Source organism: Phalacrocorax carbo, chromosome Z (assembly GCF_963921805.1).
Source record: "Phalacrocorax carbo chromosome Z, bPhaCar2.1, whole genome shotgun sequence".
Classification (NCBI taxonomy): Eukaryota; Metazoa; Chordata; class Aves; order Suliformes; family Phalacrocoracidae; genus Phalacrocorax; species Phalacrocorax carbo.
The window spans coordinates 63583151-63655239 of NC_087548.1; the positions used below are offsets into that span (position 1 = coordinate 63583151).

Consider the following 72089-nt stretch of genomic DNA (forward strand, 5'->3'; position numbering starts at 1 on the left):
GAGCATGGCCTTTAACGGACACCTCTAAGTCTGGCATCAGCTGTCAGAGAGGTTTCCTCCTGAGTGTGTCTGTGGAGCTTCCACCATGAAGTGAATGCTTCACATATCCAAATGAATTGAGCCCTCTCAGCACACCTATTATATCTGATTGTGGCCTTCTTTTCATTTTAGAGCTTGAGAAACATTCCTAATGCTGTCTTAAACAATCTGTGCCTCCCTTTCTTTCAAGTTTTTGAAGTCCTACTTGAACCATGAAGGAGCTGATTTTTTAAGAATACAGAAACAGTCAGGTTTTTAATATTTCTTTAGACATTTAAAGCAAATCTTTCCATTGACTTTAGTTACATCTGTGAAGACACACAGTTTCTGACATCAGCTATCAAGTATTAAACACCTGGGAAGTGTGAAATGCCCAGTGTAACCACCCGTGAGGATTTACGTGGAAGCCACTTGCTTTCCACCACTGAAATCCCATACCAGAGTCAGGTCGCATCCAACTGGCCAGGGCAGTGGTCAGTCCCCTTAACCACAAGGCTATCCTTTTGCTTTTCCTGTGATTGTCTGGCCCTTTTGTTATCAGTGCTTCAGCTCCTGCAACAGCAAACAGCTTCCTTCAATACACAGCCCTGACTCACACCCAGAATCACATCCTGTCCAAGGAATGAGGAAGGGTTTTGTGAATAAAATAACTTGATCACATAATTAGCAACAGCTTGATCAGCCACGTGCATGTGGGAATGGAAGACGAAACTGCTGGCAGTCCTTACTGAATTTTTAATTGTTTGACTTTGTCATCATATTTTCCTTTTAACTTTGCTTTTCTGCATAATTATATACACACATGTCTATCTACATGAAGAAGATGTCCAGAGAGACTAGATGATGCTGGGAGAGGTGTGGGATCGGAGAGGTGAGGGCAATGGGAACTTGGAGTGCATCTGGTAGCTGAAGAATAATCAGAGATGAGAAAGCATAAAGGAGAAGTAAGACAACCATGGACAATTAGAAAATGCTGAGGAAGGAAACTTGCAGTTTGTTGATCTATTAAATTAATATTAGGAGAACAAAAGCACAAATCCAAATAGACAAATACATCTCAAAAAATACATGCAACTTACAGATGATGTGTCCAGGGAACTTGCTGTCCAGAGGCTGGTGCATTGAGCCAGGCTGGACAAAAAGCAGAAACACCCTATACCTTGGTCTGACTCTGGTAAAACATGGACATAGTTCTACACTGAAGAGCATAACCTCTCCAAATATTCAGCAGAGGGGATAGATGGTTCTATAAGAAAGAATTTACCATCAAGATTTTCAAGACCCAACTGCATAAAACCCAAAGGCAACCTGGCCTGGCTTCATAGCTGGCCATGCTTTCATCTAGGGGTTAGACGGGAGACATCCTGAGCTCCCATCCAACATAGATTATCCTGTGAAACACTAGCTAATGGCACCAACAGCTAGGAAACATGCAGTGTCTCATGTGTGCTTAGCATTTGGATGAAAGTCACGCACAAAGTACATTTCCAGTCTCCTTGACAGCAGTGAAGCTACTCACTGGAAGAAGTTGAGCAGAAGCATGTTCTTAGTTATCAGCCTGGTTTGATGGGCTGCAATACTATAAAACACACTGTTCCAAATACACCCTGATCTGTAAGTTTCCAACAGCACAACAAAATGACAGTTCGCTGAAAAGGATGAGACCATCAAAACTAGGAATTTGCCAAAGCATGTTGCAAATACATTTTTGAAAGGTTTTTAAGTGTTTGAAAACACAACTATAGTTAGCTTAATCAGAAGTTCCCTGTACTCTGTGACAACCAAGATTTTATATTATTAAATGGCTTAACATGCCTGGCAAAATTCCACTTCGCACAGCAGTGTACAGAGTGTATTCCTGTTTCTGTATGAACAACTTAATCCTGTTTTAACATACTGTGGCTTGATAAGAAGTGAGCACACCAATAACTCATAACCTTGTTGCCGCAAAAATTGCCCCAGGAGCAAGAGAGGAGCAAGGTAATCACACAGCCTCACCCCTGCGCACTTGACCCTTCAGGGTTGAAGGACCACATGAGCTGCTATGGGAAGCAGCCCTCCTCAGAAACATTTCTGCCATTTCCCATGTCCATGGTGATGCCGTTACTGGCTGTCCCCATTTTGCTGTACATCTGCTTCTTCATATACAAGGTGCAAGAATATAATCAGAAAAAAAAGCAATTCAGCTGCTTCTACCCCTCTTGACTTGATTTCTTAACTTTCCAGAGGTCCTGTGCCAGACTGCCAGCACAAGAGTCCCTCCCTGATTTACAAAGCCTTAGGCCCACTGATGGAAAGAAGAAGGATTCCCTGCTGCTAAGCCACTGCATCCCTTTCCTCCCTCTGCCCTTCACCAGTTTGGCTGCGTCATTACAGTCCTGCATGCTGTCTATACTTTAGTTGGCAAAATCTAGCAAATTTGACTCTGGAGTGCTCTGAAACATTAATAAATACCTTGAAATCCTGGAGGACAGGGAGAGTTCCAGCAGCCTGCCATTATAGCGCTGTGTTTGCAAAAGTGTTTTGATGGCACAAACTTCCCTGGTTGGCAAGTCCTTGTGCAACACAGACTTCCTCCCAGAGAAGAGTCTTGGCCTCAGAGGACCGTAAAATGGGTATTTCAGCTGCCAGAACACATTGCCCCCAGCAAATCGGTGACTTCTGTACCAGGGAAGAAGAGAGCAGCACAGGTATCCTTCCAAGGTGGGTGTTATCCACCATAGCTCATCTTCAGTGGTGCAAGATGAAGGAAGTCCCCAGGACCACTGTGGAGGGAGTGCATGTGAGCCAAGTACATATTCCTGGGGGAAGTGCATCTGGGTATGCCCACAGCACCAGGTGGGAGACAGCGGGAATCAGGAAAAACAAGGAATGTGATGGCACCCTCCTAAGCTTCACTAAGTCTTGGAAGCCACCACAACACTATTAATAAACCTGACATTTATTTGCCTTTCCTAAAAGCTTTAGCTGGCATTTGCATAGTTAATAATGCTGCCGTACCGTCATCATCCTAGAGAGATGGCTGGAAAACAACTTGCTTCTGAATGCCAAAGCTTCAGTCTGTCTGCAAACATGAGATCTCTACGACTGGTTCGCTCCTGAATGCTAACGTCACAGCCACAAACACTAATGTCGTAATTTAATTTAAAAAAAAGCCACAAGCCTGAAATTAGAGAGCAGGCAAACAGGGCAGATGCTAGTTCTGCAACATGATGTCCCCATTCTTTCCTGTTGTTAATACCTACGCTTGCAATTTGCCCTATTTCAGAGGTGTCTTTTACCAGTACGTGTTCTGCAGCACAAACCATAGCTAGGGACATATTTTAGTAATAGTAATTACATACTGAGGTGCATGCCAGCTAAACCACGTTCTCTCTCTACTGCAGCATTTCACTGGGCTTGATAAAGTAGTACTGTGCTTTGAACTCTCTGGCGCTGGAGACAAGCCAAAGAGATTTCTAATCTTCATTTCTGTGATGAATTAGACAAATTCTCAGTTCAGTAGTTCTGCAAGTGAGCTATTTCAGTAAACTCTGCTTCCATGTTGCAGATAGTATGATTGTTTTGTGGTAAAACACAGTAATTTGTTGCAGTTCTCTTTTAGATACAGTTATTCCATTTGGGGGGAAAAAAAGCCACAAAATCTTCTAAGAAAAAAAAATCTTACAGAACTTGCGTCTGTAGGTGTTCCACTCAAACACATTATATCTTTGTTAATATTGGACAACACTCTTCTTCCTCTTTCCATTCAATGAGCAGCCTCAGTGGAGATGTCTTGTGAATACCTGCCAGATTTCATCCAACAGATATCTGCAGAGCCAGCAGGGCAGAAGTATATGTGGTAGCTTGCAATCGATTGTAGAATGCTCGCAGCAGGAAAGGGAACAAAGGCAGTTCTGGATTTCTTCTGCCTTCTACACTCAGTTGTCACACATTTTTCTAACATGCCAAACCACAAAAGTAGTGTCTACTTATCCATATATGCAGTTGCATCATATGCCATTAAATACACCAAATCCGGTGATCTCTATGAAAATTAGTTTTCTGCTCAGTAAATATCTTTGTCCAAGTACATGTTTTTCTCCATGTCCATCACATCCACACAAGCCATAAAGCACTGGTTAGCGCTTCTGGTTCTCTTACTGCCTCAGTTTACCTATTTAGTATCTCTGTAATTGGCTTAATAACTTTAAGTCACACTGCTTTGCCTTTGCCACTTCAGGCAGATGAAAAGAGACATGTTAAAATCACAGTTTATTACTAAGGAAGTTTTACAGCTCTTGGCAGCAAAAAAAGCTTGCTTCCCTACTTAAAAGTATGTGTATGCCTATGCACACAGTGCTCTACTACACATGCATATCCATATTTATGTCATGAGCTATACAGAATCACAGAGTGGTAGGGGTTGGAAGGGACCTCTGGAGATCATCGCATCCAACCCCCCTGCTGGAGCAGGCACACCCAGAGCAGGGGGCACAGGAACGCGTCCAGGCGGGGTGTGAATGTCTCCAGGGAAGGACACTCCACACCCTCCCTGGGCAGCCTGTGCCCCTGCTCTGGCACCCCCACAGGAAAGGAGTTTTTCCTCATGTTTAGCTGGAACTTCCTGTGTTCCAGTTTGTGCCCATTGCCCCTTGTCCTGTCGTTGGGCACCATTGAAAAGAGCCTAGTCCCATCGTCTGGACGCGCAGCCTTTAGGTATTTGTAGGTATTTAGGAAATCCCCCCTCAGTCTTCTCTTCTCCAGGCTGAACAAACCCAGGTCTCTCAGCCTTTCCTCATAAGGGAGATGCTCCAGTCCCCTGATCATCCTCGTAGCTCTCCGCTGACTTGCTCAAGAAGGTCCCTGTCCTTCTTGAACTGGGGGGCCCCAAACTGGACACAGGACTGCAGATGTGGTCTCACCACGGCAGAGCAGAGGGGGAGGATAACCTCTCTCGACCTGTTGTCAACACTCCTTTTAATGCACCCCAGGATACTGTTGGCCTTCTTGGCCACAAGGGCACAGTGCTGCCTCATGGTCAGCTTGTCCACCAGCACTCCCAGGTCCTTCTCAACAGAGGCACTTTCCAGTAGTTCAGCCCCCAGCCTGTACTGGTGATGGGGTTGTTCCTCCCCAGGAGCAGGACCTTGCACTTGCTCTTGTTGAATTTCATTATATGTGTTTTGCTGTAATACAGGTGTGCTTGCTGGACCCACATGGTTAGCAGCAACAGAAGGTCTTAAGCCTCTTTCAAGCTGTTGCTCAGCACCTGCATGTGCTCAACCCCAAACAATAAGTCCAGGAGCTTCAGGACACCTTTCAGCAGTTTGCATGGCTTAAACACTCAGGCTGGAGACAAAGACTACAAATTCCAGGAAGGCTTTTTGTTTACAAGTCTTTCTGATATCCTTGATTAAGTAAAAATGCCACTTCTGTATGAAAGCAAATGATTTCCCTGATGTGAGTTTCAGTAACCTTCCCAGAATGGAGCCATCTGAATGAAAAATTAATGAATTGTCTCCCACTGTGAGCTAAGAAGTACTTTCTTGGAAGAAGGATCATCAGCCATCTTCCAGAGAACATATAATAAAAGATCTGGACATCACTTAACCTTTTTTTTCTAGAGGTCTTTAACTAGCTATTACAGATAAAGGAAATGGATTATTCCAGCTGTCCTCTGAGATATAGACAGATTTCCTGAATTAAGAAAAGGATGTATCTTCCTCCCCACCTTCTGAAATTGCCTTTGTGAACAAGAACTTAATTCAGGACTGAGTTGCTCTTCAGTGTTCTGATGCTATTTCATGATGCCTAGAACATTTTTGTGTCTGTCCCTGATGGATTATTTCCTCATTTCAAGAGCACTCTTTCACCTGAGCAGATTGCTGAAGAGCTGACTGTGTGGATGAACTCTGCCAAAAGGTACAAAGTTTGTGCTGAAAGACCCTTTACAGATCACTGCAGTGACTTTGCATCAGTCATGTTGGAGATTTCAGGAATTTTTAGCATCATGTCAGAGAATGGTTCAATGACTATGCATAAAATCTTAACTGCTGTGAAAAGACATAAAGCTACATTTCTACTTATGTTTCTTTTTCTGGGATCAAAGCTTGCTAAAATTAGTGAGGTGATATTTCAGACTTCTTCTCCAGCCTGGCAGTTCATGGTATGTGAGCACAGACTCTCATCTATCTATAGTGGCTGCCTTGCATTTTTTTTGCTATTAGTACGTTAATGATACTTCATTTTCCCACTGAGTGTTCTTCCAGCATCTTCTCAACCCCACAAAAAAATGTACTATTGCCTGTTAAATCAGCCTGGCTTTGCAGTAGCTGCATGCCCTTCTTTCACTTCCCTTCCTGGCTGTTTTCTGCCAGTGTAAGACAAACATTACACAGTTGAAGACTAAACAGGGCAGGGTTCGAGGGTTTGTTAGGAAAGAGTGGCACCCCACCAGCTCATCTCCATACTGCTTGCAGTCAGAGCAATATGTTCAGATACCTTGACTGGTATTTCATCCTATCCCCAAGTTCATGGTGCAATTCCAAGTAGGGGGCTGCCTAAATCAACACACCACTTACGCAGTCCCTGTTCTGGAGAACAGGAGGACAACAGCTGCTGCATACAGGGGACAGAAGGGGACTTCCAGCAGCAGCCATTGCTATCCCTGCTGCTGCTGGCCACAGCGGCAAGAGTGGAAGGTGCACTCTACGGCCTCACCCCTTGCACTGGCTCCAGCAGGAGCGAGCTCAAACCTTGCCCAACAGCACGAAAGATGCAAGATGGTCAGGAGAGACTGCTATGAGGAACTTGTGAATGTGGGCGTTGATATCAGATGCCCATCCATGCCACCCCTACGTCATCTATAGCCTGTTAAACTCCAACAGACCATCACATCTTCCTTCTCCATGAGACCCTTTCTGGCCTTTCTTCCCTCTTCTGTTCCAAAACGCAATCCCCTGCCAGTGCAAGATTAGATTTTCCTTTGTCTACTTTGCTGAGAAGCCTTTGGCCAGATCTGTGCAGCTAGTTTTATTTGCTCTAAGTCCACAGACATCTCATTACCCAGCCATGGTGAAGTTAGTAGTAGCCTGGGTGCAAACAGGGTCATAAGGGAATTTACTTGCTTCTCAAGTCCCACCAATAGGCGCCTCTACCTTGTCCCAAGGTGCAACCATAGCATGCCTGGTGTTCCACTTTCTAGAAGTACATCCAGCTTCCTTTTACTTTCTCCCTTTTGGATTTAAGAGAATAGTTCCATATTCAGTTCAGGTTATTCAACTATGATTCTACAGTAAAAGTTTACAAAATTTTATTATCACCTATTTTAAAATAGTTTTTTTAAGCCTACTAGAATTTATCCTCTGAGGTAGATGACCCCTGCCTTGTCAATGGCAAGACAGGCAGAACACACAGTAAGAGACAATTTTAATGTGCTTCCCACCTTTGTGGCGTCAACAAACATCCTGAGAAGAAACATATGAAATGTCATGTTCCTAATATTAGCACATACTTCCACAGCACCAAAGGGCAAAATGGGGTCATGAAGCAACAACCTGGTGGACAAACTAGTGGGACTTGGAAAGACACTGAGAGAATGATACATTTTTAAGGCAGATTTTCGGAAGCCACAAACTGCAGAATCAGCAAATTTGAAAACATAGGACCAGGTGTTTAAACAGGGGCAAAGCTTTTTCAGTACCTTCTGCATGGGAGAAAATCCAGTATTACTGATTCCAGGATGAGATTTGCTTATGGAATCATAATAGCTTACACCAGTAATACCTGCACAGAGTGCATCTGCAACCTCATGTGAGACAAAATACATTGTGCAGTGATTAACAGCTCCCACATTTCACATTAATGAGGAGACTAAGCACCCTTACCTTGCTTAAGAACCAGGCAGATGAAGAAAGGACAAGCAAGCTGAACCCTGCATTTCTTCCAGCCCTCCCACTTCCCAGCTGACACAGCTTAGAAACAGCACAAGCTGCTGAAGGCATGGCAAGGGCCGAATCTCCCCAGCCGCTTCCCATTTCAACACAGGCTTGAGTCAGCCACAAGGTAGCAGGGGAAGAGTAGGAAACAGGAAACTCCCAGGGAGCAACTGGGAACAGTGAAGAGAGGAGATTGAGAACACGATGAGAAGCAAAAATGGCATGGCTAGAAAAGGGTCATGAAAGGTGCAGGGAAATCTGAGCTGTTAAGGTGGGGTTTTTTTATTTCTTTTTTTTTCATATCACCATTGCTCATCCTCTGCACCAGACTTCTCCAGACATCACTGTCAGAGAAAGGCTGACTGGTTTGGCAGCCGTCTCCCAGTAGTAGTGCAGGGCAAGGGCAGCTGGCACCAGGTGGGGTGCACAGCCCTGTTCAGCAGGGCATGAGGGCAAGGTGTCGGAGCTGGAGAAACACTGCTGCACAAAAAGAACCCAAGAGAGCCAGAAAATTAACCCCAGGCATAGACAGAGGTGGGGATCTCAGGAAAACTCCTGCTGGAGACCTGGGAGAGAACAGACCTCACCAGGCAGGTTTTCAGAAATGCCAGATCCCTTTTCCCACAGAACTGTTTTCCACCAGATGCATGTTTCCTTTTCCAGAATTCATTTCATGTCACTTTAAGCTTTTTAATACAACATTTGCCATCTTGGAGAACTGAAACGCAGGATTTTGCAAGAGGGTTATTATGGAGTCTGGTCTTGCTCATAACTTGCACTGAGGTTGACAGAAACCAGGATGGAAACAAGGTCAGAACACTTATAACTGATGTGGGAGTCACTGTTTCCCCCAGCCCTCTTAGCAGGCAATCATGATTCTCAACAAAATTAACTGTAAACAGTTTTGGTAGGTATGCTAAGTGGATTTAATTTAGTGCAATAGTCAGTATGCAGCCATAGATGGTCCTAGAGTTTCTCATTTGGTGTAGCTTAGTTGATTTTCATTTGTATGCTGTGCCATTACAGCTAACTACAACAACTCAGGACACTGAGTAACTAATGAGGGAGATTAGACTGTACTAATCAGGATAATCCTTTGGTCAGATGCCTCCACCTTGACGAGCAGGTGCAGGAACTGCATGTTACACAATGTAATGAATGTATGACACGTCCTGACCAGTGACTGGATCTGCTGCTCTCTAGTAAAGTCTTGGCTGTGATCAAAGCCTCTTCCACAGTCATAAGGATTTTAATCCCTCTGTGGATTCCCTCATGCCTAGTAAGAATCAGGCTCATGCTGAATTCTGTTCTTCATTGCAAACTGTTAGTAGGGACCCTGCCTTGTGCCCTGGCTGCTGTTCTCAAGGGAGCTGCAGACACACATCTTCAAGGCTGCTCTGTTTCTGTTGAATTTATTAAACTGGCCCAACATGTTCAAAAATTACTGAGGGAGAGGAAAGATAGACACGTACTGTAAGACTGTGCAATGACATCAGCCTAATTTCCCTAAGAAATTCTTAGTGGTTTTTTTTTTTTTTTTAGAGCAGACTCTTCGTGTATGAAATTACTAATGCCAAGACTTACCTGGAGCAAAGAGTCTGAAAATTAAACTCCCTGGAGCCAGATGACCTGAACCCTGTGCCTTGCTACAGCACAAACTTCCTCTGACCGTTTTAAGAGGTCACTGAGCCTGTGTCTTAGTTCCTGCATTTGTAATATGGAGCAAATATTTCTTTACATCACATTGACAGCACTTTGCACTAAGGTCAGTCATGCTGTCAGGAGGAAGTACCAGCGACACGTACAGCACGGCTGATTCATTTTCCAACAGGTAATGACGTGGTAGATCCACCTTAGCAATCAACTGCATCATCTCATTTTAATTTTCCAGCTCAAAGCATAACATGGATTATGGGATGTTACGTTGGATAGGCAGTAAACACTTACAGGCAAGAGGAAAAAACCACCAGTGTATGTGCCAGTTTATGTTTAATTTAGGAAGAGAAACAGAAAGCTACGGCTACACCTGTATTAGCAAGGAACAGATCTGTCACATGGAACGACAGGTGCCAAAGATCAAAAGTCTGTGACATTTTTGGGGGTGGGGGGGTGGAAACAGAAGAGAAAAAAGGGGTTATTTCAGAAGAACTTACAGTCTGCTCTCATGAACTGAATGCCCATTAGTGGTTAGGTGACCTTCTGGAGCACATCTTTCCGCTGAGATTCACTCAAAAGGAATCCAGGCTGGGGACTAAGACAACTCTGTGATACGAGCCCAAACACACAAAGTGAGGACAATTGGGAGACTCACTCCAAGAGCAGACCTCGATCTAAGCTAGAACACTGGTGTGGGTGTACCCTGTGCAGCCAGCCCTGCTACAGGACTATCTGCTGCTTGGGTCTTAGGTTAACACAAGGTGGGATTGAAAGTAAGGCATATGCACTCCTCATTTAGCAACACACTGGGCATCTTCCCTCGCAGAGCATATTTTGGTATTTTACTATAGGCCCTAGTGGGTTTTTGGTTTTGGTTGTTGGTTTGTTTTAGTCTTTTTTCCTGTTTTGTTTTGTGTTGGCTTGTTGGTTTTTGGGGTTTTTTTCCTCACCTCCAGGGGGGTGGGGTGTGTGTCCCCCATTTTATGCATGGGGAGGAACCCAAAACCCTACCATATAGAAGGTGCTGTATTGCCCTGAACCAGCAAAGCCAGAAAAACAGAGAAAGAAAACAGACAAGGAAAGAAAACAGAAGGACTCCGTCTTACAGGTGTATAGTACAAGCCTGGTAGCCACACTTGCAAAGAGAAAGAAAAGGAGAAAAAGCAAATTTACTATCCTGAAACTATGAAACAGAAATAAAAAATAATCCAAGTCTGGCTCATCCACTGAACATTTTAGCTCACTTTCCAGTTAGGGTAACACTCTGTGTGTATAGAATGAAACAGCATCTAACAAAAATTAGGACAATACAAGCTAGAGTTTCTGAAGAGAAAACAATTGACTTTGTTTGCTGTAAAAAAAATCCCTCCCATTGTAACAAGGAAATAATTGGCAAATTAAATTGCAGGTTCAGCAGCAAAAAATGTGATTATTTTTTTTTTTTGTAACATACAGGCAAGGGAGGGGAAAAGGGAGAACTGGACCATTAGGTCAGCATACTCAGCTCTGGATTATTCTCTGTTCTTTGCTCACCCTTACAGCCTGGGGTATTTTGTTAGGTTGGTTTAGTGTAACCACGTGAAGGCTCAGAGAGGATAACTCTGAAGGTCAGACAAGTGCTGAAACTATGAAAAGTTCAAACATACAAAACCATGAAAAAAATCAATAATTAGGAACTTAATTCCCATTTGATATTTAAGGTCTGGAGTTCCAAATAGCATTCTAAAGAGAAATTGGCAAGGAACTTATTACTTGATAAATCTTCAGGGATGTGATAGAAGCAACCCTTTGAACTTCATATAGGAACCCCCATGTCTTATGATCTGATGGGAGATGTGGTTCCCATTTACATCATAGCCTCACACCCACTGGGCTTCTGACGGGCACTTGTGGGCATCAGAAAGCAATACTTTTTCCTCCTTTACGCATAATTCAACATCGTTTTCCATAACTTCTGAGCTTAGAAACTCTCTCAATTATTCTGACTCAGCAGGAGGGGAAGGACTTTCTGCTTTTCACTGTGGATGGTCTATGGTCCTCTGAGTATTATGTGGGAAACTAACAAATGTACTGCATTTGCCAGGATAGCATCCATACACTTGGCCTCTTTTGCCCTCTTCCTGTGCCACTTTGTATGGTGAGTTTTGGTCTTCAACTGACAGCCACCATTTGCTACTGCCAAGAAGCATTTTTGCATGGGGATTCAGCTTAGGTAACCAGCAGACACTTCTAGACAAAAACATCTTTCATCATCTGCAACTGCAGAGGGATGAATAACGATGTAAATGATCCTTTCCAGTTCTTCCCTTTCCTAATTAAGAGAATCTATATTCAATTCATTAAAGCCATCTGTGCAACAATTATCTTACTGTGAAAGCTCTGGATCAGTTTTCCTCATCCAGAAGCTCATCTTTTTTGATGCTGTTTGTCACTGATTAGGCCTAAATCTAAAATTTCAGATCTCTGATGTGTATGTTATCTTTAAGTATAGGACTGTGACTACTGTGCCTAACTATAAAGATCATCTGAAATTACAGCAGAATGTTCTTCAAAGTCTTCCATTCTCTAGCTGCCTTTAATAAGGATCTTCTCCTACTTCTTCTCTCACCCTTGGGGTACTCTAAAACTCTATTTTTAAAAACTTGTCCATGCAATAGCGAAGAGACTTCAAAAGCTTTAAGGAGAAAATTAATTTGTGCAACTTTCTTGAAAAAGTGTCTGTTGCTTACTTCTTACAAGCTCTTGCTAACTACTTTTATGCTATCAACTAAAAGTACTATTAACTCTGTGAAAACATAACACAACTAACTGCATTTTCTAGAAACTGGGGTAAGAATGTCTCCTGTATCATTCAGTATAAGCTTTTTCTGTACTATTACCCACTACCAGGATTTAAAGACTTGGCTGGACCACCATTTCAGAGAGTGAAACACGACATTTTGTTTAATGTACAATTCTTAATGACATGAAGATCAAAGTCTAAAGCTGCAGCATTCATGTTTAACTATTTAAACTCAACAGAAAAAGCAGTTTATCAACCAGTATTGCAGTAACTAAAGGAAACAGATATATAGACTCAGACAGGTGTTCTCCAAAACATATTTTTAATGTAATCTGCATTTGGAGCCTGAAGAGAGTAAGAGCAGAGAAATATCCTTGTTATTCCTTTTTTACATTACTGTTAAAGCTAAATTACTTCACGTAAAAAAGAAATTGCAACACGGAGCTAGCCCTGCATAGGAAGTCATTAAGATAGAGTGGAACACAAACACAACGCTAGTTAAAACCAAACCAACAACAGCTTTTCATTCTGTCCTCACTGAGGGGTCAACACTTACTTTCACACCCAAAGCCAATAGGTATGAGCAGTCTACGTCTACCAGTTTCCCCAAAATTCCTTTGAAGCATTAAATACCAGTTGACTTCACTGTAGTCACAGGGGATTGAAATTAGTGTTTAGTCTACTTATAGAGTATAACAGGCATTCCTCTCTGTATTTCAAAGCATGAGGAAACTATTTCAAGAGCAGCCATATCTCCTGCCACTGTCACCTTGCAGTTGACATAAAACTGAGGAGAGGCACATTTTTCCTCATAAGATTTTTATCTTTTTATAAATCCTCCTGTAAGAATTTTGCTATAGCACTCTATTTTCCTTTTTTAGGAATAGCACACTATTCGTTTTTTAAAGTAGTGTTTTGTAAAAATGGAAAGAAGTTAATTTTAACCAGTTGCAAAACAGTTGTTAAAAGAGTTCTTTGAGGATTTAGGAAATGCACAAAATTACTTCGTACCCAGGGACTGTTTTAAAATATATATGGAAAACTAACCACACTGTTGCCTTGCATTTCAGCAAGTGTCTTCACACTGCACTTGAACAAAACAGACACCACAGACAGCTGGAATCTTGTTACCAGCATAAGTGATATAAAAATAGGAATGCAATTTTAGAATTTAGTAAGAAAATTTGGTTGGTTTGGGGTTTTTTTTTTGTTTGTTTGTTTTGGTTTTTTTTTCTTAAACACGAGAATACTCTTTATCCTACTGATTCAAGTTTTTCAGCTGAAACCTAAGATGATAAGAAAAACTGCTTTGAGCATTTATCCCCTATCCCCAAAAAATACAACTTCAGAGGTCTCAACAAGCAAGGAGGTATCAGTGTCTTTGTCTCTAAGAAGCCATCCTGTAAACTGTTTAATAAATTTTAAAACCTGTTTCATCCCTGCAGGGCATACAATTTTTTCCCCAGTGTTCTCAACATTCTTCTGTGTTGGTAGCTCAGAAGCAGTACATTTCATCAGGAAAAAAAGCCCAAACAGGAAGAAGAACAGGAAACAAATGAGTTAAAGCACAATAAAACCAAAACAATTGTGTTCTGAATGCTCTTTAGTTCCTTCTTACCACAGTTTGAGTCCAACTAGCAACACTACTGCATCTAGCATGAACACCTTTCACTAATGTAAGTGAAACTCCAGTTTCACTAGTCAAATAATAGTGAAACCCACTTCTGAATAGTAACAAGAGTAAGGAAAAAAAATGGTCCAGAAAGTTAGTATCTATATAGAAGTGCAGACAAAACTAGTTGAATAAGGGACCGAGGGGCAAAACTGCCACTACCCGTTAGCATAGGCCTTAGTGGCACATGCATCTCAGACAAGGCCTGCTGTCCCAAACCCCCTCCTAATCAGGAAATCCTGAACACATTACCCAGCACAGGCTCTGTGCCAATTTGTTTCAAAATTAAGAAAAATTAAACAGGGTAATGTAAACATACAGGATTAAATGAAAGTGGTATTAAATGCATGAACTCACCTGCCCCAACACCTAAGTCCAAGTATCTGGCAAGGTAAGAGGTCAGCAGATAGCCTCATCACCATGAAAAATTAAACTCTGCATGGAGGTGATAGTCGTTATGAGTGATGCACACTGGTAGATGTTTAGACAGAACTACATACAATATGTCAGTATGTCCTATTAAATTGGTTTGTTCTTAAAGAGTAGCTATCAGAATAAGCTTTCCTCAGCAATTTTCACTAGATTTATATATACTTAATAGTGATACACTTTTTTGGGGGAATGTTCTCCAAACGAACAATTAAAAATTTTTAGATAACATTTCTGGACTAATAAAGTCCAACTAATTTTAAACAGGATATTTGACAGTTATAAAGACAAAAATTTAAACTAAAGACACTAAAGAACAGTGCAAATACCAGAGTGTAAAGCTCTAAAAACCCCATTCTGTGTGACCTACAGAAACAGAATTGACTTGTAGTATAATGTGAATCATTTCCAGTGTGATGTGATTTGTTGATTGATCCCTCCTTAGAATAGTAGAAAAGTGTTAAAAAAAGTCAAAAAAATCAAACCACATGTTCTCACAAATGATAACTTGGGTGTCATGTGTTTTAATCATTAAAAATCAGAGAAAATCAGCTAATTGAATAGAATTTTATTCCCGTGTATTTGCAAGAGAAACTAACAGGATTTCCTCCAATGCAGACGTGGCACGGGACAAACAGGTGAAAGCTGCTTCAAAAACACACAAGTCTGAAAGTGGCAATACACAAACATCCCCATATTTTGTCCAAGAATGGCTAAGCTAGTAGGCACCACGTACATTAAAAGGAACCCCAAAACATCCCCAAAGCAAGGAAGAACTATGCCTATATGCTGAAGACACATTCTTCCTCAATTCACAAGTGACAAAAGTGTTCCAACACCAACTTAAAAGTGAAATATGAAATAAGTGCCTCCTAGACCAACTTCACCTTTATCTAATTAATTTGGCTTCTAAATATCTCTATCACTGACAAAGGCCTAAAATCAACTTGTTGAATTTCTAAGAAAGAACCCCATAGGTGTAGTTACTGCCCACCGCTGAAATGAAACATCAAGTCAAAAATATCCAATATGCTAGACCACTAAACTTGCAGGTAAACTGTATTCTATCCAACAGAAATGTATCTCACTTTAAGACATTTTCAGGGCTAGTGTGCCATAATAAATTCTCTATTAATCAACAGTAAAGTGCTGAATTTTATTAATTACCTGAATCGCACTCACATTTATGATCTTCATTTATAGATTTCTTGTCAAGTCAAAAGAGCCCTTTCTGTTGTAAAAGCTAAGCTGTTGTGCAAATATTATAAAAATAGGTACTTTAATTAGGAGCTATATACACAACAGAACTTCTGCTTTTTGTTAAGTACAGCTGACATAATAGAGGTGAAAAATCCATGCAAGTATTTATAAAGATACTTAAAATGAAGTAGAAAGGACACTGCTATAGAACTTCCAGTACCCTGGCACACAGCCACTTACTGTATTAGATGATGTCTAGATCTGGACTGATAAGCATCATGCCACCAACATGCTTTAGTTTCTTTTGTAGCTAAAGTTGATTTGAAGATTTTGAACTACAGCATACATTTGATCTATTTCTCATTAAAGTGTATCATTAAGTTTGAGGTTAAACTTTGAGCAAATTTCACATCTAGTCACATAACCAGCACAAGCAAGACATTAGTGCAAAGGGGAAGGTGTCAGTTGTACATAACACGGACTCTTCCCCTAACTGCACGATGCAATAAAACAATTTTAAAATTTAAAGTTCAAGTGGACTAAAATGACAAAAAGTGAGATTTTCTTCTCCCAATTTAAGACAAATTTCCAGAGGATCAAAAGGAAAGCAACCTCACTTACAGCAGTTAAAAGAAGTCAAACCCAAGTTTGGAGACCCGATAAGTAACTCCAAAATTCATCATGCTATGAAGACAGCATTCTCAAAAGAGCTCCAAACAAACTGCAAAACAAAATTGGCATTTAAGTTGAAATTGGCCAAGTGCTGCATAGAAATATGCTCACACACAACAGTCATGTTTAAGCCAGTGCATAGAGAAGATAAAAGCACTTATGGTAGTTGCAAATGTTAACAAGTCCATACAGCTTGTACAGTTTAGCAATGAGTCCATAGAAAAAGAACAGAGTAAAAGTAGAAATGCTCAAGCAAAACAAAGAAAAGAGATGACCTTTCAACTGTATAAAATTCATGTAACAGTTATAGTAAAAAGACGTCAGTGGAAAATACTCAACTCAGTCCCAAACACCCAACAGGCAAATAAGACCAGAATAGACAAGCCTTTGGCAGACAATTTTAAGAGTCTAAGTATGGCATTACATTTCTAAATAATCCACAAAATATAATATATGGCATACTCATATTAAATACTGGGTAACCAACTCTGCAGATCTGATACTAACAACACTTTAGCCAATGAAAGCAAGATGGAGCAAGCTAAAGGAACGCTGGTGTATCACAACAGTGCTCAAGGAAAATATCACCATCAAGTCGTGCTTCAAAAACAGTACTCAGACTCCAGACTATCATCTATGGAGCAAAACAAAGTCCTCTAGTTTTTCAGGGATGTGCCCTGCATAGTATATCTTATGATTCACTATCACACGAGCAGCAAGACACTGCAACGTAGTATGATTTATGGGCTGGATTAAATTTTTTGCTATTTCATTCTCATCTAGCAAATCACTAGCAGTTTGTTTATGCGAGTTTGTGGCATCGAAGTGTGAACCTGACTTGATAAGAAGATTCATGATGTCTGGATGGTTGTTCAGTGCAGCAATGTGTAATGGACTGTTGTTATCAGAGTCTCTGACATTTACATCAGCACCACATTCCACCAGGATAGCAGTAACTTGTAGAGAGGGGAATTTACAAACTGGGTAGCGACCCACACATGTAGTATTATTGTCAACGGCAAGGTGAAGTGGACTGAAGTTATTCTTCCCTCTAGGCTGAAGCTTAAGAAACTTGTAAATAGTCTGCTTCTTAAAATGCTCCTGTTCTGAGCTGCAAGGTACTTTCTCCAACAAGCAAATTAAATGCAAAATAATGGAAAGGGCTTTGTTCAGCTGATTTGGATCAGGAGGACACTGGTTTTGTTTCATGGCCCGTTCTATTTCCAGAACGCTTTTGCACAGTATACCCATGAGATCATCAAATGTGACAGTAGTGCCTAGCAGGCCTTTTGCCCTATCCTGCAGCATGAAGGAGAAAAGTTCAGCAAATGACAGTAAACTGCTGGCTGTCATAGGGCTCAGCGGATCAAGATTGCTCTGCTGCATGTCCAAAGCATACTTCCATAAGTTGATACAACGCTTGAAGTTTCCAGAGTCTGCATAGACAGCACCTCTGTATCTAATGTAGTAGGATGTATCTGGGTGAGAAGGGCCAAGAATACGTTCTCTAATTAATAGTGCTTGCATTCTCATTTCATCAGGGTCGGCAATAAGATTTTCTAGCTCTTCTGAGCTGTTCACCTCCTTAGCATAATCATACGCCATAATTAGTGTTTGTGGCACAGGTTTGCTCAGGATATTAGTCCTATCACTGTATCTCATTTCCATAGCTCGCTTCCAATATTTCAAAGCACCAAGCAGATCTCTCTTTTTGTCCACGAATGTTGCTCCTAGAAGTTCCAAAGCATTTATGCGCTCAGCCTTACTGGTCTGTACATGCTGGGTCAGAAAGTCCACGATATTTGTGTGGCCTGTCACACTAGCTGACAGAAGGGGAGTCATTCCATAACCGTCCTTTTCCATTTTAGCACAATACTTGAGAAGCATCTTCATGATCTCCAAACTTCCAGATTCTGCACAGTCATGTAGCGCAGTGTTTCCTACAAGAGAAGAAACACAATTACACAAATCATAATCAAGTTATAGTCCAAACCCTGCCACGTTAATAGTTAAAAAAACTTAGTTAAAAATAATTTAAAACACCCAAGCACTAATAGTTAAAAAAATACTTGTTTTGACATATATGGACTACAAAAGACTTAGATGACAAGTCAAAATATTCAAGATTTGATTAAACATCAAGGCTGCTAGGCAGTTGTACAAATCAAAATGCTTAATATTATTGCCTGAAAGAGATGGGTTTTACAGACTCTTGTCTCATTCAAAAAAACCCTAGAATTAAAACAGAATTCTCCACTACATAAAAGCACAGGTACAGGCAATTCCATTATGTCAAAAGTCAAGCAAGTGGGACAGAAGACCAGCTTGGCTGAACCAGGAACTCTTCACGGAGCTCAAGAGGAAAAAGAAATTGTACAATCTCTGGAAGCAAGGTCAGGCTTTGCAGGAAGGTTACAGAGCTGCAGTTCATATATGCAGGGAGAAGACACGAAAGGCCAAAGCTCAATTAGAATCTAAACTGGCCAGTGTTACGTCACACAACAGGAAAGGCTTTTTTAAGTACAGTAGTAGCAAGAGGCAATCTAAAGAAAACATCAGAACAATACTATTTGAAGATGGCCACCTGACTAATAGGGATGAAGAAAAAGCAGAAGCATTCAGTGCTTTTTTTGCCCCAGCCTTTAACAATACTGATACACCTTGGAGCACCCAGTCTTGAGTCAGAGGACCATGAGTGGCCTTCCATTTGCGGACACTGAAATTGTAAGGGACCCACTGTATCAGTCCTCAAGTCTATGGGGCCAGATGGGATTCATCCCAGAGTACAGAAGGAGCTAGCGGGTGTTACGGCAGGACCCCTCTCAATCATCTGCCAAAGTTCTTGGGAGTCTGGTGAGGTCCCCGCTGACTGGGAGCTCCTCAGTTTGCAAGAAGGGCGCGAGGGCAGAGCCAGGAAACTACAGCCCTGTTAGTCTCACCTCAGCACCGGGAAAAATTATGGAGAAGATCATATGGATACTACTGAAAAGCATTTAAAGAACAATACAGTCGTCAGGCACAGTCAACGTGGGTTCACAAAGGGAAAGTCCTGTTTGACTGATTTGATATCCTTCTACAATAAGGTCACCTGCCTAAGGGATGAAGGCAAGGTGGTGTAGTTTTTCTGGGTTTTAGTAAGGCTTTGGATACTGTCTCTCACAGCATCCTTCTGGACAAGTTGTCCAACTGTGGGATGCGCAGGTTCATAGTGTGCCTGGTGAACAACTGGCTGAGGGGCTGAGTTCAAAGAGCTGTAGTGAATGGAGCTACATGCCACCAGCGGTGTTCCTCAGAGCTCGATCCTAGGGCGAGTTCTGTTCAATATATTTATCAATGATGTGGATGCAGTAGTTGAATGTGCCACTAGCAAGTTTGCTGATGAAACCAAATGGGGAGGTGCTGTTGACTCTCTCATGGGACAATGGGCCTTGCAGATGGATCTAGATAGATTGGCGCATTGGACAATGATTAATGAGATTAAATTTAACAAGAACAAATGCTGGACTCTGCACCTGTGATTGAGTAATGCTGGGCACAAGTGTAAGTTGGCAGAGGAGCAGCTGGAGAGCCGCCCTGCAGAAAGGGATCTGCGGGTGCTGTTTGACAGCAGGCTCAACAGGAGTCAGCGGTGTGCCCTGGCAGCCAAGAGGGCAAACCGCATCCTGGCGAGCATCAAACAGCCACAGCCAGCCAGCGGAGGTGATTATCCCGCTGTATTCAGCATGGGTGTGGCCTCACCTTGAGCGCTGTGTGCAGTTCTGGGCAACTTAAGAAGGATGTTCAGGTACTTAACATGCATTAAAATGCATCCAGAGGAGGGCAACAAAGCTGCTGGAAGGGCTGGAAGGCATGTCCTGTGAGGAGCAGTTGAGGACACAGGGTTTCTCTAGTTTGCAGAAAAGGAAGCTGAGGGGTGACCTCATTGCTCTCGACGGCTTCCCGAGCAGGGGAAGCGGAGAGGGAGGTGCTGATCTCTTCTCCTCGGGCTCCAGCAACAGGACGCCTGGGAATGGTTTAAAGCTGCGCCAGGGGAGGTTCAGACTTGACATTAGGAAATATTTCTTTACAGCCAGGTTGGTCAAACACTGGATCAGGCTTCATAGAGAGGTGGTCAATGCCCCAAGCCTGTCAGAGTTTAAGAGGCATTTGGACAATGCCTTTAATAACATGCTTTAACTTCTGGTCAGTCCTGAAGGGGTTAGGTCTAGATGGTCATTGAAGGTGCCTTGCAACTGAGATAATCTATTCTTTTCTATAAGGGATTTCGTATCTGCTTTTAAGGATGAAACAAACTTTACCTTGCTGTCTCCATTTTGTTACACTTTTCCCTTCTTCTCTTCTCAAATTTCCCTCTTCCTCTATCTCCAGCAATGATTAAAAAATGAGATCTGCATGAAGACTAAAGCTGGGCTAACTCAACATTGGCTTTGTTAGCCTCTACACTATAGCTCTTTCTTTTTCCGTCTGCCAAACCTTTTGATTTACATGTTTTGAGGCAATATTTTTACACAGCAGAAAATACAGTCCATCACAACAAGCCCTTCATCTCAGCTGGGGCCTTTGAGATTGACAGTATATTCTCAGGGAGCTGGATATTTTGTCGAGTACATGTATATACCCAAAGTATTCTTAATGCTTTCTTAGGTCTTTATCCTGAAGTCCCACATTAATCCCCCTGCTCCTCTGGTTAGTTTTCCCAAAGCCAAGAAGAAAAAAAATGCCTACAACACAAAACATGAAGCCATCTACCTGATAAGTGTCTTATTTACATGCAGATTATTTCTTACCAGCATGACATTGCACAGTCTTTTATTTAAAGGCACTCTAGTTCTAACACCATGTGGGGAAATTTCTAGTGAGCACAGGTACCACCAATTTGAAAAGAAAATCAGAAAGCATGCACTGGACACCACAGTGAAATATTTAACTATTAGGCTTGAACTAGATGAAAATTTTGTTTAACTTTAAATACGAGCACTTCACTGGAAGAGAAGGGAAAAGGTGCAGACAAACTCTCCTGCTCCCCTCCCAACATAAAGTCTCTTATGTGATTGACTGCTTTTAAAATTACACAATTTAAATCTACCTTGCTCTTTATAATATATTATAGATACTACACATTCAGGAGTAGTACTTTTCAGCCTCCCACTAAATTAATATGTAAATTATTAACAGAAAGCTCATGTAGAAATCCCCCCCTTAAGATTTCTTACATCATTAGCCCTGCAAATTCCAGCTAACTGCCCATCAGATCATCAGTTTCTGTTACACTATCAGCAAGTTTCCACATTCACAGATGAGACCACCTTTTCTAAGGTTTCTCTGCCATTCATAGTAATCAAATGTTGCTTTTAGAAGTTGAGAGAGAAGTCTCCTGAAACTTCCTTATTTGCATTTTTGGTGCGCTATTTTTTTTAATAACAACAAGACAGCAATTTACAGTGCACTTTGCTATTCTATTTCTAGTCTGTAACAGAACTAAGGTGGGTTAAGAAACAAAGTAGTAGTCAAAATGTTCACCTCATGTTTGGGATAAGTGTGTATTTGCAGATATATAGTATACGGATCTAAACAGCTTCTATTTATCTTCATACACTTTTAACCTTTTTTTCCCACCTAGGGCTCTAATCTCTAGAATGTGAGTCTTTATACTAGAGTGTTTAGCTAATGAAGCTCAAATCAAAAGTGTGCCTGAGACCTGTCTTAAAAGCTGACCACTATATAGAAACAAATTAAAATGGAGGTAAAGTCTTTCTGCTAATACATTCTTTCTGCCAAGAACATATTGTTCACAGTGTCTTATATATGATAAATTCAAAAGCAAAACATTTGAAGTTAGTACATGCCTACGTACATAACAAAAAGATTCATATTTATTAAATACATTTCAGAAATAGAAAATTTGTTCCTTTTCCATTTCAATTACAGGCACCTGACGTTGTCTATACAAATAATTTTGAGATCATTAACATTAACATCTGGATTTTAACATCATTAACATCTAATGCAAAGTCTATGTTCCATATATTGGCCAGGAATTGAACGGTTCAAGTACATACAGCAAACCAACTGTTATTCAGTGAAGTAACTCAGCTATTTCAAAACCACTGTATTGTCTATAGTGATAGGAATAAACAGTGGCTGAACACAATTCAGAAGTTAATTCAGTTTTTGTAACATCATTTATTCAGTAACAAACTAAAAGTCAACATTACGTTTACTGCTGTATTAAAAAAAGAAGGCGGCTGAAAATAAGTAATAAATTAAAAAGGCTGAAGAAAGTAATTTGAAAGTCATTCTCTTTTATAAGCAGTATTCCAAGGGACACATATGAAGACATTGCTCTAATCAAAGTATTTTTTTTAAAGGTGTGGCTGATTATTTCAGAATAGGTTTAATTGAATTTTCTTAATACATTTTTAATTCTAAAATGGTCTGCAGGAATTTAATCACATATAGAAGACAGTATTACAACAACATAAAGGGTACATTGTTCTTGCACAGAAACAAAATGGGACTGGAAATGTTTCGGCAGTCACCTTACTTCTCTGCTAAAAAGTGAGTGCCACTATACTGTATTGCTAATACTGCTTACAAACCATTTCCACTGCATAAAACTTGGCTATTCACATTATCTAATTACTTCCTCTAATTAAAAACAGCAACAGAGAAACGGAACAACCTCACCTCCAGTCCTTCCAAATCTTGCACAAGCAAATTAAGTAAAGAGGTACAGTCAGTTGGCACCATAGCTTCATGTTTTATTCTTTTGTTACAGTCCTCTGTTAGAAGTGGTATGAACATTACACAAACACTTCACATATCACAGAACTAATTCTCCAACTATCCAGCATTATCAAAAGCTTATCAGAGCGGGGGGTGGGCATTCAAATTCATAATGAAGCCATGTCCTTCTATGTCAGAAGCAAATAATTCCCAAAATAGACTGGTAGCTTGTGACATGGGAATGAACGAAAAAGAAGAAATGGCATACGAAGTGATTTGATTTGCTACCAGTTAAGCACATCTTCTTCCTAATATTTACAAAATGCTTGATCAAACTTCTGGGTAGTAAAGCTTATATTAGAATTTAGTATCCATCTAATTTCATAATCAAGGTCTTTAAATAGAAGAGAAAAAGGTTTCATTTAGATGTCTGACCAGTATGTAAAATTAACCACATTTATTTTTGCAGCCTTACAGATTAATTGAATCACTTTTATAAAGTGAAATTGCTCATGTAACATTGATTTTTCTTCCTAACAGAGCACTTGAGGTAATTAAGTCTTCCAAGAGTTTTACTGATTTAAAAAAGTGTTGCCACATACATATAAACATGGACACTGCACAAGAAAACTGCAGAAAAATGTATCCCTACACTTAGTATGTATGATAAAGGAGAACTAAAGGTATGTCTTCCCTTTAAGAAGAAATTAAGTAAAAACTGAAGAACTGCTAATCTCAAAAACTTATTTTAATGTAGTGTACATATTCTGTAAAGGAATAATTGCTCTCTTGCTCAAAGTACTTCATGAGAACTTATATTATCAATATCACCAATAAACAGCATGTTGTTAAGGAATTTATGTTGAAATTAAATTATTTTAGTTGAAATATTCTAGTTGAAATTCAAGAATTTATTCCTTTAAACTGTATCATCTTTATTTTATTTACAGACATTCCTACTGAAGTTCAGTTTCCACATAGCGTCACACACAAAATATCTACAAAATGCAGTGCACTGCACCACATAATACTGACCAAAAAAAAAGGGGGGGGGGGGGGGGGGGGGGACAAAAAAAAAAAAGGACGCAGAACCCTTTTAGAGCAAGGGTTTATTCACAAGGGATAAAAAAGAAAAAAGAGAGGAAAAAATAAAAGGGGAGCTTTGTTTTGGTTTTCAGTTTGGTGTTTCCCCCACCCAAAATGAAACTCAGCAAGCAGACAAGACAAAAATCCTCAGATGAGAACAAACCTGTCAGACTCCTTAATGTTTATTGCAACAGAAAATTAATTATTTTTAACACACACTAAACCACACTGATCATCAAGCAGAGTGTGAAAATCTCTAATCCCCCTATTTCTGGGTCTGCCAAGTCTGTAAAAGGCTTTTTTCCCTTATCAGCAGGTTTGAGTGTTACACTTTCCAGTACCCCACATAAATCACAATACTGAAATAGCACTAGCCCTTCATATAGTCTATCAAGTTTATACATATAGTAGTACTACACAGACTGAGGTCTGTATCTGTCTATACTTTCCAAAATGAGGAAGCAAAGCCCAAAGCTTTGTCCTCCATATTACTTTACAGAGCTATTCTAACCAAATAACGTGCCAGTGGAATCTAACAACAACAAGATTTTTGAATCTCAGTTATTTTGCATTTTCAAGATAGGTGAATCCCTCCAACTGCTATGGTAGAGTGGAGGATCATAAAATGACAAAGAGTCTGGGCTTGTAACCAGACATTCCTATGCAGATCTCAAGAGACATCTAAAGGAGTGCCTAGTCCAGCAGTTCTTATGAAATTTTCTAATAGGAAGAAAAAACTTAGTCTTTTGGCTAGCAGATGAGTCTGCCAACAACAGAAGAGGGACAGAGTTAGTGAATACCACTAGTAAAACGCATTAATATGAGAAGAGACCGCACACTAAGCAGCTGAGCAATGGAAAGGCTTACAAGTCATATTCAGCAAAAATATCTGCCTTTCATGTAGGTATTTTTGAAGACAGTCCTTATTTCCTGCACCATTACATTCTGACCATCCTGGCTATCAGCACCAGTGTACTTCATCTATAATTTAACTCATTAATTGCAGAAAGGAAGGGTCTGGTGGAGGAGGATAAAGCATAACACAAATTATCAAAATATGCATTGCAAATTTGCAAATTTTCAAAATGCAAGATCTAAGTGTCCTGTCTGGAGTTAGAACAGAACAGAAGTATAAGATCCCTTTAAAAATAATTTTACTGGGGCAATTATATGAAATATTTAAAATATAAAATCCTACAAACACAGCCCCAGGTGTGTCCCCAGAGAGCCCAAATCTGTAATGAAAAGGCGCAAAGACTGCTACCACTTGAAATACAAAAGTAAGCATTTTCATCCTACACATAGCAGCCAAAAGAAGACTGTGTGCAGAAACACATTAGCATTCAGAGGTCTATTCTGGACATGGTAAGGGAGCACCATTAACAACAGATTGCTGGCAGGCTTTGCAATGCAGCAGAACAGAAAAACTGCATGCAGCTGACACACAGAACATCCTCCTCATCCAGCACAAAGCTAGGTCTGTGCTTCACTTGACGTTTAGTGGAGGTTCTGCCTCCTCCTGAAAAAAACTCAGGTTTCTGCTACTCTAACATTATCCACACCATTCCCTCTTTTAAGAGCTGTACAAAAGCCTTACAGTCTTTAAGGGGGATTTTGTTTTTGTTTCTTTTTGGAAAGAAAACCCAACATAGCATTTAGGATATGATTATGTACCAGTGAAACTTACTCAGTTGTGTTATCTTTAATCTGCAGCTTCATAAATGAGGAGTAATATACTGGGGAAGCCTCTGAATTAGGAAGACAATAGTGAATTAACTCACTCTAAGTGTTGCTCTGTCTGCTTCTTTCCTACCAAAAAAAGAAAAAGATATCTACAGATATCTTTGCTGTTTTCTACAATTCTAAGAGGCAAAAAAAACCCCAAAGGTTTCAGACACCCCACCCTTCTTACCCCAGATAAGAGTTCTTCCCCCTCACTAACACTGCTCATGTAACATAAAACATTTTTTTTTTTAGAAAATCCTTTCTTTACATTTGTGTTGCCTATGTGCTTCATAAAAGTTTGCCCAAAGTGTGGAAGTTCAGATCTGCAAAAGAGTAAAAATAAAAACAATGAAAGGCTTATCCTTCAAATTCAGAACCATTGCCCATCTTTCACAGTATAGCACTTACCTACCCAAACATCGTGTTACCTCCTTCTCCACCACTATCTCCTGTGAGACCGTGCCAGACCTACATTCTACCTTGGCGTAGCACCTCATCTGACTCAGACTCTGGTCTTCGTGAACATCTTAATCATTTCCTAGCTGTACTTCTGCACCTCCACAACTGTCTTTCAAGAGCCTCTGCATTCTGAATTCCCATAGTCCAAAACACAGTTGTGGGATTCTGCCTGCAATTTAGAAGCAGGATTTCAGGGCATGTTTTCACCTGCTCTTTCATACTCTGCCTTTCAGATGTCTGTGAACTTACCTACTTTCTCATATCAAAGTATTTGGATTTTCCCCTGGAACTGTAAACACTTCCAAAACATTCTTCTATCTTTCCCAGCTCTAGATTTGCCTGCTTTTTAAAATATGAATAAAGTTCTACTTTGCAATATGAAATTTCAGTGGAAAAACACGATGAACAGTTCAAGTAATATTGCTCCATTACTTTAAGAGTAATATTGGAAAAAGAACCTATAGTAATCTCCCACAACTTCTATTGAAGTTACACAGTTTTGTTCTTATAAGGAGCATTGTAATTTTAAATGCAGCAAAGTTTACAGTAGCTAAAGCTTTTACATCTTTCACAGAACAGTAGGCTTCTCCACACACAGCCCAGGAAGGGGCCCATCTAAAACGAGCTCAGATACAAGGACAGCAACAACTTTTACTACTCAAGAGCAGAGCACTCAAGTTGTCTGTATCTCCCTCCTACAAGCACAGACACACCCTGTCAACTGTTTAGGACACAGCAGGGAGGAGTAGAAACTAAAAATAATACACAGAGACTTTGAGGTGGAACATGATAATGTAGAATTAATCCAGTTGGAAATATTAATTTTTAAATTAATAGTTACTGAACATTCTTGGAAAACAAAGTTCAGAAGGTTAGTTGTTGAGCCTCAGCCACTGCAATTCCCATACTGTTGCAATACTTAGGGCTACCAGTTTTCATCAGTTCATCTGTCTTTCCACAGCTGACTTTCACTTTCAGAGTTTATAGTACTTTCTTTCTTCCTTTACCTCTCCACTGCTCATTAAATAACTTCAGAGATCAAACTACTTTAAGATGCCTGAAAGAAAAAGTACATTCGTGTTGTATCAGAGGGATTTCCCTATACAAAAACACACAGAGACTCGTGTAGGTTGGAAAAGACCTTTAAGATCATCAAGTCAAACTGTAAACCTAACCGTGTCAGTTCACCACTAAACCATGTCCCTAAGCACCACATCCAAACATCTTTTAAATACCTCCAGGGATGGTGACGTAACCACTTCCCTGGGCAGACTGTTCCCATAACTGATAACCCTTTCAGCGAAGTGATATTTCCTAATATTCAGTCTAAACCTCCCCTGGTGCAGCTTGAGGCCATTTCCTCTCATCGCTAGTAACCTGGGAGAAGAGATCAAGACCCACCTCAATACAACCTCCTTTCAGGTAGCTGTAGAGAGCGATAAGGTCTCCCCTCAGCCTCCTCTTCTCCAGGCTAAACAACCCCAGTTCCCTCAACCTCTCCTCATATAAGACCTGCTCTCCAGACCTCTCACCACCTTCATGGCCCTTCTCTGGACACGCTCCAGCACCTCAATGTCCTTCTTGTACTGAGGGGCCCAAAACTGACCACAGCATTCAAGGTGCGACCTCACCAGTGCCGAGTACAGGGGCACGATCACTGACCTGCTCCTGCTTGCCACACTATTCCTGATATATATTCCATATATCCATTTGTACACATGGGAGTTCAACGTATGACATTAATTTCAATGAGCTAAAACATATCCAACCCAATGTTTTTTAAAATTTACTTTAAATAAGGATCAGTTATACCTTAGGAAGCCTTGCTCATGTACCTAGTTATGAGTCACACAGAAACTAAAAGAAGGAGCAAGAGGGAGACATTAAGATAGAGAAACTGAGAAAATCCTCAGGAGCGCGTGGCTGCCACTCTGTCATTTAAGCAAAGAAAAATAACACTAATGCACTAGTAAGGTGAATAATAAGGACCAGTAAAGACTACTCCACCAACACAAACTGAGGGGGAAAGAGCGCTGCAGAGATTTATCTTCTCCCTTGTTACAACAGATATTTAACAGTGCTACTCTGTTCGTACCTGTCATATAAGGGGATTGGTTTAAAACTAAAAAACAATACACACTTTATATTTAGCTTGTTATTCCAAGAACCCTGTCTAGAAAAATGACATTTTTATCCTATCACAAGTCCATGATGATTCATAAGCAACATTAAATCCTTACAAAGGAAGATTTATTTTGCTCTGCCCACTTCCATGACAAATCCGTAGTTTAGCTTTCTTTATATTAAACCCACATATCTGCATGATTTACTGAAAAAAGACATATTTAACTGAACAGCTTTTCCAAAGATTGCTCTCCTATTTGGTATTTACCAGCATCATACAATAATCTAGACACAAATTATACTTTAAGAGAAATAACTGTATAGTACAGTCTTACAAATGTAATTAGCCAGAAAAGGCAGTAGAAGCATTACACTACAAATATGTTTATTAGCATAGTTTTAAAAAAGGTATATAAAATAAGCTGCAGAAACACAATCCTGGCTCAGTGAGTTAAAAATTAATCATAACCTGAAATAATTGGTACACTTTTCAGGCAAGTATCACACCCACATACAAGCCTGAGATGTAAGAAAAACCCCAGTGGTTAAACCAAGAGGCCAACATAATTATGATCACAGCAAAACCGAAAGAAGCCTTCACTTTGAACGATAACACCAGGGTAATTGTAAACAGAGGCAATGAGATGCCCTTTGAAATCTGTGAACCACTAGAAGTCCTTCTGTTAGAATCAGTCACCTGCACCTTCATCTCTTTAATCCTAATATATGTTTTTGTTTACTAACACTGAAAGAAGGTCCAAAATTATTCAAGAACTTGGAGGGAGAGGAGGGCGAAAGCGAAGTGTTTAATAATTTCCAATGCAGAAAATAATTTTTCTCCCTTTATACATCTTTCCTGGTACAGCCTTACTGGCACAGGTCAGTTTCACGGACAGCATATTTTGTTTGTTAAGAAACAGTATGAAAAACAAGAATATATGCTCATATATTTTAATATGCTGCTACACCAGCCTACTACGAAGAGGAGTTCTCAGCAAGTTTTTGGGCTTTTCGCACGAAAATAATCGTGACTTTTCATATGACTATGTCTTTTTAAGAATCAGGGGTTTAAGATTAAAACATGCCAATTTAGAATGAAATTATACAATCCATGTTAACAAAGGAGTATGTTGAAAAAATAAACAGTAAAAACATAGCTAAATACTCTTTCTCTCTTACTCATCCACTTTATGAGAGAAGAAGAATATTTTTGGATGTCAGCCTCCTAAAGAAGGGTAAATGGGTAATTTTACCTCTACTTACCAGAAGGAAAGTGAAAGCATTAACTTACCTTTAACACTTTTCCTGTTAACATCAGCTCCTTTTTCAAGTAAATACTGAGCAATTTCTTTGTGGCCTTTGTAACATGAGATCATCAAGCAGGTATGCCCATGACGGTTTGATACTTCCAGGTCTGCTTTGTGTTCCACAAGATATTTTACTATTTCCAGATGACCATCAAAGCAGGCAGCTCTAAGGGGCGTTGAGTTTGTCAGAGTTGTGTTGTTGACAGACGCACCATGATCTAACAGACACTGAACCACCTTCAAGTGGCCAGCCGCTGATGCTGCCCATAACGGCGGAGCCCCCTCAATGGTCTCACCATCAAAATTCACCGAACCACCAACTTCTATTGACGCAGAGCAATGGTCCAACAGGTATTCCACCATGTCAAGGTGACCATAACGGGCTGCCATCAAAAGTGGTGTGGCACCATTGGTTTTCTCTGACATCAGTAAGGCTACCTCTTCTCTTGTTTTGCTTGCCAGTAACTTGGAAAGGAGTCGCAGCTTGCCATCACGAGCTGCGTTGAACACTGCTGTCTTTAGATCCATTTAGCCTGTACCTCTGCTTCTTGGAGGATACACGCCTGCCTTTTTCAGAGTTAAACACTTACTGGAAACACACGGCCCAAACAGAATGTCCCCAGCTTCTTCTCAGTGCAGTGTCATCTATTCGGGACAACATGGAGATTCTGAACAGAGTCCTGACAAAGCACAGGCTGCGCTTATTAAAAACCTGCGATAGAAAGAACTCTGGGTATTTTCACCTCTACTTCTTAAGCAAGTCGCTACAAGCATGTTTTTCTACAGCTATACCTAAACAACTCGGCGCTGTGGCATGCCGAGGTCCAGCTGCCCTCCTGGGACCCCCCGGGCTGCGCGGCGCCCCGTGAAGAAAGCTGCTGGGGGGCAGGGGGTTCACCCTACCAGCCGCAGAGAAATCTTATTCTCCCGTATAGCGTTACTAGCCCTACTCCCGACTTGTTTTTAGGCGCAGCCTAAAGAAAGAGTCCCCCCGTCTCGCTCCCCCAAGGTGCCCCGCAGACACAAACCCGGCCGGGGGGGGCGCAGGCGGGGCAGGCGAAGCAAGGCGGCTCTGGCCGGGTCTCAGGCGGTCAGGAGGCTGAGGCTGAGCCTGTCCTTCCCCTCACGACCACCCTCGGCCCAGCCAGAGGCCCGCCGCCCCGCCTCAATGCAAGCCCCCTCAGAGCGCCCCCTTCCCCCCACCCCCCGGGCCCCAAACCCGCTCCCGCCTCCCCCACGGCCTCCCCGATCGCCCGGGGCCAGGCAGAGAGGGCCGCCGGACTGCGGGTTACCTTCCTGAGGTGCTACCGGCCTCCTTCCCGCCGCAGCCAACCTCACAGGGGAGCGCCCGCCACCCCCCAAGGCCCCTCCACCTCCTCCATGACAGCCGGCCCCGCCGCCCGAAACCGGCCCTGCGCCCGGGGCGGGGCGCGACCCAGCCTCCTGGGCGCGGCTGGGGCCAATCAGAAAAGGGCGCGCGCGCCCGCCAGCCACTGGTGCGGGGCTGGGGGCGGGACTACGCCGCCGCCGAAGGGCGGCGGAGGGCGCCGCCGGCGGCCGCTAGGGGGCGCGCTGCGCCCCGCTACAGGGCCAGCGGGCGGTGGGGGGGCGGGATTTAGTCCCGGTGTCGAGCCTTAGTCCTAGGGTCGGAGCTGGTTGTGCTGACCCCCCACTCCACGCCAGGACCCCGCTGTAGTCCGTCCCCCCCCGCAGGGGTCCCCGCGTGGGGGGGAGGGCAGCACAACCCCGTGGGGCAAAATATGCCTCATTAATTAAGAAATTTTGGGTGAAATGTCCGATTTTTGCAGCTCAGAGGGCGCTCTGGCTCTGGACAATGTTGCTGTTTGGTGTAAAATTCGCTTTCTCTGACATTGCACGTGGCTTGCTACAGGCTTAGCATGTGACGTTTAGTTTATTCCTGTAATAATAAAAAAAGAGGCAGATCCTAAAAAAGCTGCACCTGACCAAGGGCATGTAGCTTCTGTCACAACCAAGTATATTACCTGCAAACATCAGAAAGGAGTGATGCCAAACACAGAAACAAACCTGGATAAGACCCATGGGCATTAATGGGCAGTAATTTGGACACTGATTGGCAATGCAACCTAAAAGACCACCACACGCACCCCCAAAACAAAAAAAAAAAAAAAAGAAAAAAAAAAAAAGGAGAAAACAGAGAAATTTGCAATTTTACATCCATAAGCAATATATCACAGTCTGGGTTTCTGTTTGTCCCTTCTTGCTTGCACCGGCAAGAAGGCTGCCAATTGCTTTCTCTGCAAACCTAAAACCTAGAAAGATGAAAACAAACTGATGGGGATTTAGAGAAGAGTAATCAAAATGATTAAAGGGCTGGTGGTATTAATTTATGGAGAGAGATTAAAAGATGTAACTGTGTGTCAATGCTAAATTTAAGTAAGTAGGGGTAAAAAAAATAGAGAACTTTTTCAAGAGATATGAGTGGAATGGAGGAGTTATTTGAAGAGTTTTACAAGCTTTAGTCAACAGCAATTGGGAAGAAAATGAAAGGAGGAAAGCGCATGCTTAGCATCAAAAATAATATGCTGGTAGGGAGGCTCTGTCAAGCTGGAAAAATCATTTAGAAGTTGTGGGAGCTCATTGACAGAGTCATTTGGGTCTGGGCTGTGAAATCATATCACATATAAATAATATACTATAGGAAAGAGTTCTGTGCTGGAGAGAACATGGAGATGACACACTGACAGACCTCTCCCCTTCAGTCCCTGGAGTTTTCAGGGTGGGTGGCGTGCAGCATGGTCAGCATGCTGTCCCAAAAGAGGGTTCTTTCGCCCGGCGTGCAAAACGCCAGAGGTATTTTATTCAAGTCATTTTTGCCAAAGATGGGTGCTAGGTGGTAACTCTACAAAGCTAGCACAACACACCAAGAAACTACAAGGCATTTATACAGGTAAATGTGTCAGTCACAGCTAATATTCATATCCCTCAGCTAATAATTGGTTAATTTTTTCTCATTTCAACTTAAAGCTACAGCTCCCTTTAAATTTACCATGCATGCTCAGAGTCTGAGGGTCTTATTTGAGTAGGGGGATTTCTGACCTATGGGCATGATTTTTAATGTTATAATGAGGATAGTTCACCTAAAGGACACTTAGTTTGAGTTCTCATCAACATCCCAATTAGTTGTTCTCTTTGACTGCACACTTTATCACCCAGTTGTCAGCAAATTCGGAGGCAGATGTTCCCTTCTATCAGTCTCTCAGCTCTCTTCAAGTACATAGTTGTAAAACAAACTCTTCCCTATCTCTCAGCCCTGTTCTCTGGCCACCAATTTCTCTTTTGCAAGGCTCACATGGTTCATTGTTATTACTTAGAAGAAAATTCTGTTTTCTCCAGGATATCAAGCAAAGATGGACCTGCAAACTACAGGGCTTCATGGTCACTTATAAAGTAGAGGATGCAGCACTGCTTCTACAAAAGTCAAACATGGTCTTGTCCCCACTTAGGCCGAGGTCCCAGGACAGGGTCCACAGGAAGAAAATTGGGCAGGTAGGCCAGAGGGGAACAGGAACGGCTTGTGCATGGAGCTCCTGCCTGGACCACGGCAGAAGACGTACCCCACTGTAGTGATTTTCTCACTCCCAGAATGGACCTAAGTCCTGCTTTGCAAGGGTAAAAAGCAAATATTTTGACCCACTGTCCCTGAAGCACTGTGAAAAACAAGAGACAGTGAGTGATTCAGGTTTCAACTTTATCATTCATAGCCAGTCAATCTGGTTGCTAGCACAGGGATGTGGTGCCAGGGACAATTTTTTCTGGCTTACCTCTGCCTCTCTTGTGGCCCTGTGCTGGATGTAGGGATAATGACCCCATGCCCACAGGTAAGAGGGGTTGTCAGGATGGGATTTTTGTTGGTGACCTCAAAAGCAGCCCGTGCCATTGAAAAGACCAGTTAGCCTTGGTGCTTGATAGGTTTTGCAGTTTTGTTCCCCAAAACATACTCTCTGTTTTGAAAGCTGTGAATAGAGAATGATGTTGAGTGGACTAATAACATGTGTTGCACTGACTTAGTTTTCCTCGGGTACTCTTGTCCTCACAGCTATTCCAAGGAAACAGCAGAGAAGATTTGTCACATACACAAGTGACTAATGCTCTGCCCACCTTGCAGGTACCTATGGTTTGGTATGGAGCGGTCCTCCACTCAGTGCCTGCATCATGCCTCTGTGGCACTGTGCCTCACAGACCAGTGTTTTACTGTTGTATCCACAGGCTTAGTTCCAGATTGAAGAAGAGATGTTCATTGTGTGTACAAATGGTAATACCATATGGAAAAACTCACAGGTCACCAGACAATGCTTGATGGAACGCTTGGTCTGCACTAGTGGGAGGGTTTTCAGGACTGCCTTTGATAATATTTTGGGAGCCAAATTCTATTTTCAGCAAGAGATCCAGTTGTAAAGTGCTGTATTATTTAATTTCATCCCTTCAGTTCTTTATCCCTATGTCCCCAAGGACAGAAGAAGACGGTGCAGAGCTTGCCTTCTCCTCAAGGCAGGCTGTATGCTGCAATACAGCAAAGAGGAACCTCAGCCACATCTCAGTTGTTAGCTTTGGCACTAGAAGCAATATTTCTACATTAACATGGTGATTTCCTCAGATTTTTTATCTCAGTTTTCATCATGCACCAGGTGGTATCCCCAGCACGACTATACTTCTGTTAGGCCCTGAGCTAACTCAGAAAACTATGCGTTGCATTTTGCAAGGGGGGCATGCACTCCAGCTGCTCTTTATGGTGTATGTAGCTCATGTCTTACCTAAACTGGCCCGCAGTCCCCTGTGCAGAACTGGCTGAGAGTTCAGTCAGGAAGGGAACATAGAGTATAGGATCAGCAGGGCTCCCAGGAAGGCAAGCTGGAGCAGACAATGACCTGAGCAGAGGGATGCCTAAGGCATCTGTGAGCAAATACCAGCATGTGAGCTGAGGCCAGATTATTCAATAAACTGAAATACCTGTTGAAGCACAGCCTGAATCCTGGATCTTCCCTGAGGGACCCCAACCACCAGGCAAGGAGGTGGAGGTGGCAAACTCCTGTCGTCTGCTTCCAAACTTACCTTAGTAAATCCTCCTTCCTGGCTGCCAGTGCTTGCCACACCTCTGGCAGCCCCAGTGGTGGCACAGATGCTGGCACTGATGCTACATGCAGTTGATGTCACTTGCTCTTATCCATGAATATTTATGCATTTTCATATGAAGGAGAAGAGTTTCACGAGGACTGACAGAAACGCACACACTGGAAACGTCTTTGTCCAGGGGCTGCAACACCCTCTGCAGCAGTGGGAGACCCCTGCACCATGTAAGCCAGCCAGGGGATGCAAACCTGTGCCTCAGGGCCAGGGAGAGGGCTGGAGGCACTGACAGCATCTCCTTGCCTTGACTGAGGCTGAGCAATATCTGTGTGCTGCATCATAAAACATCTCTCTCTCCCTCAGGACAGCAAGCACCACAGGCCTTGGACACATGCTCGGGTTGGCAGGATTGCACGCCTGAGGTAGTTGCATATTTAGGCTAAGTCTCCTTAGATCCAGATATTCACCCTTTGGTCTAAAACCCCAGCCCTTCATATGCAAGTCCACTGTGGACAAGCCAGATGATGAAGTTTCTTCTTCTTTAACTGGCAACTCTTGCTTGTATTGGCCTGTCAACATAACTCTGGGAGCTGAATTCGTAAGTTGTTGTGTAAGGAGAAAAACTTGGTGCAGATTGGTGTGAAAATTGGAAGAGAGGTTATGAGCTGGCTGGAGATGTGAGTCTGCAGGAACTGAAAAGTTTTGGCAGGTTTGCTGAACCCCTGCAAGCTGTGAGCTTTCCTTGTCCTTTGGCACTTAACTCACATCTGACAGCAGGAACTGTCTGCAGCCCACATGTGGACAGAGACCAAGACAGAGAAGTCTGGTCCTGGGAAGTATCTCATTTCTCAAGAGGAAACAAGAGTCTGCCTATTCACCCTGGAGCATAAGGATGACATTTTGTTTCCAGTGAAGCTAGCTGACCCAGGGTTTTACACCCAGTATCCATAACAGATTAACATAACAGACTGTTATGTTATAACATAGCAGAGTGTTCAGAAGGGACAGATGAGGAAGGAGGGGTGAAGGCGTTGCTCTCTACATCAAGAAATCGATGAAGTGTGAAGAGCTGTCCCTGAAGAATAACCATGAGCATGTTGAAAGCTTATGGATAAAAATAAGAGACAGAGGCAGCAAAGGGAACCTCATGGTTGGTGTCTGCTACAGGCTGGCTGATCAAGGGGAGCCTACTGATGAAGGCTTCTTTCTCCAACTCCGGGAGGCTTCGCACTCACAAGATCTCATCCTATGGGGGGACTTCAACCACCCTGACATCTGCTGGAAAAGTAGCATGGCAAGCTGTAGGTCATCCAGGAGATTCCTAGAATGCTTTGAGAATAACTTCTTAAACTGGGTAATAGACAGCCTTACCCAAGGGGATGCAATACTAGACCTGATAGTCACCAATGCAAGCGAGCTCATCACTGACATCAAGATTGGAGGCAGCCTGGGCTGCAGCGATCACACATTGGTGGAGTTCACACTCCTGAGGGGTAAGGGAAAAGCAGGGAGTATAGTCAGGACCCTAAATTTTAGAAAAGCAGAATTCCAGCTCTTCAAAGAGTTAGTCAGAAGGACCCTCTGGGAAACAGTCCTCAGGGACAAGGGAAAGGAAGAGAGCTGGCAGATCTTCAAGGACGCATGCCACACAGCGCAAGAGCTCTCAGTTCCCAGGTGTAAGAAATCAGGCAAGGAAGGGAAGAGACCAGCATCACTGAGTTGAGACATGCTGGTCAAACTAAAGAGCAAAAGGGAACTGCGCAGGCAGAGGAAGCAGAGACAGGTATCCTGGGAAGAGCGTAGGGATGATGCCTGGTTGTGTAGGGATGGGGTGAGGAGGGCCAAGGCATGGCTGGAGCTGAATTTGGCAAGCGATGCAAAGAATAACAAGAAGGTTTCTACAGGTATGTCAAACAGAAAAGGAGAGTTAAAGAAAGCATACCCACCCAGATGAGTAAGAACAGTGGCCTAGTATCAACTGACCAGGAAAGGGTGATGTACTCAGCAAATTTTTTGCCTCAGTCTTCACTGGTAACCTCTCTTCTCACCCCTCCTGAGTCAATGGACCATAAGATAGGGACCAGGGGGGTAAAGCCTCTCCCACTGTAAGGCAGAAACAGGTTTGTGACCACGTGAGGAACCTGAACATACACAGTCTGTGGGACCTGATGAGATGCCTCCCAGAATCCTGCGGGAATGGGCTGATGTCGGTGCCAAGCCACTCTCCATGCTATTTGAAAAGTCATGGCAGTCAGGTGAAGTCCCGGCCAACTGGAAGAAGGGAAACATTGTGCCCATCTTTTAAAGGGGTAGAAAGGAGGAGCTGGGGAACTCCCGACCTGTCAGCCTCACCTCTGTGCCTGGGAAGATCGTGGAGCACACCCTCCCAAAAGCTATCCTAAAGCACATGGGGGACAGGGAGGTGGTTCAAGACAGCCAGCATGGCTTCACCAAGGGCAAGTCCTGCCTGACCAGCCTAGTGGCCTTCTATGATGGAGTGACAACATCAGTGGACAAGGGAAAAGCAACGCATGTCATATGTCAGGATTTATGCAAGGCCTGTGACACGGTCCCCCACAGCATCCTTCTCTCTAAATTGGGGAGATGAGGACTTGAGGGGTGGACTGTTTGGTGGATAAGAACTTGGTTGGACGGTCACATGCAGAGGGTAGTGATCAATGGCTCCAAGTCCAGATGGAGACCGGTGACAAGTGGTGTCCCTCAGGGGTCCATACTGGTACCAGTGCTCTTTAACATTTTTATCGACGACATAGGCAGTGGGATCGAGTGCACCCTCAGCAAGTTTGCAGATGACACCAAACTGAGCGGTGCAGCTGACACACCAGAAGGACAGGACATCATCCAGAGAGATCTAGACAAGCTGGAGAGGTGGGCCTGTGAGAACGTCATGAGGTTCAACCAGGCCAAGTGCAAGGTCCTGTACCTGCATGGGTTGGGGCAACCCATGGTATCAATACAGGCTGGGGGGATGAAGGGATTGAGAGGAGCCCTGCGGAGAAGGACTTGGGGGTGCTGGTGAACAAAAAGCTGGACATGGGCCAACAGTGTACGCTTGCAGCCCAGAAGGCCAACTGTATCCTGGGCTGCATCAAACGAAGCATGGCCAGCCAGCAGGTCAAGGGAGGTGATCCTGCCCCTCTACTCCATTCTGGTGAGACCCCACCTGGGGTGCTGCATCCAGCTCTGGAGACCTCAGCACAAGAAGGACATGGAGCTGTTGGAGTGGGTCCAGAGGAGGCCACAAAAGTGATCCGAGGGCTGGAGCACCTGTGCTACGAGGACAGGCTGAGAGAGTCGGGGCTGTTCAGCCTGGAGAAGAGAAGGCTGCGGGGAGACCTTATTGCAGCCTTCCTGTACTTAAAGGGAGACTATGGGAAAGATGAGGGCAACCTCTTTAGCAAGGCCTGTTATGACAGGCTGAGGGGTAATGGTTTTAAATTAAAGGACTGTAGATTTAGAGTGGTTTTAAGGAAAAAATTTTTTACTATGAAGGTGGTGAAACACTGGCCCAGGCTGCACAGAGAGGTTGTGGAGGCCCCATACCTAGGAACATTCAAGGTGAGGCTGGATGGGGCTCTGGGCAACCTGATGTAGTTGAAGATGTCCGTGCTCACTGCAGGGGGGTTGGACTGGATGACCTCCAAAGGTCCTTTCCAACCCAAAGCATTCTATGATTCTATGAACAATATTTGGCTTGCTACTTTTCTCTAGTTGTACTATGAAAGCAGGGAAATAAGAATAAAATTTTAATAATTTTGTTTACAATTTTAAAAAACTTGTATAAATAATACTAATTTTATAGGCTATTAAATTATACATTTGTACATGTGTATGTATGTATGTGTATATAATGGAAATAGTTTATAGATTAACTTCCCTACAATACACACTGTGGTTTAGTAATGGAAATATACTACAGGAGATGGGTGCTATTCCACATGATGTGAATATTTGTAAAAGGTACAAATAAGGCAAGTTTACAAATATCCTCATAAAGGGTGAGCAAGCTGCAAAACTTCCTTTCCTCTCTCTCAGCTGCCTCTGGTGCTAATTCAAGAGGTTGAAAGTACATTGACAGTGGTTGCAGTTTTCAGAAATTCAAACATTTCTTCTGTTAAAATCAGTGGCAAATGTGCACCTAGCTCTTAGGTCAGAATTTGTGAACCTCATGAAAGCTAAATTTCCCTCCAAGAAGACAAACCCAATTTTCTTCCTGTCATGGTAATCCCTAGCATATATTGTAAAAGACCTGCACATCTGAATTCATATATCCAAAGACATTCCTGCTAGCTAGTGCATGATATGTTGCCTCTTCAGTAACAATATCCTTATCCTGGCATTTTGGGAGAGACTGCCCTAGGCTGCATAGCAGATCTTGAGCACTAAAACTTGTAAATTTAACATGGCAAAATTTAAAAGTAACAAAATCTACTGCCAGAGTAAAATTCTCTGCCAAAGCAACATTTGCAACTTACAAAATAATCTCAGGTTCATCAGTACAATTCTTTTAAGGCAACAATTGGCTAAGCTGTAGGTAGCAAATGCATCAAAAATCAGCTTACCATTAAAAATCAGCTCACTGTACTTTAACCATGCCATTATTAGGTAGAGCCAGTTGCGTTCACGTTGCTAGCCATGCTGGGGTCAAACCGTGCTCTGCCATGATGTGATCTTCTACCAGACATATGTTGGGCATGCACTGTGACTTTGCTTACAATTGGTTGGTTTGACTAATCCTTTGGTCTGTTAAACTTCAGGTTGTGTGCTTGTGACACCAGGAGCCTCTCCTGTCCCGCAAGCTATACCCATTCTGGTATTTATAGATGTGAAACTTCCAGAATAGGCTACTCACAGTCTCTTTGCTGCCCTTTTTTTACCTCATATGTATTAGTCCCCTGTTATTTTCCTTTCTTTGCTCCCAGGCCAAGGAAAGGATGGGACCATCAGTGTTGATAAAGATATATGGAATTTTAGCTATTGAATTCACAAGATTTCCACAGTGGGTGGAATAAAAAATACATAACATCCTCTGCTTTCCAAGTATAGAACAGACATTTCACCTACAATGAAACCTACTAGGCTAGTCATGATACTTGGGAATATGCATATTTAAATCCCAGGCATTTGTACAGACCCCTCTGCTAATTCACTGCAGAGAAAACCTACTGAGCTGATCAGCCAGGGAGCACTCTGGGCTGACGGAAAGCTCAAAAGGCTCCAGGGGGGTCGAAAATGGTTAGAAGCAAACCTCTATATAGTAAAGCTACTTTTCCTCAAATAGGTGTCCGTAGAAGGGGAGGGGGGGTTATCAGAGGAATACTCCATTTACCTTAAGCACCAGCCAGCGCGACCGCAGAGAGCAAACAAAACAGAGTACAGGCTCCAGGCAACAGTCTGGATTGCAACACACTATGCGCTGCAGCTTCTGTAGGAGCTGCTGAGTGGCTGGGAGCGTGCCGGTAGTACCTCAGTCCTTGGCTTCAGATGCAAGTTCTACAAGCAACCCGACATTTTAGACATCTGCAGCTGTAATTGTCATTGGAAATCTGCAGAGGCACCAATCAGTTCAGACTAGCTGTGACCTTTTACATTGCCATATATATCCAGAAACCTTTCTGTCTTTAGCGAAGAATACCAGTTCCCAGCAGTTTCTGGCCGCATGGGTGGGTGGGTGTGTACACACGCATGCAATCACATGCGTATGTGCTTTGGAGAGTTCTGCTCTCGTTTTCTGCCTTCTAACCATTTCCATAAGCAGCTGGCCAGAGGCAAGTGTGTGGCCTCTTAGCAAAAATATCTCCAGGAACAGCTTCCGATTAAATTGTGTCCAGGGACTCTTCCATTAATCTGCCTCTGATTGCTGACTCTGGATTGACCCTGAAGAAACAGAGGGCATGGACTGACAGGAAAACTATTTCCAAGCCTGACTTAATTCTAGGTTAGGAGGCAGAGGTTTGGGTTGGGTTTTGGTTTTGTTATTTATTTATTTTTTTTAATTAAATAGGGCTCAGCTACTGAGTTTCTCAGTTCCCTTGTGCAGGGGTGTCTCTGCCTGTCTGTCTGGTGGCTTTCTGATAAGAAAGACTGGTGTCATTTTGGTGGTGGCTCTTCTTGAAAAGTTGCCGTTGGCCACAGCCATCCCCTGGGCATTGCCCCATGTCCTCTTTTGCCATCCTGCCTAAGGAAACCCCACAAGCTCTTCTGCGCTTGCCTTTAACAGCAAGGTTTCACATTTCTGAGCTAGCCTGCAACAGACACCCATGTAACCAATTCCCTCCTTATCTAGGCTGCCTGTTCCACTGCAGCAGTATATGATCATCTACTCCATTTTCTCCTGCGGGCTGGATTACTGAAATACGTTTCAGTAGGGCTTCTTCCAACCGCATCTCAGAAGATTCAGTTAGAGCAGTTTGGAGCTGTTTGCTGGGTTTTTAATGCTAACCACACTGAGCCTTATTAAAACTGTTCTCCACAGATTGCTTTAGCTTATTTAAAATTTATAAATCTTTTGGATTTATGCCACTGGTACCTCAGGTACTCAGGCACTGTCCTTCCCTTGGGTGTCCCCCAACTCTCGCTGACAGCCAGAGAGCACAGGCAAACCACCCCCAGCACTGAAATCTGAGGAGAAGCTGCCTTATCTCAGTTTTGGTTTGGGGGTTTTTATTTTCCCTCTTTTAGTGGTTATGCCAAACGAGATATTGATGGTTTTCTGAAAAGGAAGAGCTGCTGCTTTTACCCTGTCCTTTCTCTAAGGGCTGGATGCAGTGCAGGGCAATGTGGCAGTCACAAGACTTCACGTTTTCCACAGGCCAAATTAACTGGGAAACAACTGAGGCAAGTGCCAGAAAGTTTGCAATAAGATTGTACTTTTAAGAAAAAACAAAACAGCAAATGGCTGATTACAGTTCATAAGTCTCAGCATTTTTTCCAGAAGTTTTATAGGCCTTCAGGCAAAGCAAAGGAAATTTTAAAATCACTAATAACCTGTTGCAGAGAAAGCCAAATACACCATTAGGCATATGAAGTGTGTCAGCTCTAGTTCTCATTGTGCAATGTCTTCTATCGCAAGAATTTGTAAACAAAATATGTGTAGCCTTCTGTGACTTACAGATCACAGTTACTGTTCAACAGCTGAATGCAGCAAAGCATGGAGGGGTCTCCGAGCACCTAACCCACTGAGTGGGCTGAAATTTATGCCAGAGAGGATTTTCCAGTGTGCTGCCTTGCTGTCCCAGCCCCCAGCCTCACTACTCCCCTTCCCTCTCTGGGCACATCCAGTTTCCAACCATTAACAAGGCGCCTGCTTCTAACACTGTTGCTGAACCAAGGCACCACCACAGGCCCCCTGCCCAGGGCCAGGAGCCTTTCACCCAAGTCCAGCATGGTGCTCATCATTCCCCAAGTCTCTCCCCGTCTCTGGCCCTTTGCTCACCTCTGCCAGGACAGAGTATACTGAGGGGACAGGTGGTGTCAGGGTGACATTTGGGACATCCAGAGGGAGGAGACAGCACAGAGGCTGCAGAGTGCTCTGAGATGCAGGCGAGAGTCTCCCTCACAAACATGATAGTCATGGCAACAGTGCTCCAGCTTTTCCTGGAGAGTGGTAATTCAGCTTTAGACATAATTCCATCTATTTGGTTTGTTGCACAGTATTGCTCACCCAGTATGCTCACGACTGCTGAATTGTTTTTCTTTTACCATACCAAAGTCAGGGTAGTGTCACCCAGCTTGCTTTTCCAGCACTTACATCCACGAGTGTGAGAGCAGGGGCAGGTCACAGCTGGATGACATATGCATTTCTTAGGCTTTTCTTAGCACAGGATGCCAATTTCCTCCCTTTGCCAGAGTATCCCTGCGTACCCTTTTAAGTACTGCATTCTGCGGCAGTACTCGGGGAACTCCGCACGTAGCATGAAGACAGCTGCCTGGGAGAGGTACAGCAGAGCTGCAGTCGGCAGCAAATGCAGCCTAAGACAAGTAACAGGAGTTTCATTTGGCTGGAGTCTGCAACTCCTGGGCAGACCCTCACTTAATGGCCAGGCAGTTATCAGCTGGTGGGGCAGCACGCTAAGCATCCCGGTAAGAATGGCAAGAGGATGGCCAGTGATCAGTAGTGACAAGGCACACATTTCTGCATGAAAATGAGACGGCAGTTTTTATTTGCAGGCACCTAGCATACAAGATCGCCGTCCGTCTGGTTCTTGCAGGCAGTATGCAGCAGTATGAGCAGACAGTAACACATTGTGGGAACACTTTTTCCTAAACTAGCTACTGAGAGACAACAACATTAAAGCATAAATGACCTGAGGACTTTAACCCTCAAACATTGCCTGAGAGCTGCACAGCAGGACATTATCTGCAAGTATGGGCTTCTCACCAGCAAAGCAACTGGTATCTCCTGGGAGCAGCCAGAGGAAACGGTTTTATAGAGGTGGAAGAAATAACTAGCAACAGCAACACAGCAGCTTGGTACCCCAAGAACAGAAGTCTCTGGGTTGCTGAAGCCCGGTGCAAGCCTGAGAGCTAGTTTCCCTTTCTGGAAACACATAGCTGAGTAACAGCCCAGGACAGACCATAACTCTTCCTGTTCCTTTTAGACTTCTTTCCATTCTCTTTTCCTTCTGTCTTCTTTGCATAATCCTCCCATTGGTATGGTTTATAGACAGTATGCTATAGATTGGTTGTCTTATGTTTACTGTTCTAAACATCACAGGGGAAAGTGTATTTACACTGTCAGGAAAAATAAAAAAGGTAAAAAATACCATAAACAGCACTTAAATGAATCAGCACTGGCAGAGGAACTCTGAAAGCTTCCCACAGCCAAAACCCTCCACCCATGCTCGCAGTGCTTGTGCTCCTTGAGGATCTTGGGTGGCTCCAGCCACCCAATGTGGCAAGATGGGCAGAGGGGGGCAGAGGCCTGCCCCCGCCACATATGGTGACCTGTTCTGCAGCACTGGAGTCAGAAACGCCCCTCTGCCTGCAGGCAGCTGCCTGTTGTCCATGGGCATCACTCGCAGTATCAGGGACACAGGGTGATTACCTGAGAAACCCCCTACTCTGTTCAGGACTTTCTGCCGCCCCAGGCACCATGACTGGCTGCACTGAGGGCACTTTGTAGGGGCTGCCGACACACAGCAGCCCTCCAGCTCCACAAATCTGCTTTCCTGTGGCACAAGGGTAGAGCCCATGCATGGATGAAGCACGTGGTGTGTCCATAACTGATTCTCACCCTAAATATTTGAAACAGAGATATATAGCTGCTATTCTCCTCATTGGCAAAAACAGGAAACAGAGGCAGAAAATAAAACATCGTGTCCAAAATCACACTACATGCAAGCGATGGCACAGATATCATGTCAGCTACTTCCCACAAGCATGGCACTGATGCAGAAACAAATACCAAAGCTGCTCTCACTGCCTTTTCTCTTCAAGAAGGAACAAATTGTTTTGCTCAGAGCTGACTGTCCTTACATTTGGAATAGCCAGATTTTGTTCATTCAGAAAATAATAAATTATTGTGTTTAATTTAATTTCCACCAGAAAAAGCAAATATTTCCAATGTTATTTTAGTAATTACATTCCACATCAGCAACACAAATCTATAGGGAAATCTAATGCAAGCTGGCTTACTGAATCACAGCTATCAAGTGCAGGGGGAAAAAAGGAACATTGAAGATCTGTCTTAAATCTGTTCAAACATGCTTAAGAACTAGGATATATGAAATACACAAAATGCTAGTAATTCAAAACAATGCCATTTCTGTGGGTCAACACTCCTTTTCCAGCTTGAGCTCAGAACACTTGCCTTGAAGACAAACACAGCCTCCACACTATTCTCTGAGATAACTGTCTAATTTTTTTCCTTTAAGAATGTAACAAGCAAAATTTGGTCAAAATGAGCCAAGAAAATATTTCTTGAAATAACAAAAAACATCAGAAAATGTTCTTCTATACAGAAAAAAAAAATCCCAAATATAACAAGAGTATAGTACCTTTGAAACGCCCATTTCGCAAAGTAATAGCGTATTTCATAGAGTGCCTTTTGTGATGTATTGGTTTCATTGTGATGAATACTATTCCTCTTTTATTAATATTTCCCAGTACCAGCTACAAGATGTGAAGAGCTGTACGTTGTTCACGGAAAACAGCACATATCTGGCAGAGCTCACAACATAAAGCCAAACATATCTAGGGTTTGGGGCCTGCGGCATTTTGTACTTCAAAGTAGCTGTAGTGCCAGGCATGCCTTCATACACAGCGTGCATTCTGCAGTACTTAATTGACACGTCTTGGTGGATAACTTTACAATTAGTTTTGTCAAAAGAAGAGTTTCCCTTCCTTTATAAAACAAGAGCAAGGAATATAACTTCTGCTTTATTCTAAACATGGTCCGTGTTCACCATTTTTCACTATGATGTGCTCTAGTTTCTGTTTCTTCCTTTCCTCCCTCTGTACCTTTCACTGTTGCCTGTATGTAGATTCCATGAAATTTTTCTCCACTTGTTTTGCAAAGCCAGAACTATCCTCTTACAGTGTGTTAACAGCCTGCAAAGCAAAACAAATAGCGTTTTCCTGGGTAGGTGGTTTATTCAGTGGCCTCACAGGTATCACAAAGTTGCAATTTATGCTGTTAAGAGCACTGACAAAGACGGTACAAGACTGAAACACACACCAAGATCCATTCAGAAAATTTTGTCAGTCCATGCTGAGACAAACACAGCATCACTTAAGTTTTCCAAGACATGTTCACTACAACATACCTCTGCAAAGATTATTCCAGTTTTAACACAAAATTTATTCTGCAGCAGATTCTGGATCCAGATGGATTCACCTGCATCATTGTCACCACGCAGAACAACAAACTTACAGAAAAAAGCCTCAGTAGTCTCATTACTGCTGCAAACTCGTGAAGCCCTGCTTGTGGGCTGTCTGATTTCAGCAGAGAGGCTACGCAGTTCATTAATTGGCTTGGAGTCGCTTAGACCTGTGCTCAAGCTGTTAGCCTTTTGCTGCTCTCTGCTGAGCGCGGTTTGTCTGGAGTTATTACTGCCCATTACAACAAACACACACGTTGAAAAATTATTTGTTGGTGTGACTAATGCCTGTTTTCTCCATTCTTTAAAAAAAAAAAAAGTCAGAAAAAGGAAAAAGCACAAGAGCTACTGAATGTTAGGACAATATTAAAAAAAAATTCCTTGCCTTTTTTAAATAACAGACTTGTTTGACTGGAGGAAGCTATTACCTGTGCTAGTGAAAGAAGGCAGAAATGCTGAGACAAAAGCTGATATTTGAGTTCCATAGCTCCCAGCCCTTTTTCCTGATGATGCTGAGCACTCGCTAGGCACTTCCCATGGAGACCCACCAGGCCAATGGAGAAGTCCATCCATGGGGGTCCAGCTCTTGTTGCGGTTCCCATGCTGCAAAGGGAGGTGCTTTGCTGAAGATGTTGGCAAAGGGACGGCAGGGTGAAAGCTCAGCCGTCCCTTGTGTAATCTGTGCTCTCACGCCAGCCAAAATCAGTGAAGGTCATACACAGGGACAGCACTAAGAAGCTGATGCTGGCAGCTCTGGGGAAGTGATACAAGGCACAGCGCCTGTGGAAAACAGAACAGCCAGCCTTTTGCTGTATGATTCCTGTTTATGTCTTTAATCGTCATTTGCATAGCTTGAGCTGAACTTACAGAGGCATCTTCCCTTTGTGTGAAGAAGTAGGAGGAGCTGGGGTTTTTAATTCTGCTAACGCCACTTGTAGACCTGAGCAAAGCTGCCATGGGAGGAATGGGGCAGGAGGGGTCCTGCTGCTTTCAGCAGCTGCCAGACAAATTTAGCTGTAGTGTGAAAGTGCAGCGAAGGCTGATACCCTCCAGGGAATTTAGGCAACTGAATTGGCCTTTAAATTAATCTGGGCTTCGGTGCCCTCAACCAGGTTGCAGAGGACACCTGGGGCAGGATCAGGCTCGGATGGTAAAAGCAGCAGTACCTGCACAGAGAACAGTGCCTGCTGGTGTAAGCCCACCGCTCCCATTCCCTCTGCTTCCTCTCCTCTCTTTAAACTCCTTCCCCCTAATATGCTATTTGCTGCACAGTCTCCGGGCTGAGGAGAAACGGGCAGAATCACTGGTGGGACTGCAGGTGTTTCCCGCCCCAAAGCAATCTGGGTCTGAGACCGCGCTGAACAGCTTCCCTGTGGGCTTGGAGCTTTCTCAGCTCCCTCTGGCCTGAGAAGCCCATCACGGTCTCCCACAATGAGGTCTCGGTCTGACCCATAGCTTTTCCTTTTTTAATACACAAGGTTAAGCCAGCATTAGTTGGTTCAAGTCCAGACGGCAGGAGTCATCCAGTGCTTCGCACTTTCCCACCCTTACAGTCCCATCCTGCTCCGCACAGTGTGCTTGGGGGAGGTTTCTTCTTCTGCCCTTAAACACTAGTTCCATTTTACCAGTAGAGCTTCAGCTGTTTTCCAGTGACCAGGTAAAGAGCCAGCATCTGTGTTTGACATGGGAAGAGCAGAGCCCAGAGAGCAATAACACTTTCAGCAATAACACTTTTGTCCTACAGTAAGACAAAGTCCACACAAAGCCTCCCTCTCCCTGCCCCTGTTTTCCATCAGGCCATGATATTTCCTCACTAAGCAAAAGCCCACTGTCAACGTTGTGTTTTAATGTTGTAATCTCAAAAATACAGACAGTACAACCAGCTGCCTCCAGAGGCAGGGGCCAAAACACTGAGGTCTTTTTAAGGTAAAAATAATTATCCAAATCAAATCCAAGCAGGCTACTTTTGTTTCTAAAGCAGATTCAGCCTGGATACAGTCGATAAATATTGGAATAAACATATCCTTAAAGGTATGTGTTGATCTGATCATACAGTCTCACACATGAAGGAGGTGGCTCTGCATCTTACAGGAATGGTGGATTTGAGAGAAAATCTTGCCCATTAAAGAGCAGAGCAGTGTGCTATCAGTAACACAGCCTGCCGTAGGAAGGTGGCAGCATGAACTATGAAAATGTCTTACACATGGAAATAAAGGTACAAAATAGCTGTATACTTGTTTGTCACGTCCTTTCAGTCCCCTGTAAAGCTGTGGCAATGCAGGAGTTGGATCTATGCTTCCTACGCAGCAGCCCCAGAGCAGCCCCTGGTGTTTGTCTGACCATGCTGCCATGGCACAGAACTTAATTCCAAATGATTCAGCAGAAGTTTGGACTTATTTCTTTTGTCTGAAAGGCAACACAAAGAGAAAAGAACAATTCAGAGTGTTGTTTTTGCGGTGAGAATGGATTGGCAGCAGGCTAAGTGCATTGAGCAGTAATTACAGCAAGACGCAGAGCTTCTGTGCTAATGATCCCTCAAATTAAATTCCCGTGACCCAGTATAAGGCCAGGCGTGCAGTTTCTGTGCTTGGTTGCTGCCCTCTCTTGACCAACCTCCAGGAAAGCAAACAGAATGAAGGTTGTCAGGAAGAGAAAAGCATCAAACCACACTCAGAGAAGACGGAAGAAAGAGTCTTGTACAAAAGAAAAATGCAATATTTTGCATCTTTTTCCACATAGGAAAAACAGTGAATTGCTTGTAAGAAGTCAGATCTGTTTTCTCTAAGACAATGTTCATTGACTCAGTATGTGTGTGAGAGGGAGAACTGATTTGTGTGATAAGACTATTTGTCACAAACAAATACAATATTTTATACACCTATGAACTACCTTGCCCTTCCTCCCCCTAAAAGCAGTTTTTTGAAAAAGAGCGATTTTTTCTTTTTCAGTCCCTAGAAGAATATTTGAGCAGACTTCCAAGGCATTGCCTAGTTGGCTTCCATAAAGATTTCCATCTTAGTATACATGTCTGTATCTTATTATCAGTGTCAGAAACGCTGAAAGAAAAGTTTGTCCTGTGAATAATAGTAATCCTTTATGGCAAATATAAGCTCTGCTCATCAGGACAAATCTCCTTCCAGCTTTAACTTCAAGAAGGGGACTCGGTCATTCAGGATCCTGTTTGCAGATAAAGAAACGCATCCCACATATCAATTTACTATCAACTTTGTGTATGCTCACATAGTTTGCCATCAGCCTGTGTGCTCACAGGGCATGCACACAGGCCATCCATACTCTAGGAGGCTGCAAAAAAAAGCAGCCACCTGATTACTCAAGGAGGGCTTTTTCGCATGCAAATCTTCAGTGTCTCTCTGGCTTAATATCTCACCTATGTGTAAGAAAACACTAATTACCTTTTCAGGTAATGGAAGTCCTCCCATGAAGTAACCCCGTCTTGTCATCTTATTGGATAGTGGAGGCGCCAAGCTTAAGAACCTCTTCCAAAAGTCCTGCTTTGTGTCAATAGGAACATGTTGGCACACATACCCTTGGCCAAAAAGCACAAACAGCATCCTCTAGTCAACTGCCTTCCCCCAGGACATCCTTCCTAGACTATTGAAGAGAGGTTGCCATTGACTTGCCTTCAGCCCCCTGAGCTGGAAGGCAGGGACAGGAGTGGAATGAACCCCCATAGTCCAGGAGGAAGCAGTTTACGACCTGCTGACCCACCTGGACACTCACAAGTCCATGGGGCTGGATGGGATCCACCCAAGGATACTGAGGGAGCTGGCAGAGGAGCTTGCCAAGCCACTCTCCATCATTTATCAGCAGTCCTGGTTAACAGGGAGGTCCCAGATGACTGGAGGCTTGCTGATGTGACACTCATCTACAAGAAGGGCCAGAAGGAAGGATACAGGGAACTACAGGCCTGTAGCCTGATCTCAGTACTGGGGAAGATCATGGAGCAGTTCATCTTGAGAGAGCTCACCAGGCAAGTGCAAGACAAGCAGGGGATCAGGCCCAGCCAGCATGGGTTCATGAATGGCAGGTCCTGCCTGACCAACCTCTTCTCCTCCTATGACCAGGTGACCCGCCTTGTGGATGAGGGAAAGGCTGTGGGTGTTGTCTGCCTGGACTTCAGTAAAGCCTTTGACACTGTCTCCCACAGCATCCTCCTAGAAAAGCTGGTGGCTCATGGCTTAGACAGGTGTACTCTTCACTGGGTAAAAAACTGGCTGGGTGGCTGGGCCTGGAGAGTTGTGGTGAATGGAGCTAAATCCAGCTGGCGACTGGGCACGAGCGGGGTTCCCCACGGCTCAGTTTTGGGGCCATCTTTTTTAATATCTTTATCAATTGTCTGGATGAGGGGATGGAGTGCACCCCCAGTAAGTTTGCACATGACACCATGTTGGGCAAGAGTGTTGATCTGCTTGAGGGTAAGAAGGCTCTGCAGAGCTATCTGGACAGGCTGGACCGATGGGCCAAGGCCAACTGTATGAGGTTTAATAAGGCCAATTACTGAGTTCTGCACTTTGGTCACAACCACCCCATGCAAGACTACAAGCCTGGGGAAGAGTGGCTGGAAAGCTGCTCTGCAGAAAAGGACCTGGGGTGTTGGTTGATAGTTGGCTGAACATGAGCCAGCAGTGTGCCCAGGTGGCCAAGAAGGCCAATGTCATCCTGGCTTGTATCAGGAATAGTGTGGCCAGCAGGAGCAGGGCAGTGATCGTGCCCCTGTACTCGGCACTGGTGAGGCCACACTTCAAATATTGTGTTCTGTTTTGGGCCCCTCAGTACAAAACGGACATCGAGTTGCTGGAGCGTGTCCAGGGAAGGACAATGAAGCTGGTGAAGGGTCTGGAGAGCAGGTTTTATGAGGAGAGGTTGAGGGAACTGGGGTTGTTTAGCCTGGAGAAGAGGCAGCTGAGGGGAGACCTTATTGCTCCCTACAACTACCTGAAAGGAGGTTGTAGTGAGGTGGGTCTTGATCTCTTCTCCCAAGTTACTAGTGATAGAACGAGAGGAAATGGCTTCAAGGTGCACCAGGGGAGGTTTAGACTGAATATTAGGAAAAATGTCTTTACTGAAAGAGTGTTCAGGCACTGCAACGGTCTGCCCAGGGAAGTGGTAGAGTCACCATCCCTGGAGGTATTTAAAAGATGTGTAGAGGTGGCACTTCAGGGCATGGTTTAGGAGGCATGGTAGTTTTGGGTTGACAGTTGGACTTGATGATCCTAGAGGTCTTTTCCAACCTTAACAATTCTATGATTCAATAAATTCTATGACGATAACACTGTCAAGGATATTTGTCAACAGATTCTGTTGGTTTGATTCCTCAGGAAAAATCATGTGGCACATTTTACACTGAACGCTTCTGAAAAGTGAAGGCAACAGGGTATTGCTGGCACATAACTTCTAAGGTTTCTCAGGAGGGTGTTTGAAAATTGCAGTTATGTAAGGCCACCCTGTTTTCTCATAGTGTGTTAAATTTATCCCCAGGATATTTCGAAGTTGTGTTTAACACAAAAATAGGAATAAAACCCAAGGAAATGTGTCACTTGTTGTTTTTGAAAGGTGTTTCTCTTCTTTTTCCCACTTGTAATTGGTATAACATTGCTCAGAGAGAGCAAAAACTGACTCTCCTCCCTAGAGATAGGTGAACTATAGCACTAACTTTTCTTGTGCCTGCTTCCAGCTGCACAGGTGTGACCCCTGGCAGCACCTCCTTCTGGTTAACCTGGGGATGGGTTTTCATGTTAATTTGCTGTTGGCTTTAATAGGGCACTCACTAGTGCTTCAGTGGTTTGTGGCTGTCATCCCATGCCCACATTTTTGTGATTCAGGGCTAAAGCATGGATGCCTAAGCACCAGGAGGAGGCTCACAGGCAGCCAAGGTCTGCAGGGTGGGAACAGCAAACTGTCTGGCTTTTCCCCAGGCCTCCATAAGCCTGACCTCCACAGCATCCTTCATTGTGTCCCGGTGGTGGGACTGCTGTCCAAAGAGGTCTTTCCCTCCATCTGCTCCCCCATGTGTGCACTCTCACAAGTAGGCATCAGCTTCTGAAGAAAATCTTTGGTTTGCCTTAATATTTTACTAGGCAAATAGGTGAACCGTAAGGCAGAAGTCCGCCCAAAAGGGCCAGCAAAGGACGCACACTGTTTTCAGCAGCTGCTGGCAGTCCTGACTTGGTTCTGTGACATCTTCATGCTGATATCACCCAGTGGGTAACTCGTCTGATACAAACCACCTGAACTGTTTCTATGGCTGGTTGATGCATCCTCACCAATGCTCATCAGCAGTTACCCAGGCCAGCAAGAAGGGGCTGTAAAGCCCCCCTTTCATGGAAGGACTTTCACCTCTGAGCTGAAAAGAAGCAAGTCTGGAAGTTAAAGGGATCTTTCCGGTGACTGTTTTTCCACACAGCTTGGAAAAACAGAAGCCTGTGGCTCCTCCCCATAACCCTCATAGCAGACCTACTCTTCATCATCCCACCCATTCATCTCTTGAAGCTGGGGAAAAGCCTTCTCTTGCAGAGGCTGGGCTCTGCTCCCTCTAAGCCTTTGTGTTCTTTGGAAATTCTAGATTGACAACACAGCTTTTGCCTATTGACAACTTTTTTGTGGGGAGAGCACATGGGAGCTTTGATTTCATGCCCTCCTAGGCAGCAGCCACAGCACTAGCAGTACCCAGGCTCTTGCCAGTAGGACCTGCAGTCCCTGACATCAAACCACCCTACCCATCTCCCTGGCTCACCCTGATACGAGGTGTGACATCCCCTTACCTCCCACATGCTCCTCACCACACGTGTGTGGTACTCACACAGCAGAGATGCGGGCGCTGAGCAGATGTCTCTGGAGGAACACTAGGGCCATTGCCATTGAGGTCTTGCTCCTGACACCTCTCCTCTAGCATCCCCACCAAAGCAAGTGTCCTACTCCCATGGCGATGTGGGTGCTGAGCCCTACCTTCTCCCTCCGCATGGCAGGGGCGGGGGCAGCACCATGGGCTGCCTTGGAGAGGGGCAGCTGGGCACATGCTGAGAGCAGGAGGCCGCAGACTGGGGAAAAGTCCTTCTCAGGCACAGCAGTGGCAGCTCCTCTGGGGAGGAGCTGGGGAGCTGCTCCTTCTGGTCAGCAGAATCATAGAGTCATAGAATGTCCTGAGTTGGAAGGGACCTACAAGGATCATCAAGTCCAGCTCCTGTCCCTGCACAGGACAACCCCAAATTCACACCATATCTCTGAGGGATTAGGACATTCCATTTGGTTTGGTTGTTTCGTTTTTTAGCATATCCCAAGTTAGCTACAGCATCCCAAAGACATGTCACAGTTCCCTGTCTTCATTTCAGATGCCACCACGGGCACACAGAGAACATGCCAGAGCTGCAGGCGGGCAGATAATGGTCTCTGCAGGATTTGGGTTGCTCTGTGCAGCTGCAAACCTTCAGAGTGCCAGCTTACGGTTACCACAACCAAACTCATCCATTCTGGTTTTGTTCCTCCTGGGCAGCTGAGCGTTCATGACCACCCAGAGCTGTTTTGCCTGTGAGCCGCCACAAGGTGGCAAAATACTCGTCCAGCATTGCTCCCAATCCCCGCAGGCTGGAACTGTGGCTGCAGGAGAGAAACTGGGGTTATATCCTGCCCCTGGGACTAGCCGCTCCTCGGCACGTGCAGGGGTGCCTTTCCAACATCCTCCGTAGACCAAGAGCTGCTCACTGTCTCTGGTTGCTGGAAGTCCGAGGCAGAGATGTGGAGTGTCAGGTATACCTCCAAACCACAAAGATGACATCAAACTCTATTGAAATCAGAAAAAAAGTTGAAGTCAATATATGCTGTACAATGTATTAATAGTCTTTTAATGGATGTGGAAAAAATTTACCAAATCTAGTAAAATGCTCAATAGGCGATTAACAAACACAACGCCATGGATAAACAAAATTCAAAATCTGTTCTCTAGCTGAGTTTCAGAAGCATATGTGGGAAGTGGCAATCAGACCAGAGGCAGTAGAAAGAGTCTCGCTAGGTTAAGTGGTGCCTGCCTTCTACAAATTGATATTATCATTGTGGTCTGTGATTAGAAGAGTGTTTGAAGGAACTCAAATAACTTGTCTCTGATCAAGATTGGTATTTGATTCATCTATATAGACATGTGCAAAGGTGCATGACTACAGTGAGAAAAATAAAATCAAAGAAAAGTGAAATTGTTAGGTTAGCACACTTGCATTAAAATTTTGTCATCAAGTCACCAGATTTCAAGCAGTGTTTAAGAAATCAGGACCATCGACTACAGACTTACCTTTTAAAAATTATTTATTGATAAAACAATATGGAAATTAAAGGATTTAAGACAGCCGGTGCATTTTTCTACAATCGTCATTTGGAATACATGAATGTGTCTAAGAGCCCTAGATGCTGTTTTGGGAGTTTTTAGTTGGATTGATTCAACCCAGAGTGATCTATCAGTTGGCAGGTCCACTGGAAGTCAGGGCTTCTTCTTTGCCCTGATAAGATGACACCAACTATAACAAAGCAGAAAGTGATTTGTTGGTAGACATTATCAGACCAACTGATATAATTGGAAAAATTGGATGAGCTTTTGCATACTTAGACCTGGAAATCCAAAGAATGGCTTGGGTGATAAAGTTTGTCCATTTCTTCCTGTCATACCAGTTATTTAATAAAGTCTATTAGCTCTTCCAGCAACCTATGTGCTACCTTTATACTTAGACTATCATGATTATGATGAGATGTTGTTCTGACAAAGGCACAAGGCAATAACATGATTTAATAATAATGCCACGGTTAATTTCTCTAATGAGAGTGGCAGTTAGCTGCTATTTCTTTGATGTTTGCTTGAGAACATAGCACCAACAAAACACTGAGTTCACCAAGAACACAACCATGACTCTAATTCTGATATTTATAAGCTGAAATTTGAAAGGCTATTTTCTACATTGTTTAAGGGCTTCCTGTTTATGAACATACTCTAGAAGTTTAAAACTTTCCTTCTTTTCTGGGAAATTTGCTGCTTTTCCACACCATACCTGGGGCCTGCTCATCATTGGTTTCGTGCTGACTTGAAACATCTACTTTAAAAAGGAATGCATGCAAGCTACACAGATACAGCACAAGAAAAAAGCAGCACCTGTCTTATCAGCTGTGACACAAATGAAAGAGATCAACTGTTCTCGCACAGCCTGGAAACCCATGTGTGATGCGCATACGCACATGCATCCAAACCAAAACATTTGCCCAGTGGCAGGTGTCACATTTTTCCTTGCCAATACTGGACCAGGTTTCACATTTGCTGAACAGCAGCACCACCGTGTGACACACGTATGTCATACCCAATAAGGTTACACCTGTGTGTACATGCCTATGTATTAACGCTGTGCTCACCAAAGAGGGGCACAGCTGCTGGTCACAGGAACCACAGACTCCCTCCCAAATCATTCTGTTGGTAGTTCCTTCAGCTTTACCCTGTTTCATTCACACTCACACTTGAAACACAGACAGCTGATCCAGTGATCAGTCAGCTCCCAGATGACCAGACCAGGGAGGTGCCAGGAATTGGGTTCCAGATCTGGTCATTCTGGTTTGTTTGGGAAGAACTCGGGTTTGGAAAGACTCTGGTTTGTTTTGGAAGATGGGGGAATTGCTTTTTATGGGAGGGGGCAACAGGAATGCATCAAGCTCTGCCTTGCAGTGGAAGGAGAACAAGTTGAGAGCTGGTGGGTAAAAATTAAGGGACGGCCAAATATGGGTGACACTCTTGTGGGTGTTTGCTACAGGCCACCTGATCAGGAAGAGGAAGTTGATGAAGCCTTCCACAGACAGATGGAAGTAGCCCCACAATCACAGGCCCTGGTTCTCATGGGGGACTTCAACCACCCCAATATTTGCTGGAACAGCAACACGGCAAGCCATGCACAATCCAGAAGGTTCCTGCAGAGCATTGAGGACAACTTTGTGATACAGGTGGTGGAGAAGCCAACGAGGCAAGATGTGCTGCTTGACCTTATCCTAACAAATGAGGAAGGGCTGGTTGAGGATGTGAGAGTTGGAGGCAGCCTTGGCTGCAGTGACCATGAAATGGTGGAGCTCAGGATTCTGCGTGGTAGAAGCAGGGCAACAAGTTGGATTACAACCTTGGACTTCAAGAGGGCCAACTTTGGCCTCTTCAGAGACCTGCTAGGAGGAATCCCATGGGCTAGAGCTCTGGAAGACAGGTGAGGTCCAAGAGAGCTGGACAGTATTCAAGGACCACTTCCTCTGAGCTCAAGATCGGTGCATCCCCAGGAGGAAGAAGTCAGGCAGAGGAGCCAGGAGACCTGCATGGATGAGCAAAGAGCTTCTAGAGAAACTTAAATGGAAGAGGGAGGCTCACAGTATGTGGGAAAAGGGACTGGCCACTTGGGAGGAATACAGGAATGTTGCCAGGGTATGTAGAGATGCGATGAGGAAGGCCAAGGCCCGCCTGGAATTAAATCTGGCAACAGGTGTCAAATATAACAGGAAAGGCTTCTTTCAATACACCAGCAGTAAAAGGAAGACTGGGGATACAGTGGGCCCACTGCTGAACAAGGAAGGGGCCCTGGTGACGCAGGATGCAGAGAAGGTGGAGTTACTGAATGCCTTCTTTGCCTCAGTCTTTACTGTCTGGCCCTCAGGCATCCCAGTCCTGAGAGAAGAGAGGGCAAATCTGGAGAAAGGAAGACTTACCATCAGTTGAGAAGGATTAGGTCAGAGATCACTTAGGCAAACTGAGTCGTTGCAAATCCATGGGCCCTGATGGGATGCACCTGTGAGTGCTGAGGGAGCTGGCAGATGTTCTTGCTGAGCCGCTCTCCATCATCTCTGAAAGGTCGTGGAGGACAGAAGAGATGCCCGAGGACTGGAGGAAAGCAAATCTCACTCCAGTCTTCAGAAAGGGCAAGAAGGAGGATGTGGAGAACTATAAGCCAGTCAGCCTCACCTCCAGCCCTGGAAAGGTGATGGAGCAGTTCATCCTGGAGGTCATCTCCAGGCATGTAGAGGACAAGAAGGTTATCAGAAGTAGTAAACATGGATACACCAAGGGAAGATCATGCCTGACAAACCTGATAGCCTTCTGTGATGGTATGACTGGCCGGGTCGATGATGGGAGAGCAGTGGATGTTGCCTATCTTGACTTCAGTAAGATGTTCAACACTGTCTCCCATAGCATCCTCACAGGCAAGCTAAGGAAGTGTGGGCTGGATGAGTGGACAGTGAGGTGGACTGAGAACTGGCTCAGCAACAGAACTCAGAGGGTCGTGATCAACGGGGCAGAGTCTGGTTGGAGGCCCATAACTAGCAGTGTTCCCTTGGGGCCTGTGCTGGGTCCTGTCCTGTTCAACACATTCACCAATGACCTGGATGACGGGATAGAGCATAACCTCAGCAAGTTATGATACCAAGCTGGGAGGAGTGGCTGATACACCAGCAGGCTGTGCTGCCATCCAACGAGACCTGGGCAGGCTGGAGAGCTGGGCCCAGGGGAACCTGATGAAATTCAACACGAGCAAGTGCAAGGTCCTGCTCCTGGGGAGGAACAACGCTATGCACCAGTACAGGCTGGGGGCTGAACTACTGGAAAGTGCCTCTGTTGAGAAGGACCTGGGAGTGCTGGTGGACAAGCTGACCATGAGGCAGCACTGTGCCCTTGTGGCCAAGAAGGCCAACAGTATCCTGGGGTGCATTAAAAGGAGTGTGGACAACAGGTCGAGAGAGGTTATCCTCCCCCTCTACTCTGCCGTGGTGAGACCACATCTGCAGTCCTGTGTCCAGTTTTGGGCCCCCCAGTTCAAGAAGGACAGGGACCTTCTTCAGCAAGTCAGCGGAGAGCTACGAGGATGATCAGGGGACTGGAGCATCTCCTTTATGAGGAAAGGCTGAGAGACCTGGGTTTGTTCAGCCTGGAGAAGAGAAGACTGAGGCTGGGTTTCCTAAATACCTATAAATATCTAAAGGGTGGGTGTCCGGACGATGGGACTAGGCTCTTTTCAGCGGTGCCCAGAGACAGGTTGGGGGCAATGGGCACAAACTGGAACACAGGGAGTTCTACCTCAATACGAGAAAAAAAACTTCTTTCCTGTGAGGGTGCCAGAGCAGTGGCACAGGCTGCCCAGGGAGGGTGTGGAGTCTCCTTCCCTGGAGACATTCAAAACCCGCCTGGACACATTCCTGTGCCCCCTGCTCTGGGTGTGCCTGCTCAAGCACAGGGGTTGAACAAGATGATCTCCAGAGGTCCCTTCCAACCCCTACCACTCTGATTCTGTGTGACTGCTTCTGCCGTTACAGGCACCATGTGGGTCTGCTAACTCTTAACATAGTTAAAGATGTATCACGAATTAGACTAATGTGTCTTTCTTGCTGAGGCTGAGGAGAAATATGGAAGAAATGCAACCTTTATGTGTCTTCAGTAAGACGATGACATGGTGTTTTTGTAATTTAAGAAATAATGCCAGCATAGGCTTCAAGCACTAAAGACGGACACTATACAGAAGCTAGTAAGTGAAAACAAAGAGCAGGAATAATAATTGGTAAATCCATGTCAGTATTCCTTGGGGACACAATGATTTTGTCCAAGATGAAAATGAAGTTTTATTTTATTCTAATCCACTCCTTTGGAGCTGTGCTTTTGCAGGCACAGCACAATAATGCAGCGTACTTCTGTGAGGGATTAAGATAATTTCCTCTTTTCTCAGATGCCAGATTTTATAACATTACAGGCTTCTAAGTAAGCAAATCAGGGTTATGAGAACATTACATCAATCCCTCAACATTGTCCAGGACTATAATCCATGTTTTTAAATACAAAAGAGAGAAATATTTTGTGGAGGGCAAAAAGGCATGTTACACTTTTTCATGGCACAAATGTGTCCAGTATTTATTGTGTACGTTTCAACAATTTGGGTGATTAGACTTTTGGCACAGTGCTGATGCCTGATTGAAGCATGAAGTGCAAAAGAGCTGAGGTGGTTATGAACTAAGGACAGAAGGAATCTGATTGCCCTTTTTTCAGTAGAAACTAACCTTGGAGGTTCAAGCAGAAATGTAAAACATTTTCAAAAAGCTTTTGATTATTCATGCTTCTTCAAGTAAACAATTTTACATAAAATAATGAACTCCTCTAGCTAAAAGATAGGGCAGAAGAAAAATTCCTATTTTAGTATTTCTTTTCTCCCTCTCACCCCCTGTCCATAGATATGATAGTGGTCAACTTAAAAATGCAGATCTACACCAGAAACATAGTCACATGTCGTTTTTCCAGATGAAAGATAGATACAGTGATTTCCCTAGAGAAGGGATTTCCAAACCAGTCTACCATGAATTTGCTTGAGACAAGAGCCAGCAAACACAGTAATGGAAGAGGCCACTTGTGCTGCATCTGCCAGACATTATCAGCTCACTCCAAAACTACACGTGGATGTGTCACAGAAGAGCACAGTCCTCAAGGAGCATGTGTGAAAATGCTCCTATAGCTCTTTAACAGCTACCCAGTACAACTTGGAATGTCATAACAAGGGATGCAGTCTTTCTATTGCAATCCTATGTCTTTCATAAAGCGGTGAGAGCTGAGTCAATATATCCACATGACCCACAGTAACAAAGGCTCTATGGCTCCCATGAAATCTTCTTTCATACAGTTGTTTATAGGCTGCAAACAACCATGGGATGCTGGACCAAGCTTGGGAACTCGCTCCACTGAGCTCTGTGCAAGACACCCAATAACAAGACAGCTTCTGTCTCTGAAAACGCCACAGTGTAAGTTATGAAAAAAATCACCAGCTGGATGACACAAGCAGGCTGTCAGTGCCTCTCTTGCACTGCTGCCACCCCAGCCAGCACTCCACTATCTGGGCAGTGGAGGTGCTTCGCTCCACGAAGCTGATGTGGGTCAGGAAGCAGAACAGACACGTGCACAAGTCATGTACCAGCTTGTTTCCAGTTGCCTCACAGGAGTCCCTGAGCATCAAAACACATGCATTACTGACCACCTTCTTCACCAGTACTCTGTCACTTTATGTTCTCACAGCATCACTTAAATCTGATTCACATTATCCATATCTTTGTTTTGCCCATTTTACTCCACCACTAGTCACTGCAGAAAATGAGAACTGACTGTACTTAATGCTGAAGATATAATGATATGACAGGCCCTTCCTCATTTAACAGGGATCACAGGCAATTTAGTGATACGCCTTAAGCTAAGCTTTAAGTAGCTCTTCTGGTTTTAAAAGCCAGGGTAGATACAATAGCCTCATAAAATTAATTCCGTGACCCCTTTTGAGTGCTACTAAGGCCACAAATATAAATGGCAGAAAACAAACCAGGTGGTTTATGTTGCTGGGGAGGGCTGTCCTCCACGGGACAGCCCATCTCCTAGCAGATCGGGTCCTGAATTGATAGTGCTCAGATCTGCATATTAAATTAAACCATTTTCAGTTTACTGTGCTATTATACCAAGCTGAAGACTGCAACGATTGGAGACTCATCTGTGAGTTGAACCCCTTTCCTGCACGAGAGCCAGGTCCCATCAGAGGGCAGGGAGGGTGATGGCTGGGGTGGCAGCAGCACCTCATGCCTGATTTCCACCTGCTACCACATACCTATTAGAGCCCTAAGTGAACCCAGTCGAAGCTCAGCTGTACACAGTATTTGACACTCCATAACAGGTGTATATCTACCCTTCTGATAAAGCTAGTAGTGCCCATACACTGTTATACCTGGTCCACAGGTCAAAAGCTCCACATAAAGCAATATTTGATTTTGCTTCAAGGACAGGCTTGAGCACAGACAATCCATCAGCCCCTTCTGAACAGTCCCACTGCTCAGGATTTCATCAGTGTCTCCTTGCATAACTCAGTTTCAGCCTGCCTGCTTCTTTCATTCACATGGATCAGCACATTCCCACATATGCCATCTAGTACCAGAGACTCCAGGTACTCAAGTAACTATTTTAATAAACTTAAAACTCATGGAAGGCTCCCATGGGCTGCCTAAATTACACTTAAGCACAAATGTTTTTCATCTATGAGTTCTGCTGCTCCTGTACTCTCATTTTGCTATCTCAGCTGGCCAGCCCTCTAGCACATGTACAGATAGATCTGCAGATTTCTGGTCCCATAATAAAGCATTACACACAGAGACATCACTCTCTGTGTGCCTTGTTCAGCCAATATTTTTGCATTTTATGTTATTTTTAATGCCTAAAACTTATGGGCATTTTTGATGCAGCAAGTTTGCTCTCACAGAATCACAGACAGCAGGGGTTGGAAGGGACCTCTGGAGGTCATCTTGTCCAACCCCTGTGCTTGAGCAGGGACACCCAGAGCAGGGGGCACAGGAATGTGTCCAGGCGGGTTTTGAATGTCTCCAGGGAAGGAGACTCCACAGCATCCCTGGGCAGCCTGTGCCACTGCTCTGGCACCCTCACAGGAAAGGAGTTTTTCCTCATATTCAGGTTGAACTGATACCTGATGCTGTCTTCAAAAGAACATACGGCCTCCTCTAATTGGATCAACATAGCTAAGTTTGAAATACTTGCAATACTTTACAAGTAAGGGAGTCTGGAGGCACTGTAACCTTGAAGAGAAGAAATAAGGGAAATGTACTAGAAGAAGCTGGTTTAGTATCAGTAAGAATTGTGTAAGCAAGCCAAAAATGAACCGAGAGTGCCCAAAGACTGAGTTCAACCAGTGGACATGGTAAGGAAGACTATCAAGGACCACCAGAGGACCCCGGAAGAACACCAAAGAACATGAATGTGCATGTGTTAAGGACATTTACGTATATTGATGAGTTCAAAGAATAGCATGAATATGGTACTAATTTCCTAGAAAATTAATGAATATGTATATTTTGATTGCATATAACCCCTGTAGTAGAGCAACTCGGCATGCACACATGCACACATGTGATCCCCTGTACGCCCAGCGCTGCAATAAAGAATGGCTGCTTTCTGAAACTACAGACTGAGATTTAGAGGGTTCTTATATTTGCCAGTTTACGGTATCAGACCTTCCTGTGTTCCACCTTGTGCTCATTGCCCCTTGTCCTGTCGTTGGGCACTGCTGAAAAGAGTCCAGTCCCATCCTCTTGACGCCCAGCCTTCAGGTATTATAAGTATTGGTGAGATTCCCCCTCAGTCTTCTCCAGGCTGAACAAACCCAGGTCTCTCAGCCTTTCCTCCTAAGGCAGATGGTCCGGCCCCCTGATCATCTTGGTAGCTCTCTGCTGGACTTGCTCGAGCAGTTCCCCATCTTTCTTGAACTGGGGTGCCCAGAACTGAATGCAGCACTCCTCTTACAGCTGTAGTTTTTCCTGCTTAAAGATATGTAAGGCATCTTCCTTATTAGCAATAAGTATATTTGTGTGTGTGTGTGTGTACATATATATAAACAGCCTCCAGGCTGATTCTGTCCTGGCTCTGTTTATAAAGAAGTGCAAAAGGTCTGTAAAGAACTTTGTCCCTAAGGTTACCCTTCACTTTTTGCTTCAATTTAGAGATCTTACCTTACCAAGTGCACTATCACTACAAGACACCTCCAGGCATTACCTTTTTACATGACCAAAGTTGTCGCACAGTTAAAACCACACACATTAAAAATACATTCTACTGTCCCAGGTCTACAGCAGTCATTGCACTTGCACACAGTTTATGTTGCTACTGGTCATCTTTCACTGCCAGATGCCAATACCTTATAAGGGAAGGGAAAAGCATGTGTTCTGCTGTACAGTGAACTGCTGCTATTCGCATGCCTCGGCAGAGGAACACAGTAGTAAAATCAATGACCCCACATGGTTATCCACACTGACTTGCCCTGTTTGGAGTTACAGACTGGCATATATTAATCCTGTTAACTGCACCAGAGCACAAAAATAGGAGGCACAGCTCTGTCAGAGTTCTTCTAAACATCTTGGGAAGAGACAGTGTGGGGACAGCATAGGTGAAAGTCTGAGTGAGGGATCTTGGATTCACCGTTATTTCTGCTGCCGTAAAACCAAACTCCAAGAAAATGCATAAGTCTGAACTTGCACAAACTTTATTTTGGTTTGAGGTCGCAATCAAGAGCAAAAATATATTGTATGATAAAAAGCCCTTCATGCTGTCTCAAAACAAAAACGCTTTTCTATTTGTCAACATTCACTGTTTAGCTCAATATATAACATACTTTCTTATTACTCATATTGTTTCCTGAATGCTAGGCAGTGCTAAATGTCATAATTTCTTAAAGTGTAGTTATATTTGTATTTCCATAATTAAAAGGTTTGGCTTCCATTTTCAACTCCAGATACTAACATTTAAGAGGAAATTAAAAAACAACACAATTTCTAAGGACTTCACCATCTGGCATTGAATAAGGCATTTATTTCAATACACTGCGGATAGACTTTTATCAAACAAATGGGAAACAGAAAAACTAAAATCAGAAAAATAGCACAAGCATTCCTTTAAACAGTATTTTTAAATTCCTAAAATTTTCTTTAGTGTAGCCATCCTTCCATAGCTTAAGTAGCCAGAACAAGGATGAAAATGCAAGCTGTAAAACATAATGAAATCCTTATCTTCTAATACCTGCATTTTAGCCAGCTGTTCTCATATGTTTTGCTGTACTCAACCAGATCCTCAAGGAAGAGATGCCAGGCCAGTGTTCATGAAGACTCCATAACAGCTGCCTATATACATCGATATAATAGTTATGCACATCTAGAAGTAAAGAAAGTGCGAGTTATTGACACCCTCTGAATCATAAGGCATCAAAAGCGGGTCTTACTCATCCCATTGCATTCATCTCCTGGATGAAAATATTTTTAAGTGTGGCAGGGTAGTTCTGTGTGTTTCTGTTTGTAGTAAATTCATGTAGATCTTACATCATGGTTTGCAAGAGACTATAAAGAAACTGTTTCTGCAACACATCCACCAATGCTAAAATCAAAGCATATACTAGTGTATCAAGGCCAAAACAACTGTTTCTGAAGCCCTAAAACTGAGAACTATAAGGAAACACAGCAGATACTACAAATGTCATGCCTGAATCTAGTTGCTGCATTGGCGATCTCCCCCAGCTGACCCACCCCTGGGTGATACTGGCTGCACCACAGACCTCTTGTTCCAAAATGCATTACTATTTTGAGCCCAAAGGATATGAATTAAGTTTATTAAAAGGAGCGCCAGCTAGCAACAATGCTTTCAGGGTCTTAGCATACCCATGGTCACCCTGAAGCATGTCCTGGGTGCTGTGAGGTGATGACAGGTTGATGCAGCCACCCCTGCTCCTCACCATGGGGTCAGCACCATGGGGAATTTGCAATGAGAGCATCCCCGCTTCGTGGGGCCAGGCAATGCCCTTCTTCTGTGACATTCTATACTTAGGGCATAATTTCCCACTTCATTGGCCCTTGCAACTTCTTATACTCCCCATAGGAGTTCCTGAACCTGGATGGTGATTTCATGATGACAGTCTGCAAGTGACATTCTCCAGGGTAAACATGAAAGTCTAACAGGCCAGGGTGTTGAAAGAAGGCAGAACAAAAAAAAGAAAAAAAGCAAGTTTCTGAAGGGAAAAAAAGTGTAAAGCCATCAATTAAAGATTAATCTATGCTACTGAAACCAGAAATCATCTGATTTACATTGCAAAAAGTAGTAAGGAACTTGAAACGGATTACATTTTAGTTCGTGCAAACTGACAGAAACCACTAATACAAGGAAAAAAAAACTCCATAGAACCTTTGAGGAAGCACTATATTAGATGTCCGTTGATGACTAAAGAGGCATTACAAGAGTCACCAGGGAAAAAAAAACCTAAATATATGATGTGTTATGATAGCATGGGCTGCCAGGAGAGGGCATCACATTATTGGTCAAAGATCCATAATAAAGTCAAGCATTATTGTACCTCAGTATAGAAAGACTTAAAAGTCAATAACAATTAGTAAGCAGAGAAAGCTAATTACCTAAAACAGCCTTTGTAAAACAACAGTTTAAAAATGCCATTGGGCCATATACCTTCACAGGATATTCAGATGCACTCATTCCAATTAGCCTTACAGGAACACACTTGCTAGAAAAACCACTTGTAAGATATCATGATGCAGTTAATGTGCAGTCTCAAATAGTCACTTTACAGGTTTTCTTTTGCCTGTCAACTCTGAAGTTCACAGAAACAAAGCCTATATTACTTTTTCTACTTCACCAGTACAAAGCCAATAGGTGGTAGTGTAAGAGAAGCCTGTCAACCTTCCAGCCATGCCCAATGACATCAATAAACCATCAATGAACCAAGAAAACCCCTCTCCTTTGAGTGGTTCTGAACAAGTTCTGTAAATGTGAATCTGGTTCTGTAAATCTGAATACCATGTAGCATTTCCTTGATAATATGCAATGCGCTTGATTCCCTTTAGAGACATAGAATATAACTACATGCAGTAAAGAACCACACTGGCTACTTTGGAAGCTGGATCCATTCCATATGATGAACTTGGTCACACAGAAAGCAGAAACCTTTCCTGGAGTGACATGATGTGATGCACCTGCTTTCCGCACACAATGTGCTGCACCATAACGCCTTACTGAACTGCAGGGCCAAGCCTTAAAACCTCTTTCCATAATTGTTACTTTTGCAGGAGAGCATATATCCATAAATCCAAAAATGATACACAAAATCCAGGATGTGGTGCCCCTGCTGCAATTGTGCACTGAGGCAGTCAGTCAGTCTAGGAAACTGTTTAAAACTGGTTGTAGTGGTCCAGAGCTTGTCTCCACTTTCTCCTCGACAAAAGGAGCTAACAGCCTGATTAGATGCAAAGGCACTGCATACCTGAGGATGCGCATAGGAAGCAAGTCTGGAAGTTAAAGGGATCTTTCCGGTGGCTGTTTTTCCACACAGTTCAGATGAGCAGAAGCTTTGAGGCTCCCTTCCCACAACACACACAGAACTACTCATTCCTCATTCCACCCACAAACCTCTTGGAGCTAGAGAAAAGCCTTCCCCTAAGAAGGCTTGGCTTTGCTTCCTGAGCTGTTGTGTCCTTTGGAGTTTCTCAATCAAAACAGCTTTTGCCCATCTGCAGCTTTGTAGGGGGGGAGCATGCATGGCTTTTACTCTCATGCCCTCCTAGGCAGCAGCCACAGCACTAGCAGTACCCAGGCTCTTGCCAGTAGGACCTGCAGTCCCTGACATCAAACCACCCTACCCATCTCCCTGGCTCACCCTGATACGAGGTGTGACATCCCCTTACCTCCCACATGCTCCTCACCGCACGTGTGTGGTACTCACACAGCAGAGATGCGGGCGCTGAGCAGATGTCTCTGGAGGAACACTAGGGCCATTGCCATTGAGGTCTTGCTCCTGACACCTCTCCTCTAGCATCCCCACCAAAGCAAGTGTCCTACTCCCATGGCGATGTGGGTGCTGAGCCCTACCTTCTCCCTCTGCATGGCAGGGGCGGGGGCAGCACCATGGGATGCCTTGGAGAGGGGCAGCTGGGCACATGCTGAGAGCAGGAGGCCACAGACTGGGGAAAAGTCCTTCTCAGGCACAGCAGTGGCAGCTCCTCTGGGGAGGAGTAGGTCAGCAGAATCAGACCAAGAGCTGCTCACTGTCTCTGTTTGCTGGAAGTCCAAGGCAGAGCATGCAACTCCTTGCATCCTTGCATCAGGGTTGAAAATCCCAAAAGTGTTTTGCTACTGACTGGGCCTTTACACTGTGATGGCAAGGAGGCACGAAGGTAACCTGCACTTGTTAGTGTGCTGTCCTTAGGTGTGACTGGTCTGCAAAACCCTACAATGGAAGAAGGTTCATGGAAGATAGACAAAAGGATCATGGGCTCATGACCTCAGAAAGGAATGTAGGAATTGGCCACAGCTACTGTAAAGACTACTGAACTACACCAAGGAGATCAATGGGTCTCTTTTGTTATTGATGAATGGCTGCATCTTTGAGTGGGTCAACAGGTTATGTAAATGGCCTTCCCTAATATAAACAATAGGAAGAATAATCTTCCCGAACCAGGGAGAGAAACATGAGTGGAGTGTATATGTGGCTCAGCCCAACACAGAATACAAATCAAACAACCAACAAATGGACTTTGAAGAGAGCAGTGGGCTTGAGCTGGCTTCAGTCCACCTATGCCTTCCCAGTTACTGGTGCTGCCCAGCATCATGACAGTGGAACACATAAGGTCTGGTAATGTGAATCATTTGTATTGTAGTTCAACTGTGTATTGCAATTGATACATTGCACTTGTGTGGTGATTTCAGTGCATTTTTGTATTACTCTTCTAAGTCAAAATCCCATATAATGTCAAATATCTTTAAATAATTAAATCTGGTATTAAAACATTAAACTCTCCTCATGTGGAATATCTAAAAGAACATCTGTCTGACTAAATACTTTAGGAAGTGAAAGGAAATTAAGGTCTTATGGCTGCTGCGTGCAGGTACCAGGTGGGTGTCTAGCACAGGTGAGACCTCTGACAATCATGCTCACCAACACTCGCAAAATTCACCTCCACTCCCTGCCCAGCCAAGTGAGCCCTACTCCTGGTGGAAGAGATTTCATGTGTGCTGAAGCATATTAATTTACACAAGGTGTCTTTCCACCATCAGGGAACACTGGCGCTGGGTTATGACTGGCAGGAAGAGGCTCCAGTGAACTGTCATTGTGCCACTGAACAAAATCAAGACTTAATGACCTGCTGCGTCCTCCAGTAGGCTTTTGTGTTAGGTGTTATACACATATGTACAGACTTTGAGTTTTATTTCACTGTGTTCCCCAGATGCTGCTTCTGCCCAGTGGTACTGATGCTCTTCTCAGTACCACAGCTGCTGGGAACTGAGATCCGTAGGAAGTATGTCTAGCCTTCAAGCTTGGCTCCTTACAGACCTGAAGTTTACAGCAACCTGCTTCACAGGTCTCCCTAGGAAGTTCAGGTTTCTCAGTTCTCATATAATTTAAGCACCAATCCATTAGGACCACCTCCTGGCCTCCTCAGAAGTACAAATGTGAGGTTTATTTCAGCTGAAGCAGTTTGGAATGAACAGACAGACGCTGCCACTCTGTTTTGTAACTCCTGCTACTAACCACATACTTTGGATTAAGTATTTAATTAGACAAATCTCTTTTGAGGTAGTTAGTGATAAAAATGAAAAAAAAAAAATCCTTGTTTTGTTGTTGGTTTATTCTTATTCTTATTGTCAACATCACTATTACTATGCACTGCTATTACATTTGCTGAACCAATGTCTCTGGATGATTTAATTTTCTGAGCTGACTCATGTTACTTTCTGCTAACACAAGAGATGGAGCAAAAAGTAAGGTGACTAAAGGGTCACAGCAAATTATACTCTTTAGGCTTCCCACACTCCCAACACATCTTACTCCTATTTATTTATTTTAATGTAAACAATAATAAAAATTACTGTAAAAGCATCTTTTGTGTCCTAATACATAGTACTTTAGTACTATGTGGAGGATTCTCAGAAGCTTTCAATGACAATCCAGATACAAATGGAGACAGTCAAATACCTGTGAAAGAGTTTATCTTTCACTGCCTTCAAATCAAGCTGTCAGCAGCCTCCAAAACACTCATCAGGCTTGTTTCTTTTCCTAAAAATATTACTCTGATTAGGCTATTTTTGGACAGGTCAGAGACCATAAAATTATTATGGAAAGACAAATCTCACAATCATAATAGAGAAGGCCCTGTTCACCTCTCACACTTCACTAAATATTTATTGACCAGTTAAGGCCTTAATTCAAAGCAGTTAAGCACATTCTCAGTCAGAACCCCAATGGTATAGACTTAATCAATGCACTGACGTGTGTTTAAGTGATTTACCAACTTGAAAAACCAAGTAAGGCTTCCTCCACCAAATCATATCTTATCTTACCCAATCTACTGCTATTTGGACCTAAGTGTATCATCTGCTGTAAAAAACCCCAAACACTGGAAGTTAATAATGTACTATCGGTTTGGATGTGTAGGTTAAAGGAGGGATGTACATTAAATATGAATGTTCTGCTGCAAGAGAAAGCTGAGTGGCAATATAATAATTTTTCATTTTCAATAGTTTGTTGACTGGAATTACTTAGGTAATTTTACTCCATCAGTTCTATGCTAGCAGCAGTCTTAAGGTATTTCAGGGTGGCCATGAAGTGTAATCCTGCACATCCCACTTAGCACCAGTGCGAACAATGACTTTGACTGATACAACTGTAAAGGAGTGGATATTTTCATTTTGGGGGTAAGTATATACAGAGAAGAAAGTACCACACAACTGAAAAGCTTCAAATGGAGTGTTAAATAATTTCCCTTAATTTTGGAATAAAGAACTGAGTCCTTCTGGCAATGCCTTTCTCAGTCTAGAGTGACCTGTAACCACTGGACTAATGTGTGGGACCAGGGTTTGCAGGTCCATTTGCTCTAAGGATGCTGACTAGGTCAAATACAACCCCTCCCTCCTCTAACAAGATGGGCAGGGGAAGGGCTTGGTTTTTGTCCAGACTGAGTTTAGGAATTAACACTGAACTACTCCATACCAACAAGACCAATGCCCTTCCAGACATGCTCCATTCTGCCCCAAATCTGTAATATATATGGGAATATTATATGGAGGAATTTAAGCCTTTGAATTAATTTTTCTTTTGATCTGGTGCCAAGTGTGTGTCTCCAGTGGTTGCAGGCTTTGATTCAGCGGGGTATTAAGCGTAAAAATACTTTATTTTTTTATTTCTCTGGACGTATTCATGGGCTTAAACTCAAGCATATGACTCAAGGATATGATGCCTCTGTAACAGCCCATTATTGCAAAAGATCTGTTATCTTAATTTTTCATATGCTCTTCCCTTACCCTCTCACCCTGTTATTTTAATATGCAATGTGGTAATAATGAAAACCAGATTCACCTGTGCTAATCTACAGTATTTTAGATCTTAATTTTTAATGTCCTTATATCATTTTCTGAACATATCACAGAGGACTCTGCCTAAGGTGTTTCAGTTGAACAGCCCGCCTTTCTTATTAAGCAATGCTACTGAAAGGACAAGAAATGCAAATCTGCAAAACACTGAGTAATTACAGTTACAGAGGGGAGGCTGTTTTCACAGCTATCTTATCACCCTCACAGACATTTAGATGTTAAATTACACTTCAGAAAAACCTTTACAAAAAGTAGTATGATAACTATTCAAAAACCCCATTTCTTTAACCCTCTTCATCAGCAGCATAGTATCATAAACACTGCAAGACAAGAGAGGCAGGTTATCAGCATGGGCAAAATGTTGAACAGTTGTTCTTGTTTTCTGTCCTCACCTCGTAAGCAACACGCAGACCTAAAAGCTATGGCTAGCTCAGGATCTCAGCACTGTTAGCAATGCAGATGTGCTTTTGGTCATACAAAAGCTGACTTCTCTCTAGCTGTCTGAAGTTCCAGGTAAGTCCCTCTAAAACATAGTGAGCTTTTCACCTTTTTTTATTTTAAGTCCCACATTTCCAAATATTTTATGATCTCATTTATGTTTTTTTTCTTTTGGGTGTAGTGGGGAGGTGGGATGCAATTCTCCTTAAGGGTTGTATATATTATGGTGACTGTGCGGTTCCAAATGTGGAACATGCACATGAGATTCTGATGTGAATCAGAGCCTGACTAGCTGACATGAAAATACACACAGCCCATGGTTATCAGATTCCTACAGCAAGTGAACAAAATATCCAAAACATCCTATGCACATCAAAATGCACCACCACTCCAGGGAGTGCCCTCTCACAAGGGGAATGTGGACAGACCCTAGACCTTACAAAAGCCAACTTTGGCATGTTCTAAAAAAAAAATGAAAGTAAGGGATTGGGGGAAGATGTACAATGCAAGGGACATTGGTTCCCATTTTCAAGGGCCTCAGCAAAACAGCAGACATAATGCTTTTTCACAGGACAGAAATTCTGGCATTTTGATAACTCTGGATGAAAAATGAAATCTCTACTTTATACTACGCAAAATGGAAAATTATGTCACGAGTTTGATGTCTGCACTTCTTTATTTAGGAGTGCATTCACCTTAAATTTTATCTCTTTAAAATGTTATGCAGGGTCATGGAAATTAGAGTTCAAGTACTTTATTTCTTTGTTCCGTCCAGCAGGCTGAGCTCCCCAATTAACTTACCTCTCCCATGACACATAGGCAACAGGTGACTGCAATGGTGTGTTACATATCTCTGCCAGGAGATGCTTGAGGTACTTAAGAAATGGAGTAAACTGGACAAAGCCCTTACCACTTGAAAAAGAAAGGAACACATATTACAACCCCCATAACTGACCATGGTAGTTTAAAAGAGAGATTTAGTATTAAAAATGTTGAAATGTTCCAGGTGCAGGCAAAATAAAAATCCAAATCAAACAAACCTCCCAAAAAATGTTTCAGTTCAGGGAAAACTCACAAATGAGAGCAGTGGATGTTGCCTATCTTGACTTCAGTAAGATGTTCAACACTGTCTCCCATAGCATCCTCACAGGCAAGCTAAGGAAGTGTGGGCTGGATGAGTGGACAGTGAGGTGGACTGAGAACTGGCTCAGCAACAGAACTCAGAGGGTCGTGATCAACGGGGCAGAGTCTGGTTGGAGGCCCATAACTAGCAGTGTTCCCTTGGGGCCTGTGCTGGGTCCTGTCCTGTTCAACACATTCACCAATGACCTGGATGACGGGATAGAGCATAACCTCAGCAAGTTATGATACCAAGCTGGGAGGAGTGGCTGATACACCAGCAGGCTGTGCTGCCATCCAACGAGACCTGGGCCCAGGGGAACCTGATGAAATTCAACACGAGCAAGTGCAAGGTCCTGCTCCTGGGGAGGAACAACGCTATGCACCAGTACAGGCTGGGGGCTGAACTACTGGAAGGCAGCTCTGTTGAGAAGGACCTGGGAGTGCTGGTGGACAAGCTGACCATGAGGCAGCACTGTGCCCTTGTGGCCAAGAAGGCCAACAGTATCCTGGGGTGCATTAAAAGGAGTGTGGACAACAGGTCGAGAGAGGTTATCCTCCCCCTCTACTCTGCCGTGGTGAGACCACATCTGCAGTCCTGTGTCCAGTTTTGGGCCCCCCAGTTCAAGAAGGACAGGGACCTTCTTGAACAAGTCCAGCAGACAGCTACGAGGATGATCAGGGGACTGGAGTATCTCCCTTATGAGGAAAGGCTGAGAGACCTGGGTTTGTTCAGCCTGGAGGAGGGATCTCCTAAATACCTATAAATATCTAAAGGGTGGGTGTCCGGACGATGGGACTAGGCTCTTTTCAGCGGTGCCCAAAGGCAGGACAAGGGA

At 43.5% G+C, this 72089-nt stretch overlaps 2 protein-coding genes across 3 annotated transcripts; both read right to left on the bottom strand.

The window, feature by feature from the left end:
• Positions 1–12697: 12697 nt before the first annotated feature.
• Positions 12698–31221, bottom strand: FEM1C (fem-1 homolog C). 2 transcript variants are annotated; one of them, XM_064439363.1, is made up of 3 exons: positions 31089–31221; positions 29781–30508; positions 12698–18309 (listed from the first exon to the last, which is right to left on the bottom strand). In XM_064439363.1, exons 2-3 carry the CDS (start codon positions 30322–30324, stop codon positions 17000–17002), a joined length of 1854 nt encoding a protein of 617 aa, XP_064295433.1. In that variant the 5' UTR covers positions 30325–30508; positions 31089–31221; the 3' UTR covers positions 12698–16999. The 2 variants fall into 2 exon arrangements, with proteins under 2 accessions (XP_064295433.1, XP_064295434.1); XM_064439364.1 differs by having other exon boundaries at positions 29781–30441; positions 31089–31211.
• A 13712-nt stretch (positions 31222–44933) lies between these two features.
• TICAM2 (TIR domain containing adaptor molecule 2) lies at positions 44934–46170 on the bottom strand. Its single transcript, XM_064438624.1, is given in 2 exon segments — positions 44934–45626; positions 45629–46170. Coding segments are annotated over 2 exon segments (594 nt in total). The 5' UTR covers positions 45984–46170; the 3' UTR covers positions 44934–45387.
• Positions 46171–72089: the final 25919 nt, after the last annotated feature.

What these genes read in the sequence shown, in the direction of transcription:
- FEM1C (XM_064439363.1), bottom strand. Translation starts at nt 30,324, where the DNA reads ATGGATCTAAAGACAGCAGTGTTCAACGCAGCTCGTGATGGCAAGCTG. An exon ending in TAACAGGAAAAGTGTTAAAG is followed by an intron (nt 18,310 to 29,780) that starts GTAAGTTAATGC and finishes CTTCTCTTGTAG; the next exon opens with GAAACACTGCGCTACATGAC.